The sequence below is a fragment of the Notamacropus eugenii genome, chromosome 1 (genome assembly GCF_028372415.1).
Source record: "Notamacropus eugenii isolate mMacEug1 chromosome 1, mMacEug1.pri_v2, whole genome shotgun sequence".
In the NCBI taxonomy this organism is placed as follows: Eukaryota; Metazoa; Chordata; class Mammalia; order Diprotodontia; family Macropodidae; genus Notamacropus; species Notamacropus eugenii.
Genome location: NC_092872.1, coordinates 513269350 through 513341438, shown reverse-complemented (window position 1 = coordinate 513341438; position 72089 = coordinate 513269350).

Genomic DNA, 72089 nt, shown 5'->3' with positions numbered 1-72089 from the left:
CCCTCCTCCAATAGAAGTTTCATCTCTGACCTAAATTCTCTGCTTTGATTTGCCCCCTCTGCCCTCCACCCCCTTGAAAAATCAAGCTAGAGGTTCCAGTTCGGTTCCAAGAGAATATTTGCTAAATATGATTAGTGTATATAGATTCTAACATTTCCCTCATATTTCAGCAAATCCACATTTTCCTATTCACTGCTTTTTTTGTTTTTAATACCTCACAATAGCTCCTAAGCAAACCCATTCTGGACTGTTATGTTATGCTTTATTTGATCAATCAAGTGTTTGATTTCCTCTACCCATTCCATTCTTTGTTCCGTCCCTTGAATTCACCAGTACAGGGTGTGCTCAGATGACTCTTAGCATGTCTGTGTCAATGCAAAGGAGAAGAGGTTGTTGCTAAGTGACAAGACAACAGGGAAAATGCTCTGTAATTTGTACCTTTGTTAGACTCCCACCTCCCAAACACCTTCTTAAGACAAGGGAGTTTGAAACTCTTCAGAACAGCCCCTCAGCTGGTCTACTTGCAAGCACAGACAAGCCAAGATGGGATGAATAGAATTATTTGGGTGTTTAAATTTTAACCTAAAACAAAACAAAAAAATCTGTAGTTATCCCACAAGCTTCTAAAGTTTAAGTCCACTATCCTGTTACTTCAAGAGGATTAACTTTTAGACAATTGATTCTTTTGGGGCCTGCTCTGTATAAAAATCATTGATTTAGTAGTGAAAAGGACCTTAAAGGTTAATCCAAGACCCTTATTTTACAGATGAAGAAACTGAGGCAAACAGGGTTAAGTGACTTGCCCATAGCTAGGAAGTGTCTGCGGCTGGATCTGAACTCAGGCAGTTCTTCCTGACTCCAGGCCTGGCACTCTATTCTCTATGGCTCCATCTAGCTGCCCCATACTGCACAGACATAACTTCATACAGACAAGATATAGACAGGATAAATAGGTTACATAAGGAGTAAATGGGAGAGTTAAATACATCACACTGTACCCTGCTATCTTGGTCATAGCCCCCAAAACAAAAGGCAAACAAAAATAGAATGCTAAAGGGAAAAAAGGAGGAGTGTATTTTACTTTTCTTGGTGTATAGCTATTAGGATGATATGTTACTGGGATGTACCTGAGAGCTCTGGAGACTGGTAAGTTTAAAACCTCACCAATATTACAACACAAAACGGTGCTAGGAAAATTGTTCCTCTAACCCTTTTGGACTTGTTTGTAAACTTTCTGTTGTGTCATAGGATTTAGAGCAAGAAAAGACCCTACAGAATATCTTGTTCATTCTCCTTATTTTACTGGAGAAAAATGAGGCTCAGGTTGATTAAACTCAACTTGTCCAAGACTAAACTCATCTTTCCCTCAAACTGTCCCTCTCTTGTACTTTCCCTATTAGTGTAAAAAGCAGCAGCATCTTCCCAGTTCCTCAGGCTGGTGACCTGGATGTTTCCCTTGATTCCTCATTTTCTCTCACTCTCCTGCTCCCTCCCCCCCCTCCCACTGCATCTGTTGTCAAGGTCTCACCTCTGTACTATCTCTCAAATACACCCCCCTTCTTTCCTCTGACCCTGCTGCCATTCTGGTTTCAGCTCTCATCACCACATCTGGACCATTACAACCCTGCTCATGGGTCTACCTGTCTCAAGTCTCTTCCCACAGCAGTCTATCTTCCAGTCAGTCACCAAAGTGCAGTTCCCACCATCTCACCCTTCTCTACTCAATAAACTCCAATGGTGCTCTGTCACCTCTAGGATGAAATACAAAATCCTCTATTTGGTTTTTAAAGCCCTTCATAATTTGTCCCCCTCCTACCTTTCCAGGCTTCTTGTACCTTACTCCCTGCCATGTACTCTGATCCAGTGACACTGGCTTCCTTCTTGTTGTTAAGTCATTTCCATCCTGTCCAGCTTCATAGGGTTTTCTTGGCAAAGATATTGGGATAGTTTGCCATTTCCTTCTCCAGCTCATTTTACAGATGTGGAAACTGAGGCAAATAGTGTTAAGTGACTTGCCCAGGGTCCCATAGCTAGTAAGTGTCTGAGGTTGAATTTGAACTCTGGTCCTCCTGACTCCATTGTTGGCACTCTATCCACTATGCCACCTAGCTACCCCTGTACCACCACACTACCATCCTTGCTGTTGCAAAAAAGAAAAAAATCAAATATTCCATCTCTCAGCTCTGGGCATTTTATCTGACTGTTTTCCATACCTTTAACATTTCCCTCTTCATCTCTTCCTCCTGGCTTCTCTGACTTCCTTCAAGTCACACCTAAAATTCTATCTTCTACAACCCTTTAATTCTAACTCTGTTGCTCTTTATTTCCAGACTAATCAGACCAAGTCCCTCTCAACTGAAGTCAAAGATCCAGTGCTATGCACATTCTATGGTCAGAATCCTGGATCCAATCAGTCACAAACAAGTATTTAGAAGTGCCCATTCAAAGTCAGGTACCATGTTTTAGGTGATGGAGATACAAAAACAATGAACCAAACAATCCCTGACCTCAAGGAGCTTACATTGGGAGGAAGGGGGAGGCAACCACTTTTATAAGTATATGCAAAATAAATATAAGGATAATAAATACAAATTGGTTAAATACAAGACATTTTGAGAGAGAAGACCAGAAGTACAGAGTATCAGGAAATGCTTCATTTAGGAGGTAGGACTTGAGCTGCGCCTTAAATGAGGAGAGTGATTCTCAGTCAGTTGATAAATACTTATGAAGCATCTACTGTGTGCCTGGCACTTGTTGTGACACAGATTCTGTAAGGTAGAGTTGAGGAGGGGTGTATTTCAGGCATGGAGACAATCATTGCAAAGACAGTGAGAGGGGAAATGGAGTGTGTGTGTGTGTGTGTGTGTGTGTGTGTGTGTGTGTGTGTGTGTGTGTGAGTGAGAGAGTGAGTGGGGGGGTGGGGTGCAGTTTATCTGGATTGCAGAGTCCAGCAGGAAAAGTAAAGTACAATGAGACTGGAAAGGTAGGTTGGGACCAGGTTGTAAAAAGGCATTAAAAACTAAAGAGATGAATTTATAGTCAATTCTAAAAGCAATAGGGGACCACTGGAATTTATCGAGGAGGAAAATGGCATGTTCAGATTTAAACTTAAGAAAGATTAATTTGGCAGCAGAGTGGAAGGTGACCTGAAATGGTGAGACCCTTGAATCAGGGAGGGAGACCAAGAAGAAAGCTGTTGCAGTAATCTGGTCAAGAGGTGATGGGGACTTGAACTAAGGTGGTGATTGTATGAGCAAAGAGAAGGGTTGGTTCCAAGAGATGCTGTGGGGCAAGATTTGCCAGCTGGTTCCATCTGTGCACTGAGCAAGAATGAGGTGAGGAGAATAATGCTGAGTTTGCAAACCTGAGGAACTGGAACAATGGTCATGCCTTTGACAGAAATAGGGGAGACTGGAAGAGGGGTGGGTTCAGGGGAAAGAAAATGAGTTCAGTTTTAGACATCTTGCCCTTGGGTTGTCTTTAGGATATTAAGTTAGAAATGCTCAATGGACAATTGGGACTAAAACTCAAGGAAGAGACTAGTACTGGATATACACATCTGGGAACCACTGGCTTAGAGATGACATTTGATCTTGTAGGATCTGATGAGGTCACCATAAGTGAAGGGAGAGAGAGAAATAGGAGACCTGGGGGAGAGCCCTGGAAAATACCCCAGTGAGTGGTGATCTGGATGAAGCAGCAGCAAAGGAGAAATGAGAAGAGTAGACAGGGAAGAAGAAAACCAGGAGAGAGCAGAGTCACAAAAGCCCAAGTATGCTGGAGGAGAGGGTCAATGGTGTCAAATGCAGCAGATAGGTTGAAAATGATGAGGACAGGGAAAAGACCTTCATGTTTTAGAAATTAAGAAACCATTAGCAACTTTGGAAGGAGTAGTTCCATTAGAATGATGAGGACAGGAGCCAGATTGCAAAGGGATGAGGGCTGATTGAAAAGACAGGAGAGGAGAGGGGAGAAAAGGAGAGGAGAAGGGAGAGGAGGGGAAGGAGGGAGGGGAGGGAAAGGGAGGGGAGAGGAGAGGAGGAAGTAGAGTTGGACTAAAGGCAGGAGGGATAAAGAAAGATAGACTGAGGCTAATAGGGTCCAGAAGACCCTTTCAGGGGCTTCACTTCAGAGCCTTCATGAAAGTCACCTAAACTGAGACAAGTCAGTTTCACTCTCAGAAAAACAAATAGTAAAACTTCCCTCCTAACAGTGAGACTAAAGCACATTCAGTCAACAAATATGCGTAAGATACTTGAAAATGTTGGTAAAGACAACAATTTTCCTTCTATTAATTTGTGTTTTAGTATTAGTGGATTCTGAAACTCCCCAGTCTCCAGACTTCTCAGCTTAAGCGTGTTACATCCCAGTTACATATCCTGCGGATGACGGTACACCAAGAAAACGAAAATACAGTAATCCTTTTCGCCACCCCTCCTTTCGTGTTCTATTTTTGGAGTCCCATTATTATTCCAAAATGAATTAGATCTTAATTTGAAACAATGTTATGAGAGAAAGGAACCAGTCAGTGGCATAAGAGGTTCAGTGATTGACCCCACAAGGAGAGACTGCACATCCTTCTCACTTAGAAAATCTGCCTGTTCTCAGATAATGGGGCTGAAGAAAGGGGAGGGCAAATGAAGGAGGGCTAAGGCCTGGAAAGGGATGGGGTAATGGTTCATATACTCAAGCAAAAGCTGGTCCCACACTACCATATGGTGTCTTGTCAACCTCTGAGAATTTTTTTTGTCAGAGTTAATTAACTGAGTCTTTACAGTTACTTTAGAGAGGAGGGAAACTGTGGCATTGCTAAGCCTCAGTGCTTTTTCCAAGCTTAAGAAGGAAAACTCCCAAATTCCAATATCTCTATTCCCACAACTAGGTAACTCCCAACATTTTCACCAAAGAAAGGGTTCCTCTGGCTCCCCAGGGAGTTAAACAGTTGGTGGTTTTAAGTGTCAGAAAGTCCAATTTAATCCCATGAGCATTTATTAAAACTTTACTCTGTACCAGGCTCTGTGCCAGGGACTGCTTACCCTCAGAGAGTTTACAGCCTGTCAGAGGAGACAACATGTACACAGATACATAGATAAAAGGAAATACAAATAATACGAAGTAATTTCAAGGAAAAAAAAAAGTGATCAGGAATGGTTTAATGTAAAAGAATCTTTCTGAGCTGAGACTTAAAAGGGAGGTAGGGATTCCAAGAAGCAGAGGTATGGAGAGAGGGCATCCCAGACAAGTTTGTGCTTTTAAACACTTACTGAAGGGAAAGTTTAAAGACAAAATTCAAATTCACTTAACACTGTGTCTCTGTCTCTGAGAGTCCCAAGAAGGAAGCATCTATTGAATTGGCCTCCCTTAGATCCTTCTGGTCACAACATTTTTTTTAAAGTTAAGAAGAAATCCTTTAATAACGTGAACTTTAGGATAAGCTCAGACTTCTGGTCACCTGTGTAAAATATTTAACGGGGAAGAGGATGCATCAGATTCGTCTACTCCCTCCCTATTCAAAGGCTCAGGAAGGAGAGGAGACTCTACTGGCCCGAAACTTTTTGACAGTAATAAATTTCTCTCTATCATGGCCCTAATCTTGGATTGAGTTTAAAGAAAGTTCTTTTTTCCCCTTAAGCACATATTGTAATTGCAACTTTTAGTTTTCTGACTAGTTGTAAAACTTCTATTCCCGCCCCCTTCGTGGAGAAGGTCAGTCACTTCTTAAGATGTAAGAGAATTTGAGAATGGACTAATGACAAAGACAAATGATGATTTTTATTTCAACAGAAGTTTCGGTGTGCTTTTTGCTTGGGCAGGGTACCGATAATAAAGTACACTTGACATATAACTGTGTAAGTTCTGGAGAAAAAGCTTTGCTTTAAAGTTCAATGAGGGATCAAAAAGAGTGAAATCTCCCTCACTGACTTAAAAAAAAAGACTCCACAAACCTCTGGAAAAAAAAAAAGTGGGAAAGGTTTGGGGGAAACCGCGCCTCTCCTTTTGTCTTTTCTTCTCTTTGTGGTCCAGAGACAGTGCATTGACTGACTCCTTCAGAAAAGAGATCAGTGAAATTGTCAGTTGATTACTTCTCCTTGATTAGCATTTATAAGAGCCCTGTGATACATTATTTGCATTCCTATTTAGCCGTGATTTTTGTGGGGCACCAATGATTAAACTTGTCACGGGGCCTGATTGACGGGGTCAGATCTTCACTTTCTACTCTTTTGAAATTAAAAACAAATGTGTCAGCTCCCTTCATGGGCCGGAGCTCTGTGAAGCTCGCCTGCCTTGTCATTGGAGATAGGTCAGGAATGTTTTAATTTTAGGGATGGATTCTGCTTGTCAAGTAGAGTGTGATGGCGTGTAGTTCTGGAGATGAGATGTGAAGGGTGTAAAACAAAGAATGGAAAGAACAAAGACAAAGACACTCACATTATTAGACAGATTTAATTAGTCTGAATGGATATTGTGCTAGATGAAGCAGTGAGCTGTGAAATTAACCCTTGATTACGGATTGGCGGATCATGCTCATAAAGAGAATCAAACCTTTGTGAATAGAGGAGAGAGGTGCGATTCCAGTTTCCTCTGCCCTTCTGGCTGCCTCATCAGCCCACATCCCTGCCTAACGTGTTCTGTGTTCTAACTTGGGAGCTTTCCAAATCTGAAGAAACAAAGCCTTAAAGTTCAGAGTTCATCTGTGCAGGTAGGACTTGGTGGGAGAGGAGGGAAGGAAGAACTAGAACACAGACAACTGTCTCTGGCATCTTCCTTTCCTCCCATGTGCCTTTGGAAAAGGCTGTGAGCCTGCCTTCCTCAACTAGGGAGATGAGCAGTTCAAAGGGATGCAGGCTTCAGGTAACACAGAGCAAGGTTCTATCCTATGTGACAAGAAGGTGTCTGAACCATGTGTATAGGGTGTGACTTCCTGGACTGAAACAGACCTTATGAGGCCCAAAAGTCTGTCATCAATTCTTCTCTTTCTCACGGTGCAGGGGAGGCATTCTGTAGGTGAAATGTTCTTGCCAACTGTGACCTGAATACCTCTTTTTTAACCCTCCTCGGACATTCCTGATTTTTTTCTTCCAGTCCTGAACTACAACATTTTGTAATGTCGGGATCACCAGAGTTCCGCAAAAGCTGACAGCATGATATGGGCTACACACGTCTGACATAACCTCTACTTTTATTTAAGCAAACAATGCTCATCTCAGGGGACTGATCAGAGAGGCAAAGTGAGTGGAGGGAAAGAGAAAGGAAGAAAGAACTAATCTTGGCTTCAAGGAGGACTTACAGAAATTGGTTTGTTAGACACAATGCCTAACCCATCGAGAAAAGTAAGGCTCATTGAGGAAATTCTATTTTAGCTATGATATTTCTACATCACTGTGGTTTGGCTTTTTCCCAGTACAGACTGTAGAAATGTGAGGCCCTAGGGCCATGGAAGGACTCTTGAATTGCTGCATCTTTGGATGGCATTGTACTGGACAGAGCAAGGAACTGGGAGTCAGGATATTAAAATCAAGAAACAAACACATCCTGGCCATCAGGAGATCTTCCTTGGCAGCCAGTCTCACTCAGAATTTTTCTATTGACTGTCTTTTTACTGGGCCTGCCCCTTAGATCTGCAAGGCTAACCTTCCCCTTCTCTTACTTCCCCTAATCTATTTTGAGACTTGGAGAAACTGGAGATGATTGGGATGCCTAAAAGCCAGGCATGGACTGGTGTCAGGAGTAAAGAGATAGAAAGTGTTGTCCTTGTCTAGTAAGGATCGAGTAAAGAAAAATTCCAACTAGATTTAGCGCTGGTGTATTGTGGTGAGAACTAGTCTACTCCCTACATGGTATAGTTTACACCAGGGCTGGGGAACCTCTGGCCTCAAGGCCACATGTGGCCCTCTAAGTCCTCAAGGGAGACCTTCTAACAGAATCCAAACTTCATAGGACCAATCCCCTTAAGAAAAGAATTTGTTCTATAAAACTTAGACTCAATCAAAAGGCTGCACCCAAGGACCTAGAGGGCCTCAAAGTTGGTCTCGAAGTTGCAAGTTCCTCACCCCTGGTTTCCACAAAACATGGGTTTTATTGTGGATTCTATTGCTAAACTATTCCCTATCCCTTCTCCTTCCCCCCTCCCCCCCATTCATTCCCTGACGCTATGTGAATCCTAGTTCACATCAAGGGACTCTCAATACCAATCTTTGACTCGTGTTCCCATTCAGGAGGTCTCTGGGAATATTAGAATTTGCCTCATATCATTCTCTAAAAGGATCTTTATTTACTATGCAAGTGCTCAGGAGAACAAAATAAATATAGGACAGGTTTCACTTAACTTCACATAAAATGTAACAGATTCATGCCTGAGTCCATACATGATTAAGATCCTCCCCCTTCCTTCTCTAGGAGGTCTCCATACTTTCTCATAGGAACATAGTCTTCCAAACGTATAGTTACTACCCTGCGTCCCATTCGCCACACTACCACCATCACCAAGGGGAAAATACTCAGATTTCTAGTTGAGTGTAACCCCTTTTTTCTCCTCTAATAGGCTTCCGTCTCCCTATACACCTATACAGTCATCCAGACATAATACTTTGTAGAATGGATTTTCCATAAAGAGAAAGAATTCAGGATTGTTAGAGAATTAAGGAGCCACTCTCTCTAATAGACCCTACCCTCTCCCAGAGAGCTACACAGGTCACATGATGCACATGGAATTAATTAAAGGAATTAGTCTAGATTCCTCCACATCATGATGCCCTGCTGTGCCAATCCTTCTTCCCCTTCAGGGCCTCAGAGGTGATGAAATCCATGATCCACTCTCCATATCCAAGAGAGGTTAAATATTTCCACCTCATTTTTCATCTCGTTTTGCTGAGACGTTGTCTATCATTCAGCATCTCTTTCTGCTATAAGCTTCTTATTATCTGGGAAAGCCCAGGTTCATGTGTAGACCTTAGTTTCTTCCCTTTTCTCAGTCTATGTCTCCATTTGGCTATGCCTTCTTGATACACATTGTTCTTTGAAGAACCCACTTTTGTATAGCCTTTTATCTTTCTGTAGGTATATGGATTTTTATCCAGTTGTCTCTGAATCCATGTGTTGCCCCCTTTTAAAAGCTTAGGCATACCTGCTACTTGAGGCATAAATACGAAGATTAAAGAATTAAAGGATCTCTTTTGTCAGGTGCTGATTGCAATTTCCCTACATTAGTACCAAGTGTTCCTGAATCATTGGGACTGAAAAATAATCACCTATCAGTGAGCCATCCTTTTGGTGATGAACCTTTCCTCCCGTACTAATCTAGTCCTCAGATGACAAACACAGAGTCTGTCGCTAAGCCCAGTTCTAAACTCTTCCTAGTTTGGTGAGAACTGCCAGAGATGTGCTCTCCTGGAGCAGAATTGTTGCTAGTTTAGGATCACCTCCAAGCCACCGTCAGGCATAAGATCAGGACTTTGACAAAATGGGCAGATAAAATAGGTCAGAATTAGTGAAAGAAATACAAAGAAAGGCAACAGTAATCCTGTTTTCAGGAAAATCATATTCTAACAGAAGGGACAATATACAAATAAATATGTAGATACAAGAAACGTACAGATAAGACAGAGAGTCAATGTGAGGAGGGGGGATTGGGAAAGGCCTACTACAGAAGGAATAATTTGAACTGAGTCTTGAAGGAAGCCAGGAAATTCAGGAGACAGAGGCAAAGAAGGAAAGCTCTCCAGGCCTAGAGGACAGTCAAGAAAAAGGCACAAAGTTGGGGGATAGAGTACCATGTCTTATAAATAGCAAGGCCAGTGTTGTAGAAATCACTGAAAGGAACCTTAGAGGTCATTCAAACCCAAACACTTCATTTTATAGATAAGTAAACCAAGGCCCAGAGAGGTTAAACACCTTGTCCAAGATAGTACAAACAGTAAGTGGCAGAGCTGGGAGAGTGGGTAGAATACAAGATCCAGCCTCAAACACCTACTAGTTGTGTGACCTTGGGCAAGTCACTTAATTTCTATTTTCCTGAGTTCACTTATCTATAAAATGGAAATGATAATAACACTTCCCAGGGTTACTGTGAGAATAAGATAATATTTGTAAAGTGCTTTGCAAATCTCAAAATGCTGTGTGCATGTGAGCTATTTTAATTATCCTTTGCACCATCCTATCCTTTGTTATGTCTCTTAATTGTTTACCTAAATTTCCTCACCTTGCTCAGAAGTGGTTTAAGCCTAGAAAGTCTTTAGGGAGGAACTCTCCTCAGGAACCCAGGTGGACAAGGGTGGCAAGGGTGCCCAAGCAACCCAAGGATTGCTTAAATTCTCAGGACCCATCCTCCAGGCAGAGAGGGAGGAGGCCTTGTGAAGCCAGAGGGCCTGTCATGTTGGTACATCTCAGGTCTGGATAAATAGGTGCCAATGTATATGGTCTCTGGAAGGTGAGTTGCTACAGTGTTTTACTGTGGGCTACTGCTACTCTTTTAGGAAGATAATTAGCCACTGCCACATGGTAGGGTCTGACACCGTAAGAAGTATTTTCCTTAAGTTCTCTTCTAAGAGGTGAGATCTGTTTCTGGGTTGCCCACACTTCCCACAAAGCCCTGTCTAACTTAGAGTTAGAAAGGACTTCAGAGGTCATCTGGCCTAGAAACTTCACTTTAAAGATCAGAAAAATGAGATCCACTGAGGAGACCAACTGGATCTGGGCTTCCTAACAGCCCTAATGAAATTATTTTTAAGCTGAAAACATATTTACAGAGAGGAAACATTGAAAAGAATAGTGGATTTGGATTCAGAAGACATACATTCTAAGCCTAGTTCTGCCTGCACCTTCCAACTATACTACATCATTTCCTATACACAAACATACCTTTGAGTTTGTACAATGCACTGCAGTTTACAAAAGGCTTTCATATTTAGTTTCTATACTGGTTACTCCTTAAGATAAATATTTTTAAATGGCCTCCACAAAAATCCTCCTCTGATGACTCAATGAAGCATGGAGGTGATGTTGGATTCTTAAAGGCTATACAAGTAGAGCATGAACATTGGAAGGTCCTATACAGCATTCCACAGAATACCTGGCACATAGTAGGCACATAATAAGTGTTTATTGACTTATTGACTGACTGCCAAGCTGGAAAGGCTTTGAACAAAGGGCCAATGACAAATAGCACCTGTATCTGAGAAACAATTAAGCTATGTAGTGTAAAGAAGCTTGTCACCAGATTTTGGCCACCAGGTAAAGCACTCTCCTGCCATGATGACCCATTGTATCATTTCATTTTTTTTTCATTTTTTTCAGCCATAATCTCTTTTTTTTATTTTTATTTTTTTATTCTTCATTTTTAACACAGTTCATATCACATAAACCAATTCCAACTTTTGGCCAGGTGATACTTCTTTTAAAATATTTACAATATAGACTACAAATGAATTTTTTTTAACATTAACCAACTGAGACACAAATAATATCTAGGTATGCTAATTTCATAAGCCCTTGACCTAATTGTCTCCACACTATTACTAAGAATTAAAGGACCCTAACTTATTGTTGTTGGTCTAAAGTCCCTAAGCCAAATAGCTTAATTTTAGATTTAATCTTGGATGTTCCCTTACCAACAATTTATAATTTAATAGATCTGGTATTAAGCTTACAAACCTTTTGGCTATAGGAAATTGCCACTAAGAGTAGGGACATTTTAAGGATACAATATCTCTCCAACTTCATGTCAGTTCCAGGCAGGAGTAGATTATCAACTTGCATTCAGTGAGGCTTAAAGTCTGCCAGTGTCAGTGGAGAAACTAAGTCAGGAGAATCCAACCTCAGCCCAGGCTGAACAGCCGCTCTCCCACCCTTCCCATGAGATCACCTTTTTCAGTTCATACCAGAATCTCACAGGCTTACTGGCATCATGGATTGGAGGCTCAGACTACTTTTCTTGCTATCCATACCTGGAGTTAGACTCAAAAGAACAGTCAGTTAATAGTCCCATAGCATCTTAAAATAGCAAGTTTCAATAACCAGGTTTCAGATATGACTATAATTTCACATTGGCTAAGGAATATCTTTTGAGGCAAGTCTTAAGTGGCTTACATGCCTTTCTGTACATGTTCTAGTTCCTGCTTAAATAACAATCATAAAATCAAATTTACCATTAAAACCTTAACTTTTCCATCAGTGCCAAATTTTAGCCAAAGTTACCTGCCTCTAGGAAACTTAGACTAAAATTCTTTTCCCCAAACTAAAGATGTCTCTGATTTAATCTCAGTAATTAATTCAGTCAGTTGTTTTAATACTAATTGCTTTTATGTCACTTTGTAACGTCCAATTTTTCTCCCCTTCTCTCCCCTCCCTCCATCCCCTAATATCTTGCATTCTAATTATTCCTTCTCTCATTAAGACCTGCCTTCTTCACACCCCACCCTTCCCTTATCCCCATCTTCTCTCTTTCCTTGTAGGGCAAGATAAATTTCTATACTCCATTACTTGTGTTTCTTATTTCCCAATTATATGCAATAATAATTCTCAACATTCATTTCTAATACTTTAAATTCCAACTTCTCTCCCTCCCTCCCCATCCCCATTGAGAAGGCAAGCAATTCAATACAGACTAAATATGTGTCATTTTGCAAAAGACTTCCATAATAATCATGTTGTGTAATACTAACTATATTGCCCTCTATCCTACTCTATCTCCCCTTATTTTTTTATTCCCTCATTTGACCTTGTCTCTTACCAACAGTATTTATTTCTAGTTACTCCCTTCTCCCATTTGCCCTCCCTCCTGTTATTCCCCTCACCCCACTTGTTGCCTCCTCTCCTACTTTCCTGTAGTGTAAGACGGATTTTCATACCAAATTTAGTAAGCATGTTATTCTCTCTTTAAGCCATATGTGGACAGAGTAGCTTCACTTTTCCCCTCTCCCCTTCTCCCTTTTCTCCTCCATTGAACAAGATTTTTCTTTATCTCTTTTATGAGTTATAGCTTGCCCCATTTCATTTCTCCTTTTCTCCTCCCAGTGTTTTCCTCCCTCATCCCTTAATTATTTTTTTTTTGTGTGGATATCATCTCTTCTGATTCAACACAGCCTGTACTCTCTATCTATATGTGTGTGTATATGTATGTATGTACAATCCCTCCACCTACCTAAATACTGAGAAAAGTCTCAAGAGTTATAAATATTTTCTTTCCATGTAGGAATGTAAACAGTTCAGCTTTAGAAAGTCTTTTATGATTTCTCTTTCCCATTTACCTTTTCATGCTTCTCTTGATTCTTGTGGTTGAAAATCAAATTTCTATTCAGCTCTGGTCTTTTCATCAAAAATGCTTGAAAGTCCTCTGTTTCATTAAATGACCATTTTTTCCCCTGAAGCATTATACTCAGTTGTGCCAGATAGGTGATTCTTGGTTTTAAGCCTTGTTCAATTGACTTCTGGAATATCATATTCCAAGCCCTGTGATCCCTTAATGTAGAAGCTGCTAGATCTTGTGTTATCCTGATTGTATTCCCACAATACTCAAATTGTTTCTTTCTGGCTGCTTGCAATATTTTCTCCTTGACCTGGGAGCTCTAGAATTTGGCTACAATATTCCTAGGAGTTTTCCTTTTGGGATCACTTTCAGGAGGCAATAGGTGTATTCTTTAAATATTTATTTTACACTCTGGCTCTAGAATATCAGGGCAGTTTTCCTTGATAATTTCATGAAAGATGATGTCTAGGCTCTTTTTTTGATAATGGCTTTCAAGTAGTCCCATAATTTTTAAAGTGTCTCTCCTGGATCTATTTTCCAAATCAGTTGTTTTTCCAATGAGATATTTCACATTATCTTCCATTTTTTCATTCTTTTGGTTTTGTTTTATAATTTCTTGATTTTTCATAAAATCATTAGTTTCCATCTTCTCCATTCTAATCTTTAAGGAATTATTTTCTTCATTGAGCTTTTGGATTTCCTTTTCCATCTGGTCAATTCTGCTTTTTAGGGCATTCTTCTCTCCATTGGCTTTTTGGATCTCTTTTGTCATTTGGGTTAGTCTATTTTTTTATAGTGTTATTTTCTCCAGCATTTTTTGGGTCTCTTTTAACAAGCAGTTGACTCATTTTTCATAATTTTCTTGCATCACTCTCATTTCTCTTCCCAATTTTTACTCTTCTTATTTGATTTTCAAAATCCTTTTTGAGCTCTTCCATGGCCTGAGATCAATTCACATTTTTCTTGGAGGCTTTGGATGGAGGAGCTTTGGCTTTGGTGTCTTCTGTTTGCATGTTTGGTCTTCCTTGTCAGCAAAGTAAAATTGTACATTCAGATTCTGTTTTTGATTTTTGCTCATTTCCCCAGCCATTTACTTGACTTTTGAGCTTGTCAAGGTAGTTCTCTGCTTCCAGTGGGAGTGTGAGGTGTACTGTCTGACACTGGATTCCCTCCACAATCTGTGGGTCTAGAGCTCCAGAAACAGTCACTCTCTCTGCCTCTGCTGTTGCTGTAGCTGCTGCGGGTTCCTCTGCCCCTTTCCCCCTCTGACACCCTGGGACTGGGGTCGGACCATTCTGCTCTCCCACACTGGTCCCACAGGCTTTTTCCACTGACCTTCCAATTTGTCCTTAGTGTTTTGGGATCCTGAAGTCTGGAAACTGCCACAGGTGTGAGAGATTCAGTCTCCCCAAGGCCTGCTCAGGTCCTGTCTGTGACTGTGTGGTCCATGCTGTACTGCATTCTGCCCCCTGTGTGGTGAAATGAACACTTCCTTGTGACCTTCCAGGCTGTCTTGGGCTGGAGCTTTGCTTCATTGAGTAATTCTGTGGGTTCTGCAGCTCCAGAATTTATTTAGAGTCATTTTTTACTGGTATTTGTCTGGGCTTGGGGGCAGTACTCTAGAAAGTGTGTGCTGTTACTCCATCATCTTGGCTCCACCCCAAAGATACCCTTTTTAAATAACAAGTCTTCCCTGCCAGAACCTGGCTTTCTGGTGTGACTTAGATAACATGGTAAAATTCTGGTTTCAATCCTAAATGAGGGCTAATGTAAGCAACAAGTATTTATGAAATGACCGTAATGATAACTTACACACATATATAGGTATAGGAATATCTATATGTGTACATTGTGAATATGTATGTATGTATATTTTATTGTTCAGTCATTTTTCAGTGGTGTCTGACTCTTCATGACCCCATTTGGGGTTTTCTTGGCAAAAATAGTGGAGTGGTTTGCCATTTCCTTCTCCAGCTCAATTTATAGATGAGGAAACTGAAGCAAACAGGGTGAAGTGATTTGCTCAGGATCACACAGCTAGTAAGTGTCTGGGGCTGGATTTGAACTCATGAAGAGGAGTCTTCTTGACTCTACTGTGCCATATAGTTGCCTATATATAATGTGCGTATACATACATATATATGTATATACACATATATACATATATACTCACATACATACATTTTTAGCACTTTGAAGTTAGAAAGGTCATTTACCTATATGATCTCATGTGATCTTCACAGTATCTATGAAACAGGTACTATAGATATTATTAACACTTTTAAACATGAGGAAATTGAGGTTCAGGGAAATTAAGTGACTTCATTTTTTTTTTCCACTTTTTTGAGGCTATCAAGGTTAAGTGACTTGTCCAGGGTCACACAGCTAGTAAGTGTCTAAGGCTGGATTTGGTGACTTGTCCATTGTTACATAGCTAGTAAGTGTCAGAGATGAGATTTGACCTTAGTTCTTTTTAGCTCCAAAGCTAGCCCTGTAGCCATAATGCCATGTTTCCTCATGTGCCCAGTCTATGCAAGGTGCTCTAGAAGAGATAGCACAGATAAGGTGTGGTCCTTTTCATCAAAGAGCTTATTTTTAGTAGCATAGAAAGATAATGCAAAGACATATGCTGTAATAATAAGTATATATAAAGATATGCAAAACAATTAGAAGTAGTACAAATCAGTACATGAGGGCTGTGACCATGTTTTTGCCTTTTTTGTTGTCACTAGGGCTCAACACAGTGCCTGGAATGTGCTAAAAACTTAATAAATGCTTCTTGACTGATTGATCGACTAATTAAGTGCCAATTTTTGGGACACCAACTTTAAGTGAATATTTGTTTAGAGGAGGGCAAATCACTAAGAGCTGGTATAGTCAGAGAAAACATTTGGAGGAAGTGGCCATAAGCTCAGCTTTAAAGAGATCTGCTTTTGTATCTGTGGACGGAGATTACAAAAATTAAACAATTCCACAGTTACACCAAACTAACACAGATTAGCTAAGGCAAATGCCCAAGGAACTGATTCCTCTAAGACTAACCCTAGATGCCGTGATAGGTGATTTCTTGTTTTCTTTTTTAATCAATATTCCTTCCAAATCCACATGCCTTGGGAATCTGGGACAGGAAAAGAAATGCACCTTTTAAAAAGCCCAAGACAAAAGGGATTTCCAGTCTTCGAAAAGTCAGGAAGCATTTTGAAGTATGAGCTCCAACCTTTTCTTAAGTAATCCTCACAATGGGAGTTGAAACCACACTGGATCTGAGGAATGTTTAGATATGGAGCCAAGCTTTGGTGCAGAGAGGAACTGAACATTTCTGGATAATCATAGTAATTAGGGCAGTGATGGTGATGAGAAAGATGACAGATTATGTATCTATAGGATTCGATGTTTCTAGAACCCTTTCCTTAAGAAATCATAAGAAATGATTTAATTTAACACTGAGTGTAATCATTCTAACATAGATCTTCCTCTCTGACACATTTGTTAGATCTCTAGTTGTATGAGCTCTTGTACCAAAAGGAGGAAAGATAGTTAAAAGTTGATCTGGAGATGATGCTAGGATGGAGATGATTAAGTGTGGAGGTGATAAGATGCCTCAAGGAATCTCAAGTGAACTTGCCTTCTGGAACTTGTACATGAGGGATCATCTAGGGAATTCGTGATCCTATCAGTATGAATGTTTTCTCTAAAAATGTCAACTAAAACCCATCCATGTTTGGTCTTTGTATGCATCTCCCACAAGTCCTTATGTCCTCCCATAAATTCACAAAACAAGTCTACCTGACAATTTGGTGCCTTTCATTTCTCCTGTCATCATGAGAACACCAGGAAGGGCACAGATTGGCTATTAGTCATCCCTCCCTCTCTCCAAGACATCTTTTTCAATCATACATTTCTTTGATGTCATCTTTTTTTTCCAGGTCATCTTTGTACTTCCTTAATTTCTATGTGTTGTAGCCCACTCACGTTCCCTCCAAGTATCACTAGATTGCAATCCAAGTGGTACCATCTTTAATTCTTAGAAGACCATAACCTGTGATTTGCTACGATATGACAACTTGAGAGATAGTAGCAAATTACCATATTTCACTGCATAATTGTTGCAGATATAGTCGAGGTATAGCCATTATGTGAAGCTTTTAAAAATTGTGCTGGTATACTTAAAAATCATTTATTAATAAACTGTCTTTGGTACAAATTAGAATGCATGGAATACTCACAAATATGTTAAAATTGGGAAGATGCAAGTCTTACCATCTCACATGACTTACTCAAGGCAGCTTCATCCACCCACTCACTCCCCTTGATTCCTACCGCTCTTTGTTGAGTTGAGTGATAATATGGTTACTACTACGGTACTCTAACAACTACCCAAGTCGACTTTTGAAAATATACTGACAATGGGTGTACACTGAGAATTCTGTGTTCCTAATTTACAATAAGAGATAAATGCACATCCATATGCCACTGGTGAATACATTGCTGTTCTGCTTACCTTTTAAGTGGCATGATGAACAGAATTATATCATGTGACAATTACATGACGAAAAGTCACAAACCAATTTTTGGACTAAAATAACATAGGGTACAACTTGGTGGCAACAATTACGCGATGAAATACAGTATATCTCTTCATTCCATCTATACTGCTTGGAAGTAACCTCAAGCCCTTCATTCACTTGACCACTCAGTTTCTATAACAAAAGTTATGACACAGGAATGGTTCACCAAAGAATCTGGGCCTGCAAAAAGTGAGATATGTCTTAGTGAATAGCCTCTATTGACTGTATCTGAGACCATTCATTCATACCTTTGACAAACTAGTTCTGGGGTATTGGAAAATGAAGTTTGGATAAGACAAGAACCTCTCCACCTCATGGAATTTACAACTCTAGTCAAGGGATAAGCCACAAATGATGATAACTATCATGCAGAGTATTATATTATTACTGCTTTCATTAAAGGAGTGCAGTGCTATGGGAAGTCCAATGAGGAAGAAGGAAGCAGAAAAAAAGTGTGTTGAGACCCTTATTTGCTCAGCTTGCTCTCTTTATTTTCTTTCTTCTATCAGATACAGAGGATTATAACCATGCAGAAAATGCATGGCTTTCCTATAGATAGAGAGTGTTGGTAAATCAAATATTATATGGCCATTTGTCAGTACTATTCTGAGGCAGCTAGGTGGCATGGTGGATAGAGCATTAGGTCTGGAGTCAGAAAGACCTGAGTTCAAATCTAGCCTCAGATACTTACTATCTGTGTGTCCCTGGACAAATCACATAACCTCTGTTTGCCTCAGTTTCCTCATCTGTAAAATGAGGATAATAATAGCACCTACCTTGCAAGATTGTCGTGAGGACCAAAATGAGATAATAGTTGTAAAGCACTTAGCATAGTGCCTGGTACATAGTCAGCAGTATATAAATGTTAGGTATTATTATTATTACCTTGTATAGAGCAGGCACTAAACAAGTGTTTGTGGAATTCATTTGAATTTTAGGTGATATTGAGAATGGATGATGTGGACAATTCAAGAAATTATATGTGTTTATGTTTTGCCCTCCTCATCCTCCTCAACAAGCAGCAGACATTTATATAGGACTTTAAGGTCTGCCACATACTTTTACAAATATGTCTCAAAACAACCCTGTGAAGTAGGTTCTACAAGTATTATTATCTCCGTTTTAAATGTGCTGGAACTGAGTATTTAAGTGTCTCACCGCTAGGCACACAACTAATAAGGAACAGAGGTAAGACTCAAACCTGGATCTTGTCAATTTCCATTCCAAGACCTCTATCCTCTTCTCTATACTGCAGAGAAAATTTGGTGTTTCCAAGCTAATAAATAGAATTCATCATTCAGCTATTATAGTTTCTGGATTTTCATTCTTCCTTTCTGCTATGTCTGGCCTTAAAAACAGAGTGAGACTTCCAATACCCTTTACGCCTCTTTGTTATTAAAAAAACAGACTCCGTTAATAAATAATTATGATCTTTGGTTCCTGGGGAACAGGAAGATAGGGCAGAAACAACTCTTCCCTCCACAAATTACATGCTACAGTATAGATTTTCACCCAGAGAGGAAAGCAGAATAGAATTCTTTTTTCTCTCTGGCATAAATTGTTCTAATTATACGTGCGAGATCCTCTATCCCCAAAGATAAAGTTGGAAGCCACGTTTCTGTTCTTTTAATTCCAAGAATCGTTACAGTTCCATGTTCCTGCCACCCCCCCCCCCCCCACTTGTTTTCAAACTGAATTGTTTCAGTGGTAGCTTGGTGTGTCAACTTGTAAGTCTATAAAACAGTTTTCTACCAGCTGGAGATCCAACATGCTACATGAATACATAACAGTGCCTAACCAAGAAGGTTTGTAATTCAGTAATTAGCTGTAATTAATGAACACAAAGTGAAGACTCATTTACAGTTTAAATTATCACATTAGCTCCTGTCACCCTCTATGTACACAAAACAGCAGGAATTCAATTATTTTTATTCTTCAAAGCTAATTTAAAATTTAAGGAATGCCATTACATGAAATAATAGGTAGGAAATGTAATAGAAATCACTGAGAACAGTTGGCCGTCCTTAGAATAGAAAAAAAATGCTATCACTGACGATTTGGAAATGTTTTTTCATCTGTGAACAGACGAAAGATTGAAATCTCTGCTCTTTTCAGTATACTTAAAAAAAGAAGACGAATTTGGTGGTTGTGGAGTCTTTCTGCAGAAAGAATCATTGTGCATAATTGTAAAAGCACTTGATACTGATAATGCTGTTGATAGTAACAGGATGACAGCATGGAAATGCTCACACCATTATCCTTAATGGGCTGAGTCTATTGCAACTGCATGGCGCTCCTGTGATATTCACCCATCTCCGGGAGGAAAAAAAAAAAAACGTCATTTGCCGGCCTTGAATCGTAGTTGCTTTACAGTCTTCCTATGTGTACGCATCTTGTGGGTGCATGCATGACATTTACACGCATGACAGTGTTTGGGCACAAGCACACCCTTGTGTGGGAGGATGGTTTGGTTTTTTGGTTTTTCTTTTCATTTTGTCCTTATGTTCCCAGCAGCAAATCTCCCTGGAACTACTGCTGAGAGTTCACCCAGGCAGTTCAGTCAAGGAAAAAAACCCATTCCTGTGCCTTTTGAAGACTGGCTCTGTTGCTCCCTACACTAGTTTCTGGGCTTCTTTTCCCCCTTCATATTTTCATTTTTCTTTTATTTTAAATAGGCCACTAGAAGCCACACTGTCTAATTTTTCATAGGTGATCGACTGCTGAGTTGTGGTTTAGGTAGACAGAGGGAAGGTGCTGATAAGCAGGAGAAAGGGGATTCTATTAGGGAAATGCCGTGGTAATTAATGAATCCTGCCAGTAATTGGGAAGGTGTGAGTCTCTGTAATATCGTAATGATAGTCATCCGTTCTGAGCAGCCCCCATCACTCTGAGCGATCCCTCATCGTCTCTCTGATCTCAGACACTTAACCATGCAAATCTTCCTGACAGGGCTCTATGTCTCTGTCTCCCTAATTGGGCAGTATAGAGTTGTTTATGGATACTGCAGACGTTTAGACCTCAGTTGGAGGTTGTTCAAAAATCGTTAGCAAAGTTGCCTTAACAGCATTGTCAAACATTTATTCCCCTGTTTCAATATCTGTTTTTAAGCCAGCAGTGGTCTGTGATGGAATCAAATGTTACATTGTCTGGTCCGGAGCTCAGTGTGTGATTGTTATTAAACCATTTTTTGAAGTAAAAACCCATTTACAGCAATTTCTCATCTTCTTTTAGATAAAACTTGAGATTGTGTGCTGGAATGTGATGCCTTTTTAATCGCACATCGTCGACTCTGTAGAGAACATTAAGTATGTTAATGCCATCTTGAGACAGTGCCATTTGCAAAAATTACAGTTTTGCATAGAGACTGGTTTCCAAACATCCATCACCATTTCTTTCTAAATTTGCACCTTTACAGGAAACATTTACCATCGTTTTGCACTGATATTTTTCCTGTACACAAGTGGTCACCCTTTCATCTCCCCCAAACTGGCATCATGAATTCTGTACGGTCCAAAGCTCTGAGACAGGAAGCATTGATTTAACAAGCCAAAAAAAAAAAAAATGTTAAGTGAGTTCTACGTGGAAATCATGCTGTCAACAGTATTTTTTAAGTATCTACACAGAAAACAACATGAGTACCATTTCAACATCAAGTCAATGTGTTTCAAATGCATCCACAAAGCTCTAGTACAGCACAGACCATGGCTATAGAAATCGAAGGGGATGTAGTGTTTAGGAAATACTGGGATCCATTCTCCCATGTTGGGGAACATGGTTTCCTAACAGCAGGGGCAAATAGCAGCTAAAAGTAATCATGGAAATCACACTAATGTGATGTCAGAAGGAATTCAATCCAATCCAATCCAAAGTTCTGCGATGGGAGCTTGTCTTTTTTTTAATGTTATATAAACTTTTATTTCAGTCATGTTATGATTCAATTTAATTCATAAAACATTTATTAAGTATATACTATATATATATATATATATATATATGGTACTAGGAATATAAAAATAAAAAGGAAGTAATTCCTACCTTCAAAGAGTTTACATCATACCTGGGATGTATGTTGGAGAGGGGGGAAGACATATGCAAAATAATTACAAGTAATTCAGCAAATAGGACACTGACAAATGGGGCACTCAAAAATGGCCTCTTGTAGAAGGTGATGGACTTGACATGAGCTTTGAAAGGAGTAAGGAACCCCAAAAGACAAAAGTGAGGAAGGAAAAAGAGAGCATTCAAAAATCAGCCTAGACAAAGACACAGAGACAGGAGTGCAATATTATGAATAAGAAACAGCAAGTAGGTTGATTTAGCTAGAGTAGTATGAAAGAGAAAGTGATATAGAATCAGTCTGGAAAAATAAGTTGGATCCAGATTGTCATTGTCAAGGCTAAACAGAGGAATTTGCATTTTATTCTAGAGTCAATGTTGTTATTGAGTCGTTTCAGTCATATGCAACTCTCCATGACCGCATTTGGGGTTTTCTTGGTAGAGATACTAGAACAGTTTGCTACTTCCTTCTCCAATTCCTTTTACAGTTGAGGAAACTGAGGCAAACAGGATTAGGTGAATTTCCTAGGGTCACATAGCTAGTTAGTGTCTGAATTCAGATTTGAATTCAAGTCATTCTGACTCCAGGGTTGATGCTCTATCTACTGGGCTATAAAGAGAGTCAATAAATCTTCTTGAGGGGTATGGAGGTGTGTAATATGAACAAACATATGCTGGAAGATGGATTGGGTCCAGTTTTGTTGCTCACTAATGATAGGGTTTGAAACACTTATCTATGTATGCCTTGGTTTCTTCATCTAGAAGATGAAGGGGTGGGACGAGTTGGTTCCTGAGGTATATTCTAGATCCCAGACTATGTTCTTCATTGGATTAGAAAGCAGAAGACTTGGTTCTAGTTCCAGCTTCATCACCAATTATCTGGGTGATGGGGACCAAATCATTCCATTTCTCCCAACATCAATCTCCTTATCAGATGGGAATATAATTTGTGAGAATCAAAGGACCTGGTATATGGGATATATGTCACCAACTAAGTAATTGTTTATTGATTTAAAAAACTGGAGAGGCATTAGCGTGCAGTGGAAAGAGTTTGAAACTTTTGAGACATGGAACCTCGGTTCAAATCCTAGCTCTCATGCTTACCACAAACAAATCACCTCTCTGAGTCTCAGTTTCCTCCTCAATAAGATGGAAACAATATCACTTATGGTGACTACCTCATAAAGGTGTTGTGACAGAGAGCTTTGCAAACCTGGAAGCACAATAGAAATGTAAGCCATTATTATGAGCTTCTATTATAGGAAAGACACTGAGTTAGACTGTGAAAACTCTTTGGAAAGGATCATACGCTACTCATCTATAAAGTACCATTATTGTCGTCAATAGTGTAAGCAACCTTGGATCTTCCCCCAGTTCCTAGGGGGTTTCCACAGATGTTTAAAAGACTAGAGAAACAGAGGTCCCAGGGGGATGTGTGCCAACGGTGACTGACGCTCAAACCCCTGCATGTAAATCCATGGAGAGCTTCCTTGAAAAGCTTTGTGGGAGCCACTTCCCCAACATGCAGGTCAGAAAATCTGGCTGTTGGTGATTTACTATGGCACTACACACACTGCTATTTGTATTTTACTTTAAAACTCTGTTTGGGGATTAGTCACTGCTCTCTGGCAGGTTCCTGGGTTGTCAAAAGCACAGGGCTTGGCTGGGGCATAAATGTAAATGCAGACAAAATACTCAGAGAATGATGATTCCATCTGGGTGAGGTCTATAGAGCTCATTTCTATGAAGCTCTGTGTGGGTGATAACATTTGTTGCTTTTTTATAGTTATCTTCATTTTATAAATGTAGAAACTGAGGCAGACAAAGGTTAAGTGACTTGCCCGGGGTCACAGATATATATTCAACCAATTGTCAAAGTTTAGTGAACACATATATATGTATGTGTCTATACATATACATACATTATGTATAAGATCTTGAATATATATATGTAAATATAAGTATATATATAATATACATATCTTCAATCTGTTGCCTATGTACACCTATATGGATGTGTGTGTGTGTATGGGTGTGGGAAGGAAGGAAGGAAGGGAGGGAGGAAAACAGGGAGAGAGATAAAATGGGATGGAGGAAGGGAATAAGGAAAAAAGGATGGAAGGAAAGAAAAAAGGGAGGGACAGGACAGAGGGTAGAAAGGAGGGAGGGAGAGAGGGAAGGAAGGCATGAAGGGATAGAGGGAAGGAAGAGAGAAAGGAAGGAAAGAAAGAAGAAAGGAAGGAAGCAAGCAAGGAAGGAAAACATAGAGGGAAAGAGGGAAAGAAGGAAGCATATATTAAGCCCTTATTATATAACTAGCACTATGCTAAGCATTTTACAAATACTATGCCATTTGATCCTCACAACAACTCTGGGAGATAGGTGCTATTATTATTCCCATTTTACAATCAAGGAAACCAAGGCAAATAGAGGTTAAGTGACTCACCCAGGGTCACACAACTATTTAGTGTCTGATACCAGATTTGCCCTCAGGTATTCCTAACTCCAGGCCCAGCACTCTGTCCACTGAGTTGCTTCAAAAGTCAAAGATGGCACTAATGCTACAAACCTGGATGACTACAAAAACTGACATTACCTTCAATAGTATTAGGAGGAAATGCAGGAGTCATAAGGAAAGACAATAGGGTACAAGTGTACAAACATTGGGTAAAGTCTCGTGAGATTCTTCAAGAACTAGTTGGTGAAAGAGAGGAGAAGTCAGAAAGGCAAATTTGGCAGAGGTCAACCAAGAACCTTCCACTGGCTCTTCAAATAATTTACATATATGTATAATTATATATATATATAGTGTATACATATAATATATGTATATATAATGTATATATATGTATACAATTATAACAGCATAATAATCTCAAGCCTGGGATACGGATTTTTCCTACAATCATAAAATGTCCCTTAAAAGTTCCTTTTCATGAAAAATACCACTTTACTCCAATATCATCCAATTCTTGGTCCATCAACAGACAACATTCTCACCCCTTTCTTCCCTTTATAATTTTGCTCACTGAATCTTGACCCTTTTGCCTTCCAAGCAGGGGGTGTTTGTATCTGTGTACTATACACCTAGCATGCCCCAACTTGATATAACTCTGTGGTTTTTTCATCATAGATAGGTCTGGCTTCTCAATCAGACTCCTCAGGCAAAAGTCTTTATTTATTCCCAGTAGGAGGCCAGGTCCATAGTCTGTCAGAGTTTGTGGTTCTCATTGGTGATTGAACTTGGTCTTTCTGATTAAACCTGGCCCCTGACTCTTCCCCTAAATGTTTTATAGCATACCCACTCTTTCCGTGCAACCTAATAAATACACAGTAATGTGTTTGTATGCCAAGCCTGCCTTGTCCAGAGCACTGAGGCAGATGAGGTGAAGCAACCTGAAGTCTAGAGACTGAATAATACACAAGCTGGTGCCTTCCAAGCTGGAATAGGAATGTGCTGCCATTTAGGGTTATAAAAAAGAGTAAGAAACTAAGAGTAAGAAACTTTTCTCAATACAGCAGTTTCTAGCCCTGGACACAAACTGCTGTGTGGAATAATTGCCAAATGGTTACATAAACACATAAATAAGATGAATTTATTTTCATTATTCATATTTGGTGCTCTCTCTTTCCCTTTATTTATGCTTTAAACAATGGTTACAGTAAATATAACGATAAAAAAAGATGCCTACAACGGACAGAAAGATGATCAGAAAGCCCTGATATACAGCAATTCATGTTTCTTCTTTACAATCACTAACGAATCTTAACTTGAGCCATGTTATGTTCCCATGTGAGTGATAAGTCATGATTTATTATGAAGTGTCATGAAATCGGAATGCCATACAGTGAGACATGAGCTAGTGGAAAATGCGTTCCCCGTTTCCCAACCTCATTACTCAAAGATGCAATGTCCCTTTTCCAAGCCTAATTTAGCTGGCTTTTCCAGGCATTCTGCTCATCAGTGATGGAAATAGGCTGGAGCTGAAATGACCATTGAACCCTGGTGCCCAAAGCCATAATCCTGGTGGACTAGACTGAAGTTGAAGTCAGAGTGTGTGGGTCAAGCTTTTTCCTTCTTACTGCCTCTTCTCCACCCCCTTCCCCAGACATTATCTAAGAACAATTGTTGGGGGGTGGATGCAGCAAGGATTGTTTCATCATTCTGCGGAAATAACATGGCTGCCAAGGTACATGGAAGAAATGGAACACATGCCTGGCTGAGGAGGGCTCAAAGAGCTGTAGAAAAGGCCTCTTCCCTAGCTTTGGAGGCTGATCAGTCCAAATGATCACTTTAGTTGGCCACCTGAACTGGACTACTGGTCTTCATCACTTCTTTAAGAACAGACTTTGTTCTCAAGGAGTTCTTTTAGGAGGACTTTAAGGAATAAGTGATGGATTTCATTAGGGTAGGGAACCACTTTTAGCAATGTAAGTCAGCAACGTTAGACTCTTAGGGACCTAAGAGTATAGATAGCTTCTTCCAGAATCATACAGAGAATATTTATCTGAAGCAAGATTCAAACACAGAGCTTTCTGACTCTATCTACAATGCTGCGTTGCTTCTCAGTTAGAGGACTTTATGTCCTTTTAAGTGTAGTGGTAATTAGCCACAAGAAGACTAAACATTCCAGTTCACTAACAACTCCTTGACTAACTTTGCCTTTACTTGGTGGCTTCATTTTCCCCTCTATAATAGGACTTTTCCTGTGAAAAGAGTTACCCTAGATGGGTAGGCATGGATGGTCGTCAATATCCATTTATTTTTTTATTTTTATTTCAGGTTTATTATTTTTTTAAGCATTCTTTTCTTTTTAAATTTTGAGTTTCAATGATTTCTTTTCCCCACTCCTCCCCCACTCACTGAGAAGACAGGCAATATGATATCAATTATACATGTTAAATCATGAAAAATTATAAAAAGTGAGAAAATTATACTTCAATTTGCACTTAAAGCTTATCAGTTCTCTCTTTGAAAGGGGATAGCATTTTTTCATCATAAGTCCTTGAGAATTGTCTTGAATCATTGTATTGATCAGAGTATCCAAGTCTTTCACAGTTGATCATCATTACAACATGGCTCTTACTATACTCAGTGCTCTCCTTGTTCTTCTTACTTCTCTTTGCCTCAGTTCATATAAATTTTGCCATGTTTTGGTTGTTTTTTCTCTGAAACCACCCCTTTCATTATATAGTACTTTCATTATAATAATACTCCATCACAATCATATGCCACAGCTTGTTCAGCCATTCCCCAACTGATGAGCAACTCCTCAATTTCAAATTCTCTGCTGCCACAAAAAGAGCTGCTATCAATATTTTTGTCCATGTAGATCCTTTTCCTTTTTCTTTGATCTCTTTGGGGCACACCTAGTAATGGTATTACTGGATCAAAGGGAGATTTTATACCCCTTTGGGCATAGTTCCAAATTGTTCTCTTAAATAATTGGAGCAGTTCACTACTCCATTAACAATTCATAAGTGTAACTACTTTTCCTCATCCCCTTCAGCATTTGTCATTTCTGATAGGTCTGAGGTATTGCCTCAAAGTCATTTTAATTTGCCTTTCTCTAATCAATAGATTTAGAGCTTTTTTCCCCCACAGTATTATAGATAGTTTGATTTCTTCTAAAATGTGAAGAATTCTTAAAAAAAAAAAATTCTTCTAAGTCTACTTATATCCTTTGACCATTTATCAGTTGAGGAATAGCTCTCATTTTTTTTTTTTTATAAATTTGGTTTAGTTCCCTATATTTTTAACTAGGTCAATTTTTCCTTTTGCTTCATTTGAGATGATAATTTCTACCCCTGTCGTTTTTACTTCAGCTAAAATAAATTAGATTCATCTCCAATCCTTTATTTTAACTCTGTGTGTCATTCAGTTTCAAGTGTGTCTCCAGTTAAAAAGGAAAAAAACTATACGTGTGTGTGGCTCTGTGTGTGCGCACGTGTGTGTGTATAGTTAGAATCCTGATTTTTTAATCCATTATGTTATCCACTTCCATTTTATGGGTGAACTCATCTCATTCACATTCACCATTCATTGCATATTTCTCCCATCCAAACCTCTATTTCTTCTTCTCTCCTCTATCTTTTTTATCCTGTCTCTTCTCAAAAGTCTGTTTGCTTTTAACCACTGACTCCTTTTAATATGCCCTCCCTTTTATTATTCCCCCTTTATCTTATCCCTTTTCTGTCCTATTATGTAAAATAGATTTCTATTACATAGCTAAGCATGTGTGTATGTATATGTATGAATGGGTTTATGTATATATACATAAACATACATATATGATTTCCCCTCTTTGAACCAATTCAAAAAAAAGTGAAGTTCAAACATTGCCCACCACTTCCCATTTTCCCCTCCACTACAAAAGATCTTCCTTGAGCATCCCTTTTATGTGAGATTATTTCCCCCATTCTAACTCTCCTTTCCCCCTTGTACCAGTTTATCCCTCTTTCTTACCCCTTCATTATTTTGGAGATCATTCCAACATAATCAACTCACACCCATGCCCTCTGTCTATGTAAATTTCTTTTAATTGTCCTAATAATGGTAAAATTCTTAGGTAATACAAAAAAAGCATTTTCCCATATAGGAATATAAACAGTTTATTGAATCCTTTATGATGACTCATTTTTTACTTTTTATGTTTCTCTTGAGTCTTCTGTCGAATGTCATATTTTCTATTCAACTCTGATCTCTTTTCTTAAAAGTTTTCTGTTTTATTAAATATCCATTTTTCTTTCAAAGGATTATATTCATTTTTGCTGGGTAGGTTATTCTTGATTGTGATCCTAGCTACTTTGCCTTCTGGGATATCATATTCCAAGTCCTCTGCTCCTTTAATGTGGAAGCCACTAAATCTTGTATGATCCTCACTATGGCTCCTTGATACTTCAATTTTTTATTTTTGACTGCTTATAGCATTTTCTCTTTCACCTGGGACCTCTGGAATTTAGCTATAATCTTTCTGGGAGTTTTCATTTTGAAATCTCTTTCAAGAGGGGATTGGTGGATTCTTTCAGTTTCTATTTTACCCTCTAGATCTAAGATATTGAGACAGTTTTCCTTTATAACTTCTTGAAATATGCTGTCAGGGCTCTTTTTTGTATCATGGCTCCCAGGTAATCCAATAATTTTTAAATTATTTCCCCTCAATATACTTCCAGATCAATTGTTTTTCAATAAGATATTTCACATTTTTTCTATTTTTATCATTAGGCCAATTCTGTTTTTAAAGATGTTATTTTCTTCAGTATTTTTGTGCCGCTTTTACCAAGCAGTTAATTCTCTTTTCAGTATTTTTTTTGCATTACTTTCAGTATTTTTCCTCTACCACTCATCTCTTTATTTAACTCTTCCAAGAATTCCTGTTGGGCTTGTGTCCAACATTTTTTCTTGGAGGCTTTTTCCTTGTAGCTATTTTCACATTATTGTCTTCTTTGGGTTTGTATCTTGGTCTTCCCTGAGTAGCTTTTTATGGTCAAATTCTTTTTTGTTCTTGGTTTTTTGTTTTTTGTTTTTTTTGTCATTTACTCATTTTTCCAGCCTATTTCTTGACTTTGAACTTATGTTAAAGTTGGGTTCTGCTCATCTGGGAATGGAGGGGCATTGTCCCAAAGCTTTAGTTTTTTCATGATGCTGTTTATACCTAGTTCTGAGATCTGGGAGTTTTCATTACATCCAAGTTGATATGATCAGGTAGAGGCCTGATCACTGCTCTCCTGGTCTAGTCTGAGCTCTGATCTTTACACAGGAAGAGTCTTGGCCCTCTGCAATTGTAAGCACTAAAACTCCTGTGGGTCCTAGAACTGTGACCATGTCCCTTATTCTCCTGCAGCCACAAGTCTCAACACTCCTTTCTGCCTTGTAACTGTGAACAGGGTTCCTGCTTCCTTGAAATCCATGAGAAGTATTCTTCTCTGCTCTGGAAATGAGACCAAGAACTGCTTATTGGCCGATAGATTATCAACAAGTGCCATCTGTGCCCAATGCCAGCAAAAAATTCCATGTAATCTCTTTCTAACCAGTTGTCTAATCCCCTTAGCATCTCTAAAGTGAGAACACCTGAAGATGCTGCTGCTACTGGTTGCCACTGCTTGCATGAGCTCCAGACAGGCCTCCACTCAGATGCCACAGACTTCTCCTGCTGACCTCCTAAGTTTTCTTAGACCAGGAAAAAAAAAATATCTTGGCTTTGCTGCTCCACAAATTTGATTTGAGGCATTATTTTAAAGTTGTTTGGAGGAGAATGTTCGGAGAGCTTTGCTGGGTTGCTTCCTCTAATCCACCATCTTTCCTGAAGGTTTCTTCTGTTGTTGAAGGGATTACCTACATCAATGGAGGGCACAGATTCTTCAGAATGTTTGAATAAGAATAGCTCATATTAATATAATACTCTAATGTTTGAAAAGTGCTTCATGAACATACATGTTCTTATTTGATCCTCACAACAACCCCAAGAGGTAGATGTTCTTGTTATCCTTATTTTACAGAAAAAGAAGCTAAGATTTAGGATCAGACAGTACAGGCAGAGTTGGGACCAAAAGGCAAATCTTCTAAAAATACATGTACATTACTTCATTCTCCTTGGAATTGAGGTTCAAAGTATTGTTTTTGTTATTGACCACATGTAATCAAGTTTAATGTATTAAAATGCAAATTTCCCATCCTAACTTCCATTTTTTTTTTTAATTTTCCCCAACTAATTTGCAATTTGGAAATGACAGAGGGATCTTCCTTTCTTTGGTTATCATCAATGATTTACTAAGGGACCATTACTAGTTTTACTGGAAGAAGTCTTCTGGAGACACATTTTTTTCCCCAATACTCATAAGAAGTGCCAGGAAAAGAAACATAAGATTTGCCAAGTTGTGGTTTGGGGGTTTTCTTTTGTTTTGTTTTCCCCCAAAAAAGTAGTTTGTACTATGAGACAAATATTTCTTGATTTATGTAAAGTATCTACATCTTGGGAAACAAAGTGGAAATTTTTTCTGGGATAATATGACTGGGAATTGTAGGTCCGTTTGCTAATCCTTGCATCCTTCATAAATTTTGCAACTGTTCTGACTGACATTAGAACACAATCTCAAGATTTTACATAGCAAAGAAGAGGCACCCTGGAGATGATGTTTCTTTAGTAGGGACATAGATACATTCTTACATTGATTAGTTACTGGGCTGTAATACGAACAGATAAATGACTAGCATACCCAGTCACATGATATAAGTCAAAGAATCCATACATTTTTAAATCTATGCATTGAGACTAATTTTTTTTTGTTAGGGGAGGGAGTGTATGTAGGGAAGGGGGTAGACAAGGGGAGGGAATTCTATGATATGCCAAGATAACATGACACATTCCATTTCAATGTGTTTGGGCCTACTTAAAACATTTATAGAATGCTGTAGTATGCTTTTCTAGACTGATAATTAAGTCCAAATGGACCTGTTCCTATCACAAGGTACTTTGCATTTCTTCTCTGAGCTTTTATATAGCCTTCTTGCTTGGAATGTACTCCCTCCTCACTTTTGCTTTTTGAAATCTCATTTTTCTTTAAGATTCAGTTCAAATGAATCTTCTATCTCCTACATGAGGCCTTTCCTGGTCTCTTCCCCAACTGTTGCCCCCTTCCCAATGTTACTTTTTGTCAGCTTTGTATGTGTTTTGTGTATAGCTATATGGGTCCATATTGCCTTACTCATTAGAATGAAAGCTATTTAAGAATAAGAATTTTTTTGTTTAGCTTTGATTTTTGTCTTTATATCACCAGGACCTAGATAATATCTGGCACATTATAAGTCCTTAATAAAAACTCGTTGATTGGTTGATTGTTTAAGCATGGGTCTCGTATGTGTAAGGTGCAGGAGGTCAGCCTAGACAATTAGCACATCCCATTTAAACTAAGTGACAGGATGCTATGCCATGATACTTTGAGACTATATCTCAATTATTCCTTTAGTCTGATCAAGGTCTGGGCTCCTCTGTTGAGTTACTCAATAATAAACTTTAGATTGAGTGTGAAAAGTTCGTGATCAGTTTAGATGCCAGTGAAAGCCAGTGGATGGACTGTCTGTTTACTCACAGGCCAGACCCTGTGAGTAAAAAATCGGCAAGCCAGTTGAAATAGAAGATTCAAGCATCTAGCAGCTAATTGGTAGATCTATCTCTCCAGTCAAGCTGCTGAAAAGAAATCACACCTGGGGAAGAGGGCATCTCGACCTAGATGATTCCCCATCATCTCATCTTCATAAGAGGAGGACACTTAGAACTTCAGGGGACCAGAGTATTTGCACTTTTTCATTAGTATCCTGGCAGTGTCCCTCACATAGCAATAGCTATCAGAATTGGGAGCAGAGTAGAGACTGGACACTGATGGGAACGTCATGAGAATGCCAGCAAAAGAATCTGTGAGTTATCCCTTCTTCACATGTGTGCTATCTAAACTCGAATTCACTTTCCCTTGGACCCTCTGCAAATTTGCAAATTACACATAATATTACTTTCCTACAAATACCCTTGTCCTCTGAAGTTTGGAAGATCTTCTCCTATTCAAAAATGAAGGGATGGGGAGAAACATCTAGGCTGAGATGCTGTCCTCCCTGCAACTGATTCCTTTTCAGAAACTTGAGTGGAGGCTTCCACCTTTACCTACAAGATGCTTGAATCTCCCATTACAACTAGCTTCCTGATTTTTTTTCCAAGCCAGAGCATGTGTTACACATGGCTAATTCATCCTTGTATCTCCCACCCAGTGCCTTGTACCTAGGCATGTAACCCCCTGAAATACAATAAAACCACTTTGCCTCAAACCTAACCAAACACACTGTCTCAATCTCCCCACTTCCTATAGTTAGTGATTTTGTGTAATACAGATAGATAGATAGATACATAGATACAAAGACAGAAAGATAGATAGATAGAGACATACCTATATATCTATATAAATAGATTTTATATAGAGAGAGATGGTAGATAGATAGATAGATACGTACATACATACGTACCTATGTCCTTTCTCCCACCTACCTAGCTTGTAAGTTCCAATAGGACATGGTCTGTGTCTTTAGAGCTAGCCCCTGTCTATCACAGCCCTCTAGCTGCCTCTAGAGCTAGGTAGAACAATGAATAGAGCTCTGGACCTGGAGTCAGGAAGATCTGAGTTCAAATTTCACCTCATATACTTGGTAGCACAGTGTGATACTGGACAAGTCACTTAACCTCGGCTTGCCTCAGTTGCCTCACCTGTAAAATGAAGATGACAACAGCACCTACCTAACAGGATTGTTTTGAGATGCAAATAAGATACTATTTGTAAAGTGCTTAACGCAGTGCCTAGCATATAGTAGATACTATATAATTACTTATTCTCTTTCCCCTTCCCTTCTTCTGTATGCAACAGGTACTTAGTAAAAGTGTGTTGAATTGAATAATTGTTTTTAATAAATTCATTGCAAATGAATCTTCTTCTACAGATCCCCTTCAAGTCAAGTTAAACTATTCTTAGTTTCCCCAACCACACCTTTTTTTTCTTTCCTGTATTTGCAACTGTTATCATGCAAGCTCTTTGGAAGCAAGAATTGTTTTGATTTCATCTTATTTTCCTTTTTTTAAAATTTATTTTTAGTTTTTGACATTCATTTTTATAAGATTTTTGAGTTCCAAATTTTTTCCCCTCCCTCCCCTTCTCCAGACAGCAAGCATTCTGATATAGGCTATACATGTACAATAATATTAAACATATTTTCACATTAGTCATGCTATGAAAAAAGAATCAGAACAAAAAGGAAAAATCATGAGAAAGAGAATTGCTTTCATCTTCTTATCTTCAGGACCTAGGGCAATGGCTGAGTTTGTTGGCCGATTGATAGATTATAAACTGAGGCCCTTTAACAACTTAAACTAACTGATAAGATGCTCTGCCATGATATTTTAAGGGGGGGAGAACACATCCTATTCTCTTGTGAAGTCCCTTTCCCCTTCTCTCTCTATCAAAATCCTAATCATCTCTTAAGCCTCAACTTAAATCGCGTCTCTTCCATGGCCTTACCTGATCCAAATAGCCAGCAGTAATCCGTCTCTCCTTTGACTCCTGTAGTACTTTCCATGCAAACTTATTTTTCAATTGGTTTGTATTTTGTTTTGTTGGTCCCACCCTGTAAGCTCATCCAGGTAGGAAACTCCCAGTGGGAATCCTCTCTACTTAAACAGATCAGCACTATTCTACACCTAGTAAGGACAGAGCACTCATTCCCTGGGGAAAAGGCCAAGTGGTATACCCAGAACCAATCAGACACTATAAGTCCGAGGGGACTTTAAACCAAATATTCTTATCTACTACACCACATTGTGCCTCATACTAATTACTTGTGTGCCAATCTTGCCTCCTCTAGACTAATTTTAACTCATATTTCTATAATTTTTTAAGGTTTCCATATCACAGATGATATAACTAAGGTCAGAGAAGTAATGCAATTGCCCGATGAATTCTGAGCCAGGATTCGAACCTAGACCTCTGAATCTGGGGCTAGGTCCAGCTCTCATTCTTCTACCTACAGTTCACGACCCAGGAGGGCAAAGAGCAGTCTTATCTCTTCTTTGTTGTCCACATAGAGCACCTAGACTGCAAGGGTAGGGAACCTGAAACCTCAAGGCCACATGTGTCCCTCTAGGTCCTCAAGGATGTCCCTTTCACTGAATCCAAACTTCTAAGTTCCCCACTCCTGACCTAGAGCATCATAGGAATTTTATACATATTCTCAAACGGCTTTTACCCACTGAGTTTGTGCTTTCAATTGAAAAACAAAATAATAATAATTTTGTCTTTACCAGCTGATTATAGGAGAAGCACTTAGTAAATCTTAAAGTGCTACATCTTCGTACATTGTTACTCTTGTGTTATTATTATATAACCACAGCCAGAAGCTAAATGTGTTGCAGGAAGGCAGGGTGGTGGTTAGTACAATGAACAGTTTAATCTTTAGAAAATGGAACGACTTTGCCAGAAAATTCCATTTTTCTCTAGGAACACATTGTCAATAATATGTCAAATTGATGACTGGACCTGATTTATAGAAACAAGAACAATTAAATGATTTCTCTTCTCAAGCTTGGGGTTCCTTGGACTTATTTTCCCATGGAATTATTTTCCCATGGGCTTATTTTCCCCTGTGTTCTCATATCAAAATAGGGTCTCATTCAAATACCCCCGTGCTCATCATTGTATGTCCATGTGGAGTTGTATGTCCAGGGCGTCCTAATCTCAAACTGCAGAAAAGCCACTCAGGTTCTGACAACGATCACCTCGGCTGACAGCAGAAGCACCCTTTTGTGTCCAGTCACAGGCTTCCACTGTTGATGGGGCTCCATCGGCCACTTAAAAAAAAATTACAAATCTTCATCTGGAAGTCAAAAGAACAGTTCTGAGTTCTGGACTCAGAAGATGTGGTTTCCAATTTGACCTTTGATGCTTACTACCTAAGTGACTTTGGTCACTCACTTAGCTTCCCCAGGCCTCTGATTACATGTGGAATGGAGGAGTTGGGCCAGATAGCCTCTGAGGTCCCTTCTGGTTCTAGTTCTGTCCCATGATCCCTTGGCATTCTGTCACCTCCCCACTCTTCTAACTTTTTCTCATACTATTCCCCTCCACATACTTTATGACACAGATAAACTGAATGAATAACTGACCCTCACTTTCCTCCTTTTATAATTTGGTTTACAATATAATAATGATGATAGAGATAATCACATTTATATGGCACTTACACTATATGCTAAGCATTGTGCTAAGTGCTTTACAAACATTCTCTCATTTGATTCTCACAACAACCCTGGGAGGTAAAGGCTAATGACATCCCCATTTTATAGATGAGAAAATGGAGGCACACAAGGATGACTTAAGTGACTTTTCCAGAGTTAAGTGTCTAAGGCTAGATTTGAACTCAGGTTTTCTGTTCACTTGGATCTGACTCTTCATGACCTCTTTTAGGATTCTTAGTATGAAAGATACTAGAGTGGATTGCCATTTCATTTCTTTTTTCAGTTCATTTTACGTATTAGAAACAGAGGCAAACAGGATGAAGTGATTTGCTTGGAGTCACAGCTAGTAAATGTCTGATTTGAACTCAGGGCTTCCTGACTCCAGGCCCAGCACTCTCTCCACTATGTCAACCACAACACTCCCATCCACCAAAACTCCTGATGCTATCCATTCTACCACTCCACACTCCTCCTTTTTAGGATGACATGTTCTTGAGGACAGTGATTGTGTCTTATTTCTCCTTTGAAAGTAGTAGTAGATACTTTTAAACAGTATTTGTTGTTTGAAATCAGAGGTGTCTTACTTGGGGCCTGCAATACTGAGTGAGGCCTGAATCAAATTAAGATGTAATTGAGAAATATGTAACAAAATAAATAAATATGCAATAAAGCAAAGATAATATCACATTTTAAAATTGTCAATATGCAGCCCAAAGGGATCCTTAGGTATGGATTTTTGTTGCTCAGTTGTTTCAGTCCTGTCTGCTGTGATCCCATTTGGGGTTTTCTTGGCAGAGATAGTGGAGTGGTTTGCCTTTTCCTTCCCCAGTTCATTTTACAAATGAGGAAACTGAGTCAAACAAGGTTAAGTGACTTGCCAGGGTCACACAGCTAGTAAGTATCTATGGCCAGATTTGAACTCAGGAAAATTAGTCCCTGACTCCAGGCCTGGCACAGTGTGCACTATGGCATCACCTAGTGTAGAGTCAGTAGAGCGTCACAAAGTTAAGGACTAACCATCCCTTTGTCCAAGTCCCAAGAACTTTGAAGAAACAAGACCCAATCTGAAAGACTCCCTAGGACAAGGTGCCTCTGGGATCTTTTCAGGCCTGAGCTACAACCTTATGGCAGTATCAATTTTTCATCAACTTTCCCCTTAAGCATCCTAGACCAGACCAGCTAAGGAAGTCCAACCATACTATCATTATCATCCAAGAAAAAGAGATTTTCTGAACTATAATATGTTGATATGATAAATCTGATTAGAAATTAAAAGGATCCAGAAAAAGAATCATCAGGAGCAAATAAGAGGGAGGGCGGAAAGGAAATTGGCCTCAAATTTCTAGATAATGTGAATTTATTCTAAGCAACTTATCAGTGCATTGTCAAATACTATTACAATAAACTCTAGCGCTCTGGGAGGCCTACACGAAATCTTCTGTTATAATGAAATTTTGTTTTGTAAAATAGTATTTGGAATAAATGGGCCCTTAGCAAGAACGTGTAAATTTTTTGTTGTTGTTATAAAGAGACATTGTTGCTAGTGCTGTTGTTTTGTAAGTGTGTTTGTTGTAATGAGATCTGACTTGCATAGAAGTGGGGTGGATTGGGGTGGGCTGAGGAAAGATGAAAGGAATGAATGATCAAGGACAGAGAGAATATGGCAGAATTGCATAGGTAGCCATGTATTCTACTTAATCAAGATTATCAGGTTCAATGAATGTGGGGCACAGAGTCTGCAGTCCACAGCAAAGGAGAGGAGCAGCTTTGCACCTCTTTGGGGCACAGTGAGTAGTGCTGAGTCTGGAGTCAAGAAAACTGAGTTGTAGCCTCAGTCACTCACTAGTTGTGTGGTGCTGGACAAATCATTTAGCCTCTGTCTGATCAATTTCTTCATCTGTAAAATGGGATAATAATAGCACTTACCTCCTGTGGTTGTTGTAAGGATCAAATGATATAGTCTCTGTAAAGCTCTTTGCACAGTTCCTGGCACACAGTAGGCACTTAATAAATGCCTATTCCCTTCCTTTCATTTTTGGTGACCTCATATTGACAGAGCAAGCTCTAACCTGCTCCTCCCCTCTTCAGTCTAACTTCAAAGCTACTGGCCTAACACAAAGGTGTGCTGGACTAACAATTGGCTCTCTGAAAAGGCATGCATGTCACATTTTGAAGTTTAATCTGCACTATTACATTCTTTTCTAAGACTTTCTAAAGTTTTCAAGGGGTAAATGTTTGCCCTGAAAATTCAGCCATCAGTTTTCTTTGAGAAGAAAGGTTCCAGTGGAGGGAGCATTACTATCGAGTGGCCCACTACTATCTGGTCATTAAGACAAATACCTCCCATTCGAACCGTGTGCTTACTGCCATGCTCCATGTCATCATATTCAAAACAGATTTTTTTTTCCACCATTAACACAGCATGTTGTACCTTCATATGCTTCAACATTTCAAGGATGGGTAATTTCCTTAGTGTGGCTACTCCCCCACCAGTGCAGATCTCAATCTGAGACCTGAGTGGTCTTTGGGAGCTGCTATAACCAAGACAGGTCATTCCCTAGTGGCAAACACGATGATGAGCCCCTCTCTCTGCACTTAGCTGGGTTGGTCCTCAGGTGACAGACACAGGGCCTATCAGTGGGCCTATATCCAAAGCTGCTCCAGCTTCTTAACCTCAGCTGAACCTTGGGCCTTATAGGCTTAAGTTCTGAGATTCCAGGGTTGCCTCCATACCATGATAAGGCAACAGAATAGAATTTTGCCTTTATTATTCCCTCTCCCTACCCCCCACCCCATCTTTGTCTCTCTCTATCTATCTCTGTCTCTGCTTCTGTCTCTCTCTGTGTCTCTCTCTTTCTCTCATACACACACACACACACACACACACACACACACACACACACGCACACACAGAAATATATGTGATAGGGAAGCAACTCTGGAATCTCAGAAGTTATGGCATTGGAGCCCAAACTTCAGCAGATGCTAACAAGCTGGAGTAGAGCTGGACCTCGCGTCTGTTATCTGAGGACCACCTAGCTAAGTTTAGAGAGGGGACTCATCACCATGTTTGCCACCACAGGTTGACCTCTTTTGGCCATAACAGGTACTAAATATGTACGTGTGTGTATGTGGGTGTGGGTGTGTGTGGAACGTGTATGTGGGGGTGTGTGTATATGTGTGTGTGTGTGTGTGTGTGTGTGTGTGTGTGTGTACACAGAGGCACCTAGGAGGCACAATGGATAAAACACTGGACCTGGAGTCAAGAATATGGGTTCAAAGTCCAGACTTAGATTATTACTACTGCAGTAGTCTGTGCAACCCCGGGTGAGTCACATGACTTCTACTGCCTTAGTTTCTTCCTCTTGAAAATGGGGATAATAATAGTCTCTATCTCCCAGGGCTATTATGAGGATAAAATCAGATAATATTAAGTTGTCTGCAAACTTAAAGTGCTATATATATATATATATATATATATATATATATATACACATACATACATACACATAAGAGTCTCACATAAATCTAAACTTTGGAGTTGGAGCTGGAAGAGAGTTCAGAGGTCATCAAATCCAACCCTTTTATTTGAGAGAATAGAAAACTAAGGCCCAGACTTTGGGCCCGTATAAGTAAAGATAAGAATTTAGCAATTGTTTACTATGAATCCGAATCACAAAATCTCTGAGTTGGAAAGGAATTCATCAACATGTACCTGAAAGAGAAATTCTCTCCACAACATAATTGGCAGGGTCATCCAGCTTTTCACTGCAGGATTTACCTCCCAAGGCAGGCAGTTCCCTTTGGGATTTTAAGCCTCAACCACCTCTTTGCTGTGGTTCCTAGGTTTGTCCCCTTAGGCAAGCAAAACAAGGCTAATCCTTCTCAAACAGGACAGCCCTTCAAATACTTGAAGACAACTATCTTGCCCCTAGCACAACTAGGTGGCCCAGTGGATAGAATGTCAGACCTGAATAAGGTCAAATCTGACCTCAGATGCTTACTAGCTGTGTGACTCTAGGAAAGTCACTTACTCCTTTTTGCCTCAGTTTCCTCATCTGTAAAATGAGAAGTAAATGGTCCCACTTTTGTTTCCTCTTCTCAAGGTTAAACACCCTCAATTTCTTCAACTGATTCTCTTGTGACGTGGTATTGAAACCCACCACCATTTTGTTCATCTTCTATTGAACATTCTCCACCTTATCAAGGTCCTTCCTAAAATGTGACATCCATAACTGAACATAAAACTTCAGATGTGTCCTGACCAGGGCAGAGGCAGGATGTCTATCTATGCAGCCTAAGCTTCTTAACTTCTTTCTTAGTATCAACTCACATTGTGTTTATTGTCCACAGCTTGTGTTTACGTATATTGGTTTGATTTCAAAGCAAATCATGTTGATGACAAGCTTCCAAAAACACATTATTCAGATAAGCTATGCAATTAAAAGCTATAAATCCTTTTCAGATTCCTCTTTGTTTTAAATTCCTGGAAACTGCTAAATTCTCCATGGGTCACACTCAGAGGAGAGACCATCCTGCCTAAATGCCAATCACTCTTTCTTATAGAAGGAAGCCTATTGAGCCAACCCATCCAATGAACTCTTGTTAGTTATAGTAAATTACATTTTGCTTTTGCTTTCCACTCAGTGACAATGGGTTTCATTGCTAGAGTCATGCTGCCGCTGATTTGGACTTCAAATTGTCACTATTTTTTATAGAAGTATTTGTCAGCATCGAGACCTCTTTCAAAAGATTTAAGTGCCCTTTTGGAGAAGATGAATCTTGCCCTATAAAAATGGATATGGAGGAGTGAAATTGCTTCATGTCTTAAATGGTTATTCCCCAATTGCCATATATACAAAAATGCTCTAATGTTAAATCTCTAATTGCAAAATCCATGATTATAATTAACAGTGAATCATTATGATACTTCCCTTTCTACTGTCATTCTGTTGCCCTTATCTTTTTCTACTCTATTATTTTCCTTTTTGAAAGGACAACAGATGGATGGTTTTTCAAAGTCTCTTCCATAGCCTAAAGAGGATTGATGGCTTTTAATAGTACAGTTTATCTGAACAAGGCATTTTTGGAAGCTGTTAGCCAATACCATCATCATCTCTGTCTCAAAATTCTACTTTGAACTTAAAAAAAAAACCCCACCACATCTTCTCCATCTGTTTAGGTCACTGTCTCTTTTCGAGATAAGTGAAAATTTTTTTCTAGCTTCATACTTAAATTTGTACCTGAATTTGAGTGATTTGTTCCTATGATGGGTAGCCAAGTTCAGTTAAATGCAGTGACATTTGTAAGGCTCCTATTGTGTGTGGAGTGCTGTGCTTGGTGTTGAGTGAGCTATACAGTTTAGATAAGTCCCATCTCTGCTTTCATGAAGTTTGTAGTTTTATAGAAGGAAACGATATATACAAATTGCCATAATGCAAAATAACACATGGTAAGTCAGCGAGAGGTACACAGTAATATGTAAGATATGATAGAGGAAGGTTATGACCAAAGATTTATTACTTTAACCATATTAACTGTAGAGGGGGAGGTAGGAGGAAGTCTTCATCCCAACTCTCCATCTTATTGACAAGTCAGGTCCCCAGAATGAAACTGACTATATCTCTACCTCAAGGTTCTAAAAGTATTCCTGAAAGATTGGATTACATTTTTCATGTTATCAGCTCAAGCCCCTATTCTGATATATTCTTCCCAACATCAATAATTAGAGTTAGTGTATCCCTTATATCATTGATTGAGTCAATTATTAGTATCCCAGCATCACTTAACCAATTAGCATTAGTTAGCTTTTGCAAAGTAATATTTCCTGAGAACATATAGTAAGGACAGAAGTATAAAAAAACCCTCCAAAAGACCAGGTTCTGATCTCCTCTTTCCTCCCTTGGTCCCTGGGGAGAATTTGCTGCTCACTGTACTCAGTTGCTTGAAAATTCTGATACAGACTCCAGTTCTTCTGACAGCTCACATTTCCGAAAGTCATCATGTCCACTACCTTTTTACCTTAGAGAGAGTCACTAGATGACACTGTGGATAGAGTGTTGGGTCTGGATTCAGGACCTCAGGTCAAATGTGACCTCAAACATTTACTAGCTCTGTGACCCTGGGCAAATGACCAAACCTCTGTTTGCCGTAGTTTCCTCAACTATATAATAGAGATGATAATAATAGCACCTACCTCACTGAGTTATGTGAGGATCAAATGAGATGGCATTTATAAAGCACTTAGCATAGTGACTGGCATGCAGATGCTAATGCGTATTCCCGTCCCTCCCCGGTCCATCCTTTACCTAAGACCAGAGTCAAAAGCAGTCATTGTCACGAGCTCTTTGGCCAGGGCCCCAGGTGACAGAGGTCCTGAAGGTCCAACCTCAATAGCAGCAAAGCCAAGAGATAAAGAGTGATCACTTTGGCATGCTCAGTTCCCAACTCAGCAGCCAACCAAAGGGCAGTCATAATAGAAAAGGAAATAATCTTAGAATACTTGCATATGTTCCCCACTTCATGACTACATCAGGCAAAGAATGTTGTCCATCCTCCAAAGGCCTGGGCTCTCACACTGACCTGTCATTTATAGAATATTAGGGCTAAAGGGATCTTTAGGAATCAGTTCATTCAATTTCCTGTCAATTACAAGAATCCTTTCTGCAATATTCTTATCAATGTTCATCTAAGCTCCCCTTGACTACCTCTACTGACAGGGAACTCAGCATTTCAAAAGGCAAGCCATTCCACTTTTAATGCAAAATATTTCAAAATGAAAGATGATGCCAGTTCCCTAGAACTGTTGACTGCACATTTCCAGCATATAAGTTGTATATTTATAACACAAACTGTTTGCATCTATGGAAATATGCATTCTTTAACACTGGGTTCTGTTTTTTCTTGCTGATTATTCATTATAAAACTCTGTCAACAAGGACTAAGAAGAAATTCACAATAAAAATCTGGTAGAAAAAAAAAAGCCTTATTCCCTATCATGGTATAAATAGTCAGAATATCATTTTATTTAGATTGACATACCTTTAGTTATAATTAGAGAGAACCATATAGCAGTTAAGACTCCATAATACCATCATTAGTTGTCAAGAGATTTTTTATAGAACAGATTTTTTTATACTTCCTTTTATTTCAGTTTCTTAACTACCTGGTTAGCCTGCTGTTGAAGGGTGTTCTTTAAGGAACAGATTTTCTGCTGCCAGAAAAATCTCCTAAGCTGACACACAAGTAGGTCATGGATGACATCTAGTGACAACAGATGCACTATTCCCATAGGATCCCCAGTGTCTGCCTGCCTGGCATTGTTCTGTTCCCCCAGGTGCCACCCTATTTCTTATGGCCCTGACAGCCATTTTACAAAGGAGGATGAAAACATTGATAGCCATTTTCATGGGGAGCCCATACAGTTAGACAAAAGATGAAATGACAAAAGATACCCCATACCGTCAGCTACAATATTTCAGGTACTCAAGACCTCTTAGAGAAATAATACTAAAAGGTCACATTTATATGTCCCTTTAAGGTTTATAAATTGCTTTACATATGTCATTTGGCCTTCACTATAATACTGTGAAGCTTCATTTTACAGATGAGGAAACTGAGACTCAGAGAAGTTAAGTAATTTGCCCAGGGTTGCATAACTAGTAAGTGTCTGAGGTAAGTTTGGGATACAAACTTAGGTCTTCCTAATTCCAAATCTAACATTCTATCCCAACTACCATTGACAGAAAACCAGCAGAGGGTCTATTTGCTCCCTGCTCCACCAGGAGCCATCAGCAGACAGGTCTCCCCATTACATAGATGTGGATGTAGATGCAGATTAATTCAAAGTAGCCTTGACTTGAATTGCATTTGGTCCATCTGAAGTGCCGCCTCCAGTTTTGTATGCGACCTAAAGTCAGGGGTCATCCCTTCTGCCTATTCTTAGAGAGCTCAGTGAGGTAGTGCCATATACAAATGGACTTTAATGCTATCCAGGTTTAAAAAAAAGGCAGGAAGAACAAACGGTGTCATATCAAAGTCAAGGATGTCCTGAACAAAAATGTATAAACTTTTCTCCCACCGTCTCCTAAAAGGCAAAGTAAGGCGGTGAGAGATAAAGTATCTGTCCAGTGAATAATCAATGATGATGATGATGATGATGATCAAATATTTACACAGTGCTTCAAAGTTTACAAAGAACTTTATAAATGCTTTCTCATTTGAGTTTCACAGCAACCCTGTGAGTTAGGTACTATTATCTTCATTTTATAGATAAACTGAAACTCAGAAACTTGCCCAGGGTAACACAGCTCTTCTGTGTCTGACCTGAGTCCAAATCCATCATTTTAGCCACTAAACCAAGTTGCATCTCAATTGAAGCAAGGATAATATGGTTTAAAGACAAAGTCAAAGTTGCAGAAGTGAGGAATCCACAGGTATGGAGTATCACGTTTATGGTCAGATTACTTCAACATATTCAATAGTTTTACTAATTTCTTCTTCTTCTTCCTCTCTTCTTTTTCTTCTTTTTAATTCTTTGGTAAATAGGATTGTTCTCTAGGAGAAGGGAAGGAAAGGAGATGGGGGAAATTTAGATGATGTAAGAACAAAAGATAACAATAAAAATGTATTTTTAAAAATTCTAAATTCTTTTGCTCTTCAACAGCAAGTTTAGCCTGAATTATTCAGCTATTGAGAAAGATAGTCGAATCCTCTGTTTCCATCTTGTTGCCCATCTTAGACTATCATACTTTTATAAAACTATATTTCATGAATTTTCAACCTTCCAGTTTCATTAGTCACCCAAAACTATTTGAAAGAGCATTGACATAAGAAATATAGTTATGCGAGCATCACTTCAGGCTGATGGCCTGAAATCACTGACCATGTGACCTCTCTGAGCCTCAGTTTCCTCATCAATTAAATGAAAATAATACTTCTTTGTGAGGATAAAATAAGACACATAGGAAAGAAATTTGTAAACAGTAGAATATCATTAGTCAAAGTTGAAAGTATCACACAAAATCACATAACACATTGGCATCCACTTTCCTGCCCTTTGTTTGATCATTTGGTGCTTTGTCATTTGCCTTCTCTTTCCCATTATATTCTTTCACATAGTCTAAACTTCCTTTTCATGCTAATGAAACTACATAACATTTAAATAATTGTGATGTCTAATTATCATCTCTATGCTAATGATTATCAGATCAATTTATCCAGCCCTAACCTCTTTCCTGATCTCCAGTGTCACATCTGCAACTGCCTATTGGACTTGGATGTAGTACAGACATTAAAAATTACAAATGTCCCAAACTGAACTCCTTATATTTCCCCTTTCCTTCTTCCAAATGTCTTTATTACTGTCGAAGGTACCATGTTACTCCCAGTCATCCAGGCTCACTCTTAGGTATCATCCCCGCCCCTCCCCCATCCCATCCCCCCATCCAATCCATTGCCAGCCCCTATCGATTCTACTTTGGCATCATTTCTCCTGTGTCGCCTTCTCTCCTCTGATCTTCTCCTTCCCTGGTGCAGGCCCTCATTATCCCCAACCTGGACTATTTCAGTTGCTTCTGGTAGGTCTCCCTACCTCAACTCTCTCCCCATTCCAGTTCATCCTCCATCTAGCTATCAAACTGATCTTAAAGCACAGATCTAACCATTCGTAAACTCCAGTAGCGCCTTTTCTCCTTCATACTCAAATGTCTGGCTTTTAAAACCCTTCTTAACATGCCATTTTCCTACCTTTCTGGTCCTCCTACCCCTTGTTCTCTTCCACAGACTCTCCTGTTACTGACATTGGCCTCCTTCCTGTTCCTTGATCAAGATGCTTGTCTATCAAATCCATACATTTTCACCAGCTGTCCCCAATGCCTGGAATTCTCCCCCATCTTTCCTCTGCTTCCTAGCTTCCTAGGATTCCTTCAAATTTCAGCTATAATCCTATCTGCTGCAGTAAGGCCTTAATGTTAGTGCTTCTGTCTGAGAGCATCTCCATTTTATCCTGCATATAGCTTTTTCATATGTAATTGTTTGCGTGTTGTAAACCCCATTAGATTGTGAGTTCTTTGAGGACAGGGAACACTAAACACAATGTCTGACTCATGAAAAGTACTCAGTAAATGCTTATTGATTTGTCTTAGGAGAAAATGCTGATAATCATGATCATTAAATATCTCATAAAAGGAGAAGAAGGGAATACAGATAGAGAGGTTGAGTGCCACACTGGTGTACATAATGTATTAAAAGGATTAAAATAAGGCCTCCCAAAAATCAGGTAAACCCTTTGGAGGATTTCATGAAAAGACTTGAATAAAAATTGCACAAGAGGAGAGAAAATTGATGTGTGGAAGATGCTCTGGTGGAGAGAATACCCATAGTAGAGACTGTAGGAACATAGAAATCCCAAAGGAAAAAAAAACTTCACTAAGCAAATGATCTTCAAGCAAGGAATTTTCCTCAAGGAGTAGTACCATGGAGAAAGGCCCCCTAATAAGTGCTAGATTTGAAATCAGAAGACCTAAGTTCAACTTCCAGCTCCGAAATTATTAGCTTTGTGACTCTGGACAAGACACTCACCTCTCCGACTGTCAGTTTTCCAATCTGTTAAATGGAGCTAGTGATATTTGTTTGACTTACTTCTCAGGGTTGTGGGGAGAGAAGTGTTTTGTAGACTTTCCAATGCCATACCCATTCAATTCAACAAATTGTGAGAGACCAAATTGTGCCTGTGGGAAACCATGCCAAGATAAATGATTTGCAGGACAACTGTGCAAAGATGAACAACAACCCAACCCCTGTCCTCATGCTTCCAAAATTAAAACACATATAATTCTTTACATCTGTTGGTGTCTCCATAATTAGTGCAAAATGCTTTGTACTTGGCTCTCCTTCATATGCTCTGCTTGATGAACACCAGCAGTGACTTTTTTTAGATGTGTAATTAAAATTGTTATGTATTTGTTTTTATTTTTATAGAATTAGCTCCACACTTTTTAAAATGCCCACATAGCACCATAGCTTGCCCCCAACTATCTCCAACGGCATTCACAATAAGAAACAGCCCATCCAAGTAGCTCCCCCTAATTAGAATTCCAGATACTTTCCATTTTCCTTTTTTTTTTTTTTGGCTAGTGCCCTATCTCTAGACATAGAGAAGAAAAAAAGAAAAACAGTCCTTTCAAAAATGAAATTGGGACAATGTAAAAGAGAACTGGCCTACTCCTTACTGCACCCCACCTGTTGAAATACTTTCCTTCCTTCAAAACTAAGGTCAGGTGCCATATCTCTTCCATGAAACCCTTCCCTGATCTCCCCAGGTCTCTCTTCCAATTGTACTAAAAGTCCTTTGGCTGGATTCTCTTTGTCCATATCATAATCTAACTTGGAGCTTATTTATTTATGGAGTCATATCTACATATTGAGATTCCCCATAGCCTTGACTGCATCACTTTCACCTTTGTTCTCCTGGTGCTTTTGCATATGGTGGATGTTTTTTAAATGGTTGTCAAATGGAAGAAGAAAAAACAAATGAATGTGTGATTCCTAAATGATTAGAGATCAAAGCCCCTTCAAATATCTCATTAAGAACCCTGGTTGGTGGTCCCAAATGGTAGCATCCCTCACCCAGATGAATCATGGCAGGATCCAAAGAACAGAACACAGGGGCAAGGCTAAGAATGAGGATGGCTTGGGATGCTGTGGCCCAATAAAGGGGATGTAAAGGGAGAAACCTTGGATCCAAAGGGTTCAAAAGGATTGGACTCCACTACCTTCATCAAAATGTCAGTAATAAGTAAAATGGTCTCATTTAACACATCAGAGAAGCTGGCATCTTGTGTTCTGCAGCATCCTCAGATGGAAGGCAATCATTTACAGATAAAAAGTCTTATAGGCTGGCAAACTAAAGCCCAGAGGTAGAAAGGCAAGTCCATAACAGAGCTGAAACTGGGAATCTAGAGTCTTTTTTAAAAAATCACAATGACAGCTTATATAAGTATTCATAAGTTACAAAGCAGTACATACGAGAGAGAGAATGAGAAAGAGAGAGAGAGAGAGAGAGAGAGAGAGAGCAATTCAGCTGGATGTCCTTTATCACATTCTAACTTATAGCTTATTTGTTTATTTATATATGTGCATGTATGCTGGAGAGAGAGAGAGACAGAGAGAGAAAGAGAGGGAGAGAGAGAAAAACAAAGAAAGAGACAGAGATAGACATATACAAAGACAGACAGAGAGACAGAGACTAGGGTGGGAGAGAAGAGACCGATATTGAAAGAGAGAGGGAGGGAGAAAGAGAAATAGATAGAGACAGAAAGAGACAGAGAAAGAGGAGAATGAGAATCTCACTTGTCCTTCTAACACTAGAGAGATAGAGAATTGACTACATCTGGATCTGTGGTTTCATTGGTACAGGGAACTCCTGAGGGAGAAAATTTCCTTTGTCAATGCAGATGGACACCTCCTCTACCACTTATAGTCTTAAAGTGTTTCCTAGCACACTGAGAAGTTAAATGACCAGGGTGACCTGACTAGTAAAGTGTATGTCAGAAACAGGACTTGAATTCAAGTCCTTCTAGCTATCTGCTACACCATAATAGGGTAAGAATTATTACCATCTTATAGATGAGGAAATCAAGGTTCAGAGTGGGGAGAGTCAGACTGTAGGTGAATGTAGTTGAGATCAGTCATAGGCAACATGTAGAAGAACAGTATAACTTACTGGTGAGATCTAGTGGTCCTGAATCAGTCCATGGAAAATTATCTTGTCTTTTGTCTCTATCTGTTGTTTTTCTCCCAATCTTCATCATTTCTGCCTTTCGGAATCCTTCCCTTCCCTCAAAGGAATCTTCTAGGACATCGAACTTCTCTTTCTTATAATGTCCTTATTTGAGATCTATCTTTTAATCACTGTGATTATCAGCCTTTCACCTCCAATAGGTAATATATTAGAGAAGAGAGGTTGGGAGAAAATAACTAAAAATTTAGAAAGGAAGAATAAACACCAAGAAGCCACTTTTATGATAATGAAACAGATTGAAATGTAGAGACTCAACACATGTCTGCTAGCCAAGTGAATGAATGAATGCAATATGATGGGCATGCCTAAAGTCATGAAGCAATGAATGATTATTGGAAGACTGTGTAATGCAGTATAGAAAGCACTGGATTTGGAGTCATGGGAACTGGATTTGAATCCCAGTTCTGACAGTTCCAGTATAGCTTCCTTGACCTGACGCTCTGTGGGTTTTCTCATTTCTATGATGAGGGCATTGAACTCTCTTCTGCCTTTGAGCCTAGAATGCACTGTCTCTTCACTTTCACCTCTTAGCTAACCTAAGTTAATGAAGCACCTAGTACAGTCTCAGAATACACTAGGAGCTTGATAAATGTTTGTTGATTGGCAGTATCACCTGGTGACAAGATCTTCAGTACATCTTTGTCCCACCTCTAAAAAATCTAGTTCTTTCTTTCTCAAAGCATGATTAGTAGTAGATCCAAGTTAGTTATCTGACTATTTATTTATTATCAAAAAGCAATGAGTAGATTAATCACACTGAGTATCCATTGTTGAGTTACAGCCTGGGGATAGGGATTGAGAGTGAGGAAATAGAAGAACAAATTGTGGTACTTCAATATTAAATGTACTGGAAAGAGTGCTGGACTGGGAGTCAGGAAAATCTGAGTTCAAATGCTGCTCCAGATACTTACTAGTTGTGTGACCCTGGGTAAGTCACTTAATATTTCTCTACTTAATTTTAAAATACAGATAGTAATAGCACCTACTTCCCAGGGTCGTGACTAGAATTAAATGAGATAACATTTGGAAAACACTTTGCACTATATAATTGCTTCTTATTGTCCAGTTGTTTCAGTCACGACTCTTTGTGACCCCATTTGGAGTTTTCTCAGAGTGGTTTGCCATTTCCTTCATCAGTTCCTTTTATAGATGAGGAATTGAGGCAAATAGGGATTAAGTGACAACACTATTGTGAAGAAAGAAATTGCAAATATGAGGATTTCAGAAATAAATATGGAGAGATTTGTATGAACTGATGCAAAATGAAATAAACAGAATCTAAGGGACTATAATAACAATGTAAATGAAACAACATAAAAAAAACTACAATAATATACATTAAAAGATCACTAAAGGATGCCAAATGATGAATAAACAAGAATTCATGGATGATCCCAGAGAATAGATCATAAAACTTAACTTCCCTCCTAACCATAGAAAGGCGAAGGACTATTAGGGCAGAAAGTTATATACATTGTCAGGTGTTTTCACTGTATTCAATATTTTTACTCTTTTTTTCTTTTTTTTCTTTTTTACAGGAAAGGGTACAATCACTTTGGGAGTGGGGGTGGGTTAAAGGAGAGGTGTCCAGAAACTGATCTGACATAAAGACAAGGCAGCAATGCAGTGAACTCAATAATAAACATTATTATTTTAATCTGAGGGATTGAGAATGATATAAATTTACTGTGCTTCTGAAACTGAACTAGAAGGTTGTTTCCATGATGAAATGCAATCACTGAATGAGATAATTTTGCTTAACTATTTTTCTTTGTTACAGGGAAAGACTCACTTTGGAAGGAGGTGAGGGATGGAGGAGGTAGCTCCAGAAATGATTATTCTATAAAAAATGAAAAATGTTAATAAACTTTTTTGTCATCTCATATGCTTTTCACAGTGGAAGCCACAGTTTAAAACCACCTGCTTTACCTCTCTTACATCACTTAGATAGATGTACCCTGGATCATGCTATGTATCCTTGGTAAAGATCACTTACACTCTTGCAGGGCCTGAAAGTCTGGGGTAGTCAGAAGAGGAAGTAGACTTGGGTTATGCTCCCAAATTTTGCCACTCAATTGAGTTATGTGATACAGATCAGGCAAATCCTTTCTCTAAACCCTATGTTCATCGGTCAAAGGAAAAGGTTGAATGAGGACTAGATAATCTTAAAGTCTCATTCGAGCTCTAACATTCTAGGCATCTAGCTCTTGGAGAGCCATGACCTGGCTCAAGATATTCCCATAAATTAGGAGCCCTTGTAACCTCTGTGATCAAGCCAACTGGGGAAAGAAGCATCTTACATCTTGGCCCACATCTCAAGGAATAATGAATATTTTTGTTGTTTTGATTCCTGTTACAGGACAAATGCCTTAGTTCCAACTTTCCAGCCCGAACCCCTCACACTGAGCCATTCTCTACGCATGACCCCGCTTCTGACATTGAACTCCTGACACCCCAAGCCTGAGAAGACTGCCAAAAATCACTCCTGCTATCCTTCTTCATCCTCACTAACAATTTGGTAATGAAGTATTGATTTCCACTTCTCTGCTTATGGACGATATTAGATTTTCATTGATAAACGGCAGCGGGGCTGTCTTGTCTCCACCGTCCCCTTTTCGCTGTCACTAAAACAAAGTGTCACTGGAGAGGGATAATGACTGAGAACATTGATGTACTTATTCCGTCAATTTGTAACAGTTGACAGGAAAAAGAAAAAAAGTATAATTCTTCATAGTGTAATGTCCAAGTGTGCTGCACTCTCCGGAGTCACTTTGGAAGCCTACTTTTCATGGTAATGTCCATTTCCTATTTATAACCCCTTTGGGACAGTTTGTCTAAAGGAAATGTTTCTGTTCAGCGCCGCTATTACTGTTGCACCTGGGTTGCCCAATCCAGCCTCTGCACTAGGGAATAATACATCACCCCAAGCAGAAGAATTATTAAGTTAAAACAGAGTTGGAGCCAAAAAACCTCTGAACAATGTTCATCTTCGGTGCAACTTGTTCAAATAGTTGTGCTTAACCACGTTGCTGCCAAAGATTTCATTGGAGAGGGGTGGGGAAGTCATTTTTCTATCTTTTCCCTTCTTTCCTTCCTTTCTTCCTTCTGTCCTTCCTTCCTACCTTCTGTCCTTCCTTCCTACTGTCCTTTCTTCTTTTTTTTTTAGCTTTCTTGATACCATGCCCACATTTTCACTCAAACTCCACTACCATCCTCGATCCATAAAATGGAGAAATTGGATGACTGATATAATTCAAAGATGATTGGATCTAAAAAGAGGGAGAGAAAGAAGGGAAGGATGGAGGAGAGGAGAGTGGGGTACAGAGAGAAGGGGGAGTTGAGGAGGGCAAGGAATGGAAGGGAGCAGATTAGGATATGGGGAGAGAGTGGAAGACAGATACAAGAAATAGAGAAAAGGAAGGAGGGCAGAGATAAAAGGGGCCATGGTGGAGGGGGGAGTAGGGCACAGTGGAAGGGGAGAGGAAGGGTGAACAGAGAGGGAAGAGTAGTTTAGGATATGGATAGAGAGAGAAAAGGAGGGAGAAAGGGTAAACAAAGAGAGAAATGGGGAGAAGAGGAAACTAAGAAGGAGAGAGACAGAGACAGAGACAGAAACAGAGAGACAGAAACAGAGAGACAGAAACAGAGACAGAAACAGAGACAGAGACAGAGAGACAGAGAGAGACCGAGAGAGAAGGGCCAGCTGACCAGGAGACAAGGAAGGGATTAAGGGGGTGGAGAGAAAGAAGTGAGGTAAAGACACAAGGGAATAGGGGTGGGACGAAAAAGAAGAGAGGTGAAAGTAGAGGGAGAGATGACCTCATTCCAGTAAGACTGAGCAAGAGCTCTCTTCTGGTAAATTTGCTGTGGTCCTTCCTGTAGGACCTGTATTTAAAAGCTGTTTTAAAAAATAGAAGAAGAAGAAGAAACTTCATTTCAGAATCAAGTAAGAGCTTGAAAGACGGGTGTCCATTTTAAATGTGTTCCTGCAACTTTTTTCATTAAAACTTTGAGGGCCCAATTTTAATTTGTGGAATATTCACGTTAATAATGAGATCTAATTAAGACATCCATTAAAAGCCCGTTAAAGTTAATTTAACGTAAAAATTCCAATAGAACTGTATTAGATTTTCTCCATTAAATTAACGTTATGGATTTTTAACGGATGTCTTAATTATACGTTATTATTAACGGGAATACTGTATTACACAGATTAAAATCAGGTCCTAAGTCAACTTGGAAAAACTCACAGAATGTTTTCATAGTAAAGGTCTTGTGTACCTAGGCAATACAAGAGTAGATCTATTTACTTTGGCAGAGCATTTTCTATACAACTGAAACCACCTATAATAGATAAATCCATCTATCCACATTTAAGGAATAAATTTCCGTATTCTCAAAGGACAAATAAGTCTGGATCAAGTCGTAAACTGCTACTCCATTGCAAATGAAATGTTTAAACTCAGCCAGGCCTCATGCTGGGAACTGGGTGATTCCAAAACAAAAGAAACCTCTTTTGTGTTAGTTTTAATTACCGAGAATATCTTTACAAATGCCAGGCAACAAAATGAAACCAAATACATATTGCAGTCCCCTCTTTCTACCAGAAGCTGTCTGTTGGAATTGTTTTGGAAATTTTGACATGATCCCTAAGCTCAACATTGAAGGGGGGAAAAAACCAACAACAACCAGAAAAAAAAGCCTTCTTATTTACCTCCTAGGGAAAGTGTTGCCCTTATGCCACATATAATAGCAAATTGCTTTTTTTATGGCATGCATAACCTAGATGGGAAAAAATATGGCGCTTCAGGGAAGGAGGGAAAAAGTAAATGAAGTTCCAGGAATGTCATTCTGAAGTAATGAGGCATGGACAGAAAATATACCCCTCACATCATCGGATTGAGATGGCAGTCGAAATAGCTTCATTGAAGTGTCAGCCCTCATCCATCAATCAATCATCCACAAGGAAAAACGGCAACACTACACCGGGGCGGCTTTTAGGGGATTTACTCATGGGCATAGGGAATAGCGGCTCGAACGTAGTTCTGACATGAAAAGCAAGGTGCCGATATTATTTTTTATGATGGGAGGATCATAAAGTGAATTGAGAACAGTGAGGTCTGTCTTTGCTTAACCTATTCAACTGGAAATGAACGGAGCTCAACTGGAAACGAACAGTCTTGAGATGGGTTAAGATTGGAGTGTGGCCTGTGCTGAGTGCTGTCCATTGACAACAAAATTCTATTAAAGGAAAATCAATGCATTAGCATTGGTTGTTTGAAGCTGTTAAATTGTACACTTCAGTCTAGGGTTATTAAGTGAAGTTATGTAATATGGACCCTGTCGAGTGAGTCCCAAAACAAAGCTTAGCTACTGTTTCATTTGGGGGGGAAAGCAAAAACCATACATTTCCAAATTCTGCAAACTTTTTTTTCTTTAAAATTAAAAATAACAATCATCTTCAAAAAATACTCAAGCTCTGTGAACTCAGTTTCTTTGAGGATGTTGGAAATTGGCTAAGGAGAAAAAAAATGCAGATGAATGGCCTAGGTTCACTTGGTACGAATGAAGGCGTTAGAGTAACCTGGCTGGAGTTTTCCTTAGGTCCCATGGTCTGGACTAGCTCCATGTACTTCCTGCAGGTCTCAGTTTATTCATGGAGGTCAGGCCTATGCTTTCTTCGAAGCCTTCTTCCTGGAGGGAGAAAAAAGAAAAAAAATACATATACATGTATCTATCTATGTATGTGTGTGTGTTTATGTGTACATACCACATACATACACACATGTATGTATACATATATACACATATATGTATACACATATTGTGCATATACGGATCTGTAAATCAGGAGCATGTTTTTAATACTTTCCCATCACTGGCTTTTCCTTCCCTAAACAAACATATCTCTGTCCTGCAGAAGCTTTTGGAATTGAGAAGGAATGTAGCAAGCAGCTCATGTGCTAGCCTCTTCCTTTGTGGACACTCTTCCCCAATCCCCACCTAAGTTGGGGTGTAGACTTATCAGGAAAAAGGAAGAAGGAAAGGTTAAACTAAGTCTCTTCAAATCTGATGTAGAATTTCCTACTGAAAGGTCCATGCCTTGTATTGTTTTAACAAAGGTCTTGTGGATTTGCACTATTTTGCAACATGCCAAGATTAGCCCAAACTGAGGACACTTTAAGGCCTATTGGGGAGTGTAGGGCATGACTGAAAACCATATTTCTGGGCAGCCCAAGAAACCAGGTTGATTTACTCCAGAAACCAGGGTGGAATAGCTCCTTCCAATTGGCCAGAAAGTTCAACGAGAGCTGAACTTTGCTTATTTTGTGATCTTTCACTTCCTAAACACTCCTGCATTTATTTTCATGTTTTTAAAACAATAAGACATGTGAGGAGTATGTCCATTCTCCTTCTATGTGAAATTACAAGAAAAAAAGTAACTTGGAAATAGATCAGTCTAGAAACAGGATATAACCATGGCATATGTTGAATGGTACAAATGATCCCAAAGAACTTTCAGGCCCCCATGAATTTCTCAAAATCACACCACACACGCGCACACACACACACATACACACACACATACACACACACACACACACACACACACACACACACATACCAGCTCCCCTCTCTCTGGATGCATGGACAAGTTCCTTTGATATTGAGATATTAGTGTTATATGGGCAGATGAATTTGGAAACAAAACTAAAAGAAATGACAAGTTTGTGTGAATTTTGCATTTAACCAATACAAAACAATGATAGGTATTGAATATTTATCCATGCCTTTGTGACTTATTGTTATTTTTCAATAGTTATGATATTACCCTAAGAGTTTATGACTTTTTTCCCTCAAACTTTTCATAGTGAACCCAAAGAATATAAGACCTGTAAATAGTATTTGCTTTCTGTTACACTAACATTAATCACTTCTTATCTGCTTTAACTGTTTATATCCAACCTTATTCTCCTTTATCAGACTTCTAAATTTCATTGCTTTTTTTCCACAAAAACATTCATTTTGCCATTATTTTCAATTCTCCAGGAAGTAAGATTAAACCCTACAACCTAGTTCTAAAATAAGGGAAGTGTCCTAGGCACTTTAGAACACTTTAGAACACTTTAGATTAAATTGGGCCAAACTAATAAAAAAAATTATCTAGTTTGAGCATGTGGTAGGCATATGAAAATCAGCAATGTACTTTAAGAGTGGTCTTCATTCTAAAAGATGCTAAAATGCTCATTTCATTTTCTTCATACCTAGCTGTGGCCCTTTTCTCAAAAACCTATAAAATGCTTTGAGACAGATATGGATATAAAGAAAATGATGCAAATTTCCACTACCAAAGCAGAGAGAACTTTTTCCATTGAAAGAAAATATTAAAGTTCTTGAAACTGGCAGAACTTCTAGAGAGTTGCAAGAGAAGAATTTAACTATTTCATCTAAAGTCAAGAAAAAAAATCAATGAATAGTTTGATTCAACTGCTTCATTTTCTGCTAATCATAGGGAATATCTTTGCTTTAGAAGTATATCTATGGACAGATTTTGAGATTCTTGCTTATTCTTTTAAAGAAAATAAACTAATAATACTAATATAGGCTCAAATATTATCCATGTATAATATTTAGGAAGAAAATCAACATGGTTTCTGAATTTAAGTGGTAGAATAAAATGGAAACCATTTCCACTGCAGGACTTCAAACATGACTTCAAGAAGAAAAATACATACTCCAAGTGAAATAGCTTTTCCAAAGGATGAGGCAGTAACTGATGTCCCACTTCCCATTTCCCACATCATCATATCCATAGATACAAAAATGTCTTTACACTCTCAGAAGACAAAGGCCTACTTGAGAAGACAGATTAAATACTCGTAGTAATGTACACATTGTTTTGACTTTTTTTACACCGTCAGTTTATCTGACTGTATAAATGCAATTTTGTTAGTACAGGCAATATCTCTTTTGTGAGGAAACTTCCCAGAGAAATTGCAGAAATATGACAAATTTATTGCTTTTTTTTAATCTCACATGCAAAAAAAAAAAATTGTGATGTGATGACTGAATTATCATGAAACTAAAATCCACACTTGGGTGTCATCCCAGAGTGAAGCTCTGTATTTACAGTACTTAAACAGCCATTCAATTATAATCAAATGTGGAAGACTTGTACAGTAATGTTTGCACTTACTAAATGGTCCATATAACATTCAAGGATTTTCTTCACACACACACACACACACACACACACACACACACACACAATTCAACAGCTCTGCGGATGCTCAAGTTCCATGGTAGAAACTGTACACATTATGCATTAGATTAAAATAGTCAAAATCTCTAGGTTATGAAATGTAATATTTTGGCTTTACAATGCGGTGAATGCTGAAATGTGTAATAAAGGTTACAAAAGCTGACAAGCTAAACAGTTCTCATTTACCTCAGGGTCCTTCACTGTCACACTATCTCTGCTATAATATGCCCTTTTGTCTCTAATGCATAGGTACCCCTTATTAATCCCCTCCTTGTTTTTCCTAATAGCCAGACTTTGCCAGCATGCACCACACATTTTCATCCCCCTTTGAAAATAATGGAGGTAGTTGGTCACACAAGTCTTTTTAATGGTGTGCCAGTTCTTTCTCTGAACAATGAGTGTAGTATTTTGGGAAGCTGAGGATTGGCCACATCTTTGGTTTATATAGTTAACCCCTGGTATTTGTTTGAGGATTTCATTTTCTTCAATAAATATATCTCTGTATGTATGCATATACATATATACATATATATTAACATAAGAGGAGAGAGGAAGGAGAGGAGTGAGTTGTGGGGATTCTATTTGTCCTCAGTCAGAAGGAAAAGTACATTTACTTCAGTTCAAAAAGATATTGCTTTATAGTAAGAAAACAACTAGAATCTTTTCAAAGGGAAATGATGTCGCCCTTACATGTAGAATATTCCTGTGTGTCTGCACTAATTTTTTAACACTCGCATGCTGTCTACAATACATTGCCTGTATATTAGGAGCAAAATTAGGCTGTTTTTGCTTGTATACAATGCTGATTAGATGGCTGGAAATTAAGCCTTTGATGCATTTTTATATTGTACATATTTGTATATATGAACTCTATTACCATGTAACGAACAAAGGTTTTGTTCCATTGGTTTGTTTCTAGTCTCTGCCAAACTTGTCCATGAATTTTTTTCAGGGGGGAGGGGTATAGAAAAAAAAAAATATATATGCTTGTAATTTTCTTTTCTTGATCATTGTTCAATAGTTTGCAAAAAGAAACTATTAAATTTGAGTTAACAGAGAAAATATGAGAAATTGGTCTTTTGCATGAACCCCACCCAGTTGCTGGATAGAGGGGGGAAATTGTTCTAATTCTGAGTTTTTTCTTTAAAGGCATGCTTAACCCCTTGGGAAAACTGCAAACTCATACATGTAAAATTATTCTCTTTGTATTTTATCTAATAGTGCCTGAATTTTTTTTAAATGTCTTCTTAGAGGAACAATTCATAATTGTCAAAATTTGAAACATTAGCTTAATTTTGTTTTTATGACCTCGCAATTCTTCTCCTTATTTATTTTGTTGCTGTTATAATGGGCCCCCAGGCTATTTCTGACATTGGCGTGTTCTTCTTCTACATTAAGGATGTTTTTAAAATTACAAAGATTATTGAGCCAACAGGCTGTTTTAATCAAAACCATGTTTCACTTGTTTTTGATGATTATGAATGGTCCTTACAATTTAAAAAAAAAGTTTCTGCTAGGAAGATTATACCACCCTGTGGCCAAAAAGATTCATCACAGATAGGCCTCTGTATACTGTTTATTTCATTCTCCCTTACTGGGTCCCCTTTTTTTCTCCCCACATTTTCTGTAAATATTGATTGCAAAGGTGGCTACTTTTTCCAAATGATTTTGCCATGATGTAATTTTACCTAAAGGAAGAAGATAAAATCGTGAATGACATCTTATATTCTAGATTGAGAAAATTACAGGAGTTTATCCCAGGAAAACCATTTCTGCCTTTGTCACATAGGGTTATAGCCCCACCTTCCACTCTACTACCCTGGCTAATTATAAACAATGTGGTCCCGTTTATTTCATTTCAGGTGTAAAAAAAGAAAAAAGAAAAGAAAAGCATTTATACAAGCACCATTCTGCTTTAAAATGAAACTGTTTGGGTACAGTGAAGATGTAAGTCTGTGTAGGATGTTGCAGCATTGAAATTACCTGTAGGAGAGGGTTTTTTAAAGATAATTTTACCACTGGAAATAAATTTTGAAGATGAAGATGAAAAATACCTTAAATTATATCAGCAAGAATAATATTTTTATGCCAGTTTTTTTTAATAAAATCATTCTCATTTGAGAACTGCAATTAAAACCCTAAATAATTGATCCTGCTTCTTTGAGCTGTAGTGCAAGAAAGAAAAAAACCAAGAACCTTCTTTTGCACTATGGAGTCCCTCATTTCCATCCAAAAGGGTTATATGAGTTTATTATGTACATTTTTTAAACATTGATAATTCTTTCCTTTGTGGCAGAAAAAATGTCTTTTTTTTCCCCACTGCAGTTATTGGAAATAGACTGTTCACATCTGAAACCTTATCATAATTTGCATCAGGAAACCCAACTGCCGACATTAAGGACTTGGGTGTGTTCAATTATGATTTTGCTGGAGGCTGCCCCTCATTTTAATGCTGCAGACACCGAAGCACCTTTCTGAAATCTAGCTGATAGGGTGGGCCATAGACATGGCTCACAACATCATTAGCTTTGCAAATGGCTTCATTTCAGTCAATGCAGACTTCAGTTTTGGCCAATTGTAAAATGGAAATTTAAAAAAAAACAGATGCACTTAAAACATGAAAAGAATTATTTATATGATAAAAATATATTTAGATTTTCAAAGCACAAGACTGAATAGAAGTGCTCTTTTTATGCTTTCTGAAGATGTTACTGTTAAAAGTCTTTCTACATCAGGCTTAATAAATCTGTAATGACATTTGATGGATTGATTTCTGTGTGTGTGTGTTTTTTTAAGATGGCAAAAGGGAAAGGGGGGTTGAGGGGGAGAGGGTGGTGAGCGGCCAGAAAAAAAGCTGACCCAGGGAGACCAAACAAGAAAATCCATCGTGAGTTCCTCTGTTATTAGGACCTGCTGACCCATTTCCAGAGTCTTTCTCATCTGAAATAGAATAAAAATCTCACTACCGCACTGCTCCCCCCCACCCATTTGTTTCTACAGTAGTTTCATGTTGCTCTCTGCTCAACTAACTCTCTGACCAGCTTGTGCCTAGGTTATTTATGATGTAATCTAGTCCTAGGCAGTGGACGGCTGTCACACAAATTCCAGGATTGCAAGCCATAAAGCAGGCATGATTGAGATAGCCGGTCCCCTGCTCTGGGGTGCTCCCCCTCAGAGTGATGGCTGTGGTTAGCACTTAGTTTACCTATGTACTCCCTTCATTTCCCTTAATGTGCTGGGAGAATTGGGTCATGTTTCACATTCAGATTTCCAAAGAGGAAGCTGATACCCCACCAGAAATGATTTGTTACCTCAGCACCCTGAGTCATGGCCGTCAGTTCACTTTAATTCAACAAACATTTTTAATCACCTACTAGGTGCTTAAAGCCCCCCAGTGTGATACTGGGGGGACCAAATACGGCCATGACATAGGCTTTGTTATCAAGGAGCCTCTAATATAATGTGGGGGAGGGGGGAAGAGAGAGAGGCAGAGACGGATGAAGGAAGATGGTCAAATACACTAGAAAACTGCAAGAAGGGAAAGTAAAATAGATACAAAGTACGGAGAGCAATTTGAGAAATGAAGAGTTATTTTCACATAGGGTGGTCAGCCAAGGCTTCATGGAGGAGGGTAGGATTTGAGCTAGACCTTGGAGGAAGCGTTCTCCAATTGATGGCAATGGTGGTGGAGACACTGTCTTCTGGGCAGTCAGCATGGATGGTATAAGAAAAGGCATGGAGGCAGAAGAGGAAAGAGCAGGAAGAAAAGATGGAAAGTGGTCCAGCTTTGAGAGAGGAAGGGGTAAGGCTAGACGCTGGATTGCAGCCAGATAGTAGGGAGCCTTAAAGGCCAGGGTCAGGGATGTCTATTTTGCTCAAGCTCAAGGTTTGCATAGATTTCCTAACTATGCATTCATTAATTATTAGAAGGTCAATATTACTACCATTTAATTGTTACAGACCTCCAGTTGAGTAATCAAATGTAAGGGATGAGAAAACAGGAAGAAGCAAGAAAAGGTCTTTTCTCAACACTGACGCAAAGTGAAGCATTTTGATTGATAGCATACTACCAGGAAGTTCACTTCTAACTAACCTTCAAAGTTCTTGACCTTATGGCTCTATGTTTCAATAGAAGATAGCTTTCCTGACAACATGGTTTTGTCTAGGTATTATTGAACAGCATTTCTAGGCTTAAGCTGTCCATCTTCAATATTTGCCAGGCACCCAAGTGGTACAGTAGATACAGAGAGCACTGAATTTGGAATCAAGAAGATGTAATCTCAAATCCCACTGCAGATGCTTACTTAGCTGTGTTACCTGGGCGGGCCATTTAACCTCTCTCTGCCTTAGGTTTCCTCATATGTAAAATGCGTATTATAATAGCACCTAGACCCCAGGGTTATTGTAAGGATCAAAATAACTATAAAGTACAATATTTACAAAGTGCTTTGCAAACCTTAAAACAATATGTATATACTAGCTATTAATATTATTTTATATAATATGTTATATAATAATGTTATTTATAATTTTATAATTATTATTATATAAATTATGTTATCATATAATGTAAATATATAATAATATTAATATTATTGTCATTTGCCTTAAACATCTCCTTCTATCCTCCATTTTCCAACAATTTATTCTTCCACTCACTAGAAATAATTTTCAAATAAGGCCAGTTAAATGTTGGGAATATGCCCAATCCCTGAACTAGCGAAGAAGGTCCTTGGGAGGCAGGAAGCCTCTACTGGGACTCCTATGATAGACCTGTGACCCCATGCATTGGTCCAGTTCAGGTCTCAGATTTACCCTAGGATCATATCCATTGTGGTCACCAGCAATGTGAGAAGGTATGGAAGTAGAAGGGTAAAGGGAAAGTGATAATAAGAATCAGGGAGTACACAGTGAAGAGTAAAGAACAAATGTGAATTGTGAAGGCCAGCAGTGTCCTCTAATAGAAAATACTGGATTTCAAGTCTTGAGATCTGGATTCAGATCCTGGCTATTACTTGTTCTGTGTAACCTTTAGCAAATGACTTCACCTCTCTGAGAATGTTCCTCTATTAAATAAAGGGATTGAATAAGATGATTTCCAAGTCCCTTTTTAGCTCTAAATCTATTATTGATCACCTTTGCTTCAGAACTGGTTAGAAGATATATCCCTTAAGCTCAATGAAACAAGAAGCCAAGTACAACCCATTTGGAATAAAGTCAAAAATGCTGGAATACCAAAGGAGTAGGTATCCTAAGCTAGGGGTCTCAGGAACCAAAATTGACTAGATGAGTGATTTTCAAGGTGAAGTCTGCTGAAGATTTCTCAGGTGAGCTTAGAGATAGGTTCAAAACATCTTTTCTAAAAAAATTCTATTCAATTCAGTTGACCTACAGAAGCAGAATTTCAGAGCTGGAAGCCCCCTCAGATAATGTCTAGTCAACAAACACAATGATCAGGAACTTCTTACACAGCATCTTTGACAAATCATCAACCAGCCTCCATTTGAAAACTTATGTGGGTGGGGAGCTCAATGTCTCCTGAAGGAACCCATTCCACTTTGGGATAATTCAAATTACTGGGCATTTTTACTTATACTGAGGCAAAAGCTGGTTCTCTGCACTTTTATCCATGATTCCTAACTCTTCTCTCTGGGGCCAAGCAGAAGTCTATTTCTACTTCTATGTATCATCTTTTCAAATACTTACAGATTGCTATCGTTGTTGTTCAGTTGTTAAGTCCTATTCCAGTCTTCAAGATTCCAGTTGGAGTTTTCTTGGCAAAGATAATGGAGTGGTTTGCCATTTTCTTCTCCAGCTCGTTTTACAGATGAGGAAACTGAGACAAATAGGGTTAGGTGACTTGCCCAGGGTCACACAGCTAATAAGTGTCTGAGGCCAGATTTGAACTCAAGAAGATGAGTTTTCCTAACTCCAGGCCCAGCACTCTATCCATTTCTCCAGGATATACGGTGTAACATTTAGCCAATCTTAATACGGCTTTATTTATAGAGAGTATACCAAAAGTCTTAGCGCATTTTGAAGTTACTAAAGCATAAAACTGCACTGACTTTTGGGACGCCCTATATTTCTCTCCCTATCCTGGTTGCCTTCCTCTGAATGCATTTCTGTTCCTCTACGTAGTTTCCAGTGGATTGTCATGGCTGTGGACTTAAATGTAGTACAATAAATGATCATTTATTTAAGAATTCTATAGCATACATAATAGTTCTCTTTCCAGAAAAATGGGCAAATGGGCCATGGAGCCCTTTGTCATGCCTCAGTCCATGGAGCAAAGTCTTTGGGAATCACTGGACTAAATATACCACTACACATAAGATCAGTGCAGGCCTCAGGTCTAGACAAGCTGGCTCTGTGTTAGGTAAAGTAAGTGTCTGCCTACAGAGGAAGATTTTCAGGGGCCCAGGTAGGCATTCATGTCCAAAAAGTACCTCTCTCAGAAGAAAAGGCTTTTTCAGACAGCTTATTAGCTAAACTCAACCAGTCATGCTGAGGTCTCTCTAAGGGGGCATTTTAAAACCCCTAAACTTTATAAACCTTGAATTGATATATAAATGTGAATTACTAGTAATCAGTCTTATTTTTTTTATATCTGCCATCAGAATGCCAGCCTGGAGAGGATAAGGAGGTTCATCTTTGGGTTAGTTGTAGGGTGATCAATTTTTCCATCACAGATCCTTGAAGGATTGAATTATAAGCAGATATAGAGATGTCTTGATATTTTGTGAGTCATTCAGGAGAAGCTCTATGAAATATGTTCCTTGGTTCAAAGGCTTCAAAGACAAACTTTGCCCATGAATTGAGGCATGAGATATTATGAGTTAAATTCCACAATTAGAATACAAATCCTTTGTTGAAATGGTAAAAACCCTTGGTGGAAGTAATACATTTTACCATTATCAGATATTTGCACCTTAGTATGAATTAGTTTATCAGATGCTCCCCAAATGCAGATATGACTAAAGAATTGGGCAGGGGAGGAGTATGAGGTCATGCTTTACTAAGGAGCAGGGAAGGAAGTATTGTAAGGGATGAGAAAAGGTACCCAAGAAGATTCCACTTCAAAATTTTGTGAGAAGCTACCTAGAATAAAGGCTTGGCAGGAATCAACCATGCAAGGTCAAAAACTGGGAATGAAAAGTTCAGTGCTCTAAACAGAGTTCTGGAGCCTAGGAAGAGAAAGCAGAACCAGAAACTGGAACTCAGAGAATCCAATGCAATTCATCCAATCCAATAAACATTTATTAAGCACCTACTATGTGCCAGGCACTGCACTATACAATTAATATACAATTAATGGTACAATTAATAAAAAGAAAGTCCTTGTCCTCATGGAGCTTACAATCTAAAGTGGACAGACAATGCTCAAAAAGAGGCAGGAAAAAGAGGGAGAATGGCACCAATAGGAAGTGTCTTGTTGGGTAGAGTTGAAACTAGACAGAGCAATAGATGCAAAGTGGAGGAACTGAGGAACCAGTTTTTGCCTCTGTAGGGGAAGGTATTGGAAGGAGTTTAGTACTCCATGGGAACGTGTCAATCCAGGCTTGAGTTAGCAGTACAGTAAGATAAGAAGTGTTAAGTTTATCATGGAAGGGTCATCTTGTTCCATGGGATTTTGAAACTAGCAGAGCAGCAGATGCAAAGTTTACTGCCGTGTTTTACATATAGAAGTGGGGAAGGCTGGCCCTCTCTTAGAGCAGAGCTGGATTGTGGGCTGCCTGTTTTGGAAGTCAATGGGCAGAGAGGGAGACTTACTATTGATTTCTATCCTAATTGATGATAACCTGACATTAGTTCCCAGGGAGCAAGGAGAAGAATGTCATTTACTTTCCTGCCTGTGGGAGATGTGTCATGATAGGGAAAAACATTTTTTGTCACTTGTTACATATTCTCTCCACTAGAACTCACACCTAGTACTTCCTATTAACCTGGTTCATCAAAGGGTATAGCAGCAGAGCCCAAACTCTGGAAGGGATGACCAAACTGAAAAAACTTCTAGGACTGACTGACAACAACATCTCTAAGTGTTAAGAGGATCATTACCAGAAGGCTGACTGTGAAGTGATAAATTTTGTAGGGAATCCTGTAACTCTAGAAGTCCACATGCTAAATTGTGGAATGGTTCTGGTCTATGCCAACAGAGAGACAACCAATGAAATCCTTGATATCTTGAAGTAACTATTGAATACTCTCCACTGTTCCCAGCACCATGAATGCCCCCTAAAACATGACCCCTGTCCTCAAAAAGCTCACCACTGAGTTGGGAAATAGTGAGGGAAGGCAGGGGAAAGGGAAGACGAATATCTAAGAATCAGTAGCAATGAACAATATGAGTCAGGAAAAAACCGAGCGCTAAATTGTTTGGAACAAGAGAGGGAAATCTGAGAAGGTTAGAATTGCCTGGGAATCTTTTTTAGAAACTTGATCTTGGCCAAAAATATGAAAACGAATCTCCTCCCCTGACCCAACTTATTTTATTTGCTGTTGGAACACTAAACTGACATTCAGGAGAAAAAGGGAGTCTGAATGGAGGAGGAGAAACAGAATGGTAGTAAGGAGGTGGACTTATTAAGATGCTGTCTGGTTGGGAATTGTGTGATTTATCTGGACATTGTTTCTTCTGATAAAGCCAATTTACCAAATGACAATTTGGTATCATTATTTTATTTCCATTATTTCCACTCAGAAAATGAAGGTAAGGATTCATTTCAATTCACTATGTGTTTATTAACTGCCTCCTGTGTGACAGGCACTGTGTTGGGTACTAGATAAGAGGATCCTCAGGACTTCCCATGAGATGATTCTTTGCATCCACAGGCAATAACTCTTACCTCATCTACCCAACGTACATACACACACACACACACACACACACACACACTCCTTCACATGTCCACACATCCCCATGTGTAAATATACATGTATATCACATGTATGCAATGGGTTTGTGTCTGTACATGTGTGATGTTTGGGGCATATATGCATGCACTCTCATAAACATAAATACACAATGCCCCTGTCCTTTAGGACTCCAGCTCCAACCAGAAATTCTCCTCTGAAAGTAATTATGTCTATGAGTATTTTGCAACTTGATATATTCCAGAAGGGGTGGGGGGGGGGAAAGGAAGCTGAATTCTCTTTCAGGTTTTCAGGGTAGATAATGTCAAATATTTACAAAGCAAACATCATATTACAGTAGCACCATTCTCTTCCCTCTGATTAGGGCTCTGTCAATCATGCCTTGATTAGAGGGCCTGTCATCTGTTCTCAATGGGATCCACCTGTATCTCAGCTTAAACGTTCATGATTAAATTACAAGCCCTCTCCCTCTGTTCCTGAACACTGCAGAAACTAGCAACCCCAATCCAATTAAGAGAAGTGAGGAACAGGGACTCATTTAAGGGGTAGCCAGGTGGTTTTTTGGTAAAGATGCTAAGAGAAGGTGAGAGAAGAGTTCTTGGGAGATGAGGATAGAATAGACTGGGGGTGGGGAAGGGTAGAGAAGGGAAAGTGTGTGTGTGTGTGTGTGTGTGTGTGTGTGTGTGTGTGTGTGTGTGTGTGTGTGTGTGTGTGTGTGTTACCATCTTACACCTGGGCAATGGGGATATATCAGAAGATCTTTTGCTGAATGGTCCCTGACTTTAAAAAAAAAACAAAAAACGAGCTGAGCCAGACTGCTCTGGTTTTTATTTAATGAAAGCAGTGGGGAGGGGAAAAGGTTGGGGGTCAAGTTTCAAAGCCCTCCTTTGGAAAGGCTTCCTAGCATAAGCTCCTATTATAATGATTTGGGATCACAAGACAATAAATAATGCACTTTGGCAGCATCACAGAGGAAAAGAAAGATGGGCATTCCTTGGTAGAAATGAGTTCTGGCACTTCTATCCTTTTCCCAGTCTCTGAGTGATCAGATTCCAGCAGATCACTTAGAGAACCAACATTTGATTGTCTGAGTTCTATTAAGATATGAGAGAACCCAAGATCTACTTCTCCACTCCAACTCTTGTTCTAACATTTCCAGCAGGGACACTCAGAAGAAGGGAATGAAATCATTTCTCGAAAACCTTCTCTGATCAAATTCTATGGCATTTCCATCAGTTTCCCCCGGCCAGGCCCCGTTGGAATTGACGGCCCTGCCATCAAGTATGTTCATGTAATATAATGAACTGTACTAGGTCGGAGGTCCTGGGGGGTACATCACTTCCTCTTTCTGAATCTTGGTTTCCTTACCTGTAAAATGAAGTAGTTGAGTTCCCTTTTAGGTCTAACATTCTAGGTATCTCACAAGATTGTTACAAGGCTCAAATGAAGGAGGATATTGAACAATAGATTCTTTCATGCTCCCTAAAGAGGTCAAAGGAGGCAGCTAGTAGCTCAGGGAATAGCGCACTGGGCCTAGAGTCAGGCGGACCTGAATTCAAATCTTGCCTCAGACACCTACTAGGTGTGTGATCTTGGACAAGTTATTTAACCTCTTTTTGCCTTAATCCAGTAGAGAAGGAAATGGTAAGCCACTGCAGCATCTTTGCCAAGAAAACCCCATGGACAGTGTTGGCACACTATGGTTCACAAGGTTACAAAAGTCAGCCACAACTGAGTAACTGAACAGGACAAGGATAAAAAGAAAGGACTCAAATAAATCAAATTATTCATTTAGTTGTTGAGTCTTTCCCATTGTAACTGACCCTTTGTGACCCCATATGGGGTTTTCTTAGCAGCAGTACAGAAGTGGTTTATCATTTTACAAGTGAGGAACCTGAAGCAAACAGTTAGGTGACTTGATCAGGGTCACATAGCTAGTAAGTGTCTGAGGCCAGATTTGAACTCAGGTCTTCCTAACTCCAGGCTCAGAGCTCTATCTAGATGCCCAAATTATTCATAGCATCACATTTTGTGGTAACACAGAGTTAGAAACAAAGTGAGGATTCATCAGGTGGGAGACAACTAATCAACTGTGGTACATTAATGGAATGGAATGTCCTTACACCAGAAGAAGCAGTGGCTATGAAGAATTCAGAGGAACATGCGAGGGTTTTTTGTAACTGATACAGGGTGAGGTAAGATTAACCAAGAAAATAATAAACAAAATTATCACAAAAAAGTAAGCAAAAAGAACAACAAAATGAAACTGAATGTTGTATAATTTTTGTGATCAAACTTAGTTCCAGAGAAAATATGAGAAAATGGATCTTCCTCCTTTTGCCTGAAAAATGGGAAACTGTAGGTATGGGATATTTTATACGGTATCAGATAGTCAATATGTTTTGGTTAATTTTCTTGAATTGTTTTCTTTTTCTTTTTTTCTCTAATATTCATTACAAGAGAAGATTCCCTACTAAGGGAGGTGGGGGGAGGAAATCTTAGGTAATGAGTGGAATCTAAAAACAAAAAGCATCAATAAAAATTCTTATTCAAAATTATTCAAGTATTATTCAAAATCTGCAGCAAGGGAAAAGGATAATAATCTGGTCTCATATGAAGTATCCACCTTACAGGGAGCTATTTAATGAATGACTTTAAGAATAATCCCAATAAAACTTATTCATCACAAAGAACATGATATACTTTTTGCACGTTGATGAAAATAGCCATGGCCTAAAGACAGTTGACATGTAAAATAGGGAAAGCTTTTCTTCTGAGCCTTCAGTTTTTCCTGTTGCTTCTTTCCTCTATTAATGACATTCCTTTCCCATTTCAGGCACCTGGCTGGACTCAATTCAGTAAACATTTTTTAAGTGTTTACTACATGCCGTAATGGGGCAGAAAGGTGGTACAGTAGATAGAGTACCAGGTCTGAAGTCAGGAAGACTAATCTTTCTAAGTTCAAATCCAGCCTTAGACACTAGCTGTGTCACCCTGAGTAAGTCACTTAACCCTGTTTGCCTCAGTTTCCTCATTTGTAAAATGAGCTGGAGAAGGAAATGACAAACCACCCCAGTATCTTTACCAAAAAAACCCCAAATGGGGTCACAAAGAGTCAGACGTAACTGAAACAATTGAATAACAATAACATGGAATAATGGATACAGCATTGATCCTAGAATCAGAGAGGCCTGAGTTCAAATTCATCCTTAGATACTTAGCTGTATGACCCTAGGCAAGCCACTTAACCTATGTTTGCTTCATTTTCTTCAACTATAAAACGGGGATAATAATAGCACCTACTTCCCAGGGTTGTAGTAAGGATCAAGTGAAATAATATCTGTAAAGTGCTTAGCATAGAGTCTGGCATGTAGTAGGTGCTAAATAAATGCTTGTTTTCTTTCTCTTGGGCACCTAGTAGGTGCTTAATAAGTGGGGTTTTTTTGATTTGTTTGTTTTTTTTGCTTTCCTTCCTTCTTTTTGTAACAGGTGCTAACACATTCTTAGGTTTTCATAAAAGAGGCATAATATCCAGAGCAAAGAAGGTAATGGCCCAGTTATGGTCACAACATCTGAAGCATTGTGTTCAGTTCTAGAAGTTACATTTTTAGGAAGGACACTGAAAAACTGGAACAAATCCAGAGTAGGATAACCCAGAGAGAGAAAGGAAACTATGACATGTAAGAATCAGTTGAAGAAACTGTAGGTGTTTAACAAGAAGTGAAGCCTTAGGGAGAAAATGATAACTGTCTCCAGGTATTTAAGGGTTGTCTTGTGGAAGAAGGATTAGGTCTGTTCTGCTTGGCCCCAGAGGGCTAAACTAGGAGCAACTGGTAAGTTGTAAAGAGGCAGATTTCAGTTTGATGTAAGGACAAACTTTCTAATAATGAGCTATCCAAAAATGGAATAGACTCCTTTGGGAAGTGGTTGGTTTCCCATCACTAGAGATCTCCAAGTTGAGATTGAATTAGTGCTTGATTGGGATATTGTAAAAATGATTCTTTTTCCATTATGAGTGGACAGTCCACTCATAATGAACCCCATATAGGGTCGTGACCCATAGTTTAAGAAGCACTGAAAGGGTTGGCATGGAAAAAGTTTAAGAAGCCCTGGACTAGATGACCTGTGGCATAGTGTTCTGAGCATTATTCTTGGAGTCAGAAGACCTAGGCTGTCCTGGCTCTGCTTTCATGTAATTAAAGGTTTGTTTTGTGAAAACTTCTACTTGGTCCCAGAGGGCCAAGGATATGCCAGTAGAGTATAAGCTCTGGAAAGTGCAACCATGTTAGACAGCCTTGTAGAGAAGACTTGACGATGCCCATCATCCAAAGATCATCCAGTCTGTGTGATCTTAGCCAAGTCAATTGCCTTTTCAGGGTTCTTTTTTTTTTTAACTTTATCTATAAGGTTAAGGGGGCAGTTGGGCAGTGCAGTGAAAAATAAAGTACTGGACCTGAAGTCAGGAAGACTCATATTCATGAGTTCAAATCTGTGTGATTTGAATTACTACCTGTGTAATTACTACCTGTGTGACCCTGAACAAGTTGCTTAACTCTATTTGCCTCAGTTCCTCATCTATAAAATGAGTTGGAGAAGGAAATGGCAAATCATTCCAGTACCTTTGCCAAGAAAACCCGGTGAGGTCATGAAGAGTCAGACACTACTGAACAACAATGTAAGGTTATAAGGAGCTACACTAACTAACCTCTCTCATCCCTACTAGTTCTTGAATCCTATGATCCAATGAAGTCACTGAGAACCCTGAGGTTCCAAATTCTGAGATCCTGTGACCTAATAATTCTGAGTTATAAGTTTTATGTAGGATATGATTTCTGCTCTTAAAGAGCTTAAAGAGATATGACACACCAACATAATAACTCATTATGAGTGTCCTCTAGCAATAGCTCACATTTGAATCATTTTTTTACCTTCTCTGATTTGATCCTCATAATAATCTGAGAAGCAGGTAATACAACAATTATTGTCCCCATTTTATATATGAGGAAACTGAGGATATGTGAAGTAAAAATGATTTGGAAAAACCCACTGAATTTGGAATCAGAAGACCTGGATTAAAATCCTGGCTCTTCTTACCATCCATATATGACCTTAAACAAGTCATTAACTGCTCAGGACCTCTATTTTCTCATAAGGAACTGAACATGTTGGACTAGATGACCCACAAGGGTCATCTTCCAAATTTAAATCCATTGATCCTCTCAAGGTTATGCAGCTAATGAGTGGATAAATCCACCTGTGGCTCCAAATCCATTGACCTTTCTTTTATACCACACTGACACTTCTGTGCCAGCTTATAGGATGGCAAGAAATCAGGGAAAGATAACCACTGAATCAAGGGCAAAGCAAGACTTCATTAAGGATGAAGCTTTGGAACAGGAGAGGTAGAATTTTAACAGACACAATAGGGTCTTCAGTGTCCTCTAACTTAACAGACTCCTCCCCTAGGAGGGAGGGAAATACTGTGGCCAGACATTTATCCTATGCATGTGTGAACTCAACAAGGTATCTGTATTTTTAAGCCCTTTATTATTCATTGTGGAATGAATGTCTTTGCCTTTTATAGAGGCCCTTTAGGCTTTACAGAGAAGACTGTTGTAATGGATAGAGAACTGGGCTCAGAGTGAAGATGATCTTGGTTCAGGTACTGAATGTGTGTGGTGTCTGGTAAGTTACATAATCCCTTAGCACCTCCAAGACTAGAAATTGCCAAGAAGATGCCAAAGTGCATTGGTAGAGGGGGCTTTTTTCTGCGAGTTCCCTACACTTAAGAAATCACAGGTACAGTTGTTTGTTTTTTAAAGGCAGATGAACAAGTAGCATTAGAGGCTGCGACCAAATTTGAGGAGTCCCAATATGGGGATATGCTGATGGAGCACAGCTTTGAGTCATGGTAGGAGATGTGGGTTTGGGAAGCAAAAGGTTTCTAGTTGGTAAGATTAGAATTACCTTATAAAGTTTTAACTTGTGTGAATGTCAGTGTGATCATATAATGATCACATAGGAAAAACCACCAAGGCTGATCCTGATTATAGATACTGAAGAGCTAACAGAGGGGAAAACTTTTAAATGTAATTTGGCTGCATAAACTCATGCTAATTACAGTCATTTACAAATACATCACAATAATAATTAGACATGAGATGAAATAGGTACTAAATTAACTTTGTTATAAATTTTATTTGATTACAATTGTAGTAACTTAACACATGTAAAGAGTCTGCAGAATTTGTTGTTTTGCAGCATAATCACCCAATCGCAACCTAAAATCACCGAATCTCAGATTTAGGAGAGAATTAAGAGAACAGAAAATCAATCACATAACTAACTAAGGAAGTTACTCTCTATGACGTACTCAAGAAGTAGTTGTTCTGCTTTCACTTAAAAACTTCAAATGTGGAACAATCCACTATCACCTGAAATAGGCTTTGGAATAACTGAAACGTCTAGTCTTCCCCATGATCAAGTCTAAATGGGCTTCTTTGCAATATTCACC